General features: G+C 41.8%; 2 protein-coding genes and 1 pseudogene across 2 annotated transcripts; all 3 read left to right on the top strand.

Annotated features, from left to right (window-relative positions):
- Positions 1-1,425: 1,425 nt before the first annotated feature.
- On the top strand, positions 1,426-4,978 carry LOC137142101 (serpin B13-like; the record flags this gene model as incomplete). Its single annotated transcript, XM_067531335.1, has 4 exons — positions 1,426-1,555; positions 2,347-2,489; positions 4,003-4,158; positions 4,574-4,978. Coding segments are annotated over 4 exons (834 nt in total), but the record flags the coding sequence as incomplete, so codon positions are not given.
- A 36,354-nt stretch (positions 4,979-41,332) lies between these two features.
- Positions 41,333-53,439, top strand: LOC137142100 (serpin B10-like). Its single transcript, XM_067531334.1, has 7 exons — positions 41,333-41,510; positions 44,867-44,983; positions 47,887-48,021; positions 48,452-48,569; positions 49,616-49,758; positions 51,577-51,744; positions 53,035-53,439. The coding sequence occupies exons 1-7, from the start codon at positions 41,343-41,345 to the stop codon at positions 53,437-53,439; spliced, it is 1,254 nt and encodes a 417-aa protein (XP_067387435.1). The 5' UTR covers positions 41,333-41,342.
- Positions 53,440-61,249: 7,810 nt separating this feature from the next.
- Positions 61,250-70,708, top strand: LOC137142102 (serpin B4-like; annotated as a pseudogene).
- The last annotated feature ends 771 nt before the right edge of the window (positions 70,709-71,479 follow it).

Raw genomic sequence — 71,479 nt, 5'->3', positions numbered from 1 at the left:
ACCAGATTCCTCAGCTACATATTCTGAGCTCAATCTGTTTATTTGACTGACACAATTATGATTTTAATGCTTTTTACTCTTGCTAGCACTCTAGAAGCAAGACAGCGATGGGAGAGTGAGGTAGTAATATTCGGGCTCATGCATCTTGAATCAAATTGCTAACTATGTTCTGGGGTGAATTATTTGTCCACAAAGTTTTTGCTATGTTCTTAACCAATTCATTTCACGTTATTTACAAAACCTTTGATTTGCGTGACATTTCATAGGCCTCAAAACTGTTCACAAATCAGCTTTCAAAATCTACTTCTAGTCTGGAATTTCATGTGGAAGTACCACTGCAGTCGTCTTTAATTATGTTGTTTCTTTTTTCCCACCAGCCATTAAGTGACAGTGCTTCAAAACCATTAATGAATTACATATAAATATATAGTCACAGATACACTAAGTTAGAGAGGGGCAGAAGTGGCCAGAATCATATATAAATGGTTCTACCCCCAGCATAAATTCAGGATTCTACCTCTAGAACTGGCAGAAAGACCTATGGTCGGTCTTGTTTCACCATTTTCTCCTGTTCTGCAGTCCACTGTAGTAAAACTGAAGACCTAAGCATTGGCAGCTGCAAGAGAGGGCAGCATCTATCAGATCTTTCCACTGAATGAGAGTTGGAAGTGGCCTACATAAGAATAATCCCCCATTCCTTTAATGCATGAGTAAGCATTTAAGGACCATGAGAGGACCTGCAACAATCAGATATTCTGGTTACTCAAGAGTGACCTAGGTCTATCTTCCTGTGTAACCAGAACCCGATGTTCTGTAAATGCCTGCTCAGGTGGCTGGGTTGCCAGGGGAATACATGTATCTGTGTTTATTGCATCTAAAAAACAGACAGTAAATCAGCCTCACTGCAGCAAAACTACTTAAATCTGGTGAGTATTCGTTACTATTTGTACAGTAGTACAACCTAGAGGCCCCAACCCAAGTCAGGGCTCTATTGTGCTAGAGTGCTGTAGAAACAAAGTAAAAGAATCTCTGCCTCAAAGCTTACAGTATAATTAGACAAGGCAGACACAGAGGTAGGAGAAAAGTAGTATCTCTATCCGTATTTTACAGATGGGGAAGTAAGACACAAAGATTAAATGACTCTCTCAAGGTCTCACAATGAGTCTGTGGCAGAGTCATTTATCAGATGGTAGAACCTCAAAAAGGTTCAGTGTTTGACTGTTTTATGCAAACTGGCCAGACCGATGTGGTCCTCCATTTCTATGCTCTACCCAACTGGTTCAGTTTGTTCTGCTAGACCACACAGTCTCTAGGATGTACAAACACACTTTTGCAATGTTGCAGAACTAAAACAAGCACATTTTCTTTTATTTGACAGAGTCTAAAAAAAGACCTATTTTCTGATGTATTATTCTAACATTATTTCATATTGTACAGAAATACCTATCCTGCATACAAAAGTTGTACCAGGCAGAATTGAAATCAGCCGATTTTCTGAATGCTGCAGAAGAAACCAGAAAGGAGATAAATTTGTGGGTTGAATCCTATACAAAAGGTAAGGACAAGTCAGCCATTGGCTGCTATTTCTTGATATGTAATAAAAAACAACGAGGAGCTTAAAGTCTACATGGTGCTTAAAACCTGGAGCAGAAAAATGTTTCCCCAAAGTTGAAACACAACCAACATTGAGCTGCAGCGGCAGATCACCATGATTTGACCGTCTGAATGATCTAGAGCTAAATCATTAACTTCCACAGAGAAAACATATTGGAGGAGAACAGAGTAGCCAGCAGACTCTGAACCTAAATGCAACACCCATTGAAATCAACAGGAATTCTTCTGACAACTTAAGTGGGTGTTGAATGAGACCACTTGGGTGGGTGACCGCATGGAGTTTAAAGAATTATCAAATGAGATGCAAGACGTATTGGGGCAAGGACGGGGGGACCTTCTGAAAATACCTTGATTTATGAACACATAGACAGATAAGGTGAATGACAGCGTCCTACTTAAACTTTGACCTGGAGCCAAGACAAGTCAGTAGGAGCTAAGAATAAAATGGCCATTTTGGGAGATGTAATTTCCATTGTACACTTGAGGCACATTAGTGGGTCAGTGTGAGGAATATTACAGTAATGCTGCTTGTGTTGCGCCTTATTCTGTGCATAGAAGTCTTCAGCCTTCCAGGCCTGTAAGTCTAAAATCTTTCATGTGTGTCCTATGTCATGCATATATTCTTGCACACATGGACATGCATGCACTGTACCTCAATTTTATTGCAACAGATAAATGGAACTAGAGATACCCATCTGTCAAAACAAAAACATTTCCCTCCATTTCTTTAAGGTAAGATCAAGGAGCTCTTTGCTCAGGACACTCTTTCTGCTGGTACTAAGTTAGCCCTCGTGAATGCTGTTTACTTCAAAGGACAATGGGCAGTGAAATTTGAGGAAGAACGCACCGAGGACAGACCTTTTCAGATTAACAAGGTAGATGACAGAAATACATATATCGCATCATTGCTTCTATTATTTTACATGGCTGGCAGACAACAGGGAGCTACCTTGGGATATGGCCCCTTAAATCTAGGGTTGCATTATGGCCTAAGGACCAGCTCTAGAGGTGGAGAGGGACCAGCCCTGGTGATGGAGAGGGAGCAGTTTGCCAAAGCTGCTGCTAGGAAAATGCATCATGCCTGACCCAGGTACAATTCCTCACAAAGCAACCTGGGGCACAGGGGAAGTCAGTGTATAAGACCCCTGCGCCTGTCAGCTCTTCTGGCAGAAGTGGTATTGTTCAAGCTGTAGCCCTGCTTTCTCCCGATCCCCTTTTGGGGTTGCTGGTGCAGTTAGGTTCACGATCCTTGTAAAGTTTTTGCTTAGGTGAGCAAAGACTGACTGGACCCTGAACAGGAGCCTAGGATAAGGATCCTTCTTGTGCCTTCCCCTACTACATACCCAATTTGGAGCAGTCCACAGCCTGGCTTCTAATCATTTTCTTCATAGATCCCTAACTGGTTTTCTTTGTATTCAGACCTACAATAAGTTATTCTGCTGCCACATTTACATTAACAACCACCAAGAGATCCATTTAGTCTGTGTTCAGTTTCCACATTCTGTAACCAGATTTGTTTCCCCCCTCATTTTTCTCATTAAGGTTGAATATTGAAAGTGGGTTTTTATCAGGTTGCATATATTGTCATTGTGTTACTCCACTCGTCCCCATGTTGTTAGTTTGGGCAGTGAATGTAGTGTAGACAGATTTGTACATGTTTCAATGCAGATTAACCCTTTGTTGGTCACACGTTAGCACAATGTAGCAAAAATAGGCTGGCAATGCGCAGAGAAACGTTTCTTTACCTAAATGAAAATTGTTCCTAGTGGAAATTGTTTCCATGAAATTGTTTTGTATGTTTCTATTGTTTTTCGGTTTTGTAAATTTTGGGGCCAATTCAACCTGAGAACATGCTTTTATATTGAGATTTAAATAAAATAAAAGGTGAAAAGTATACTGTTTTAAGATTCTCAGCATAGTTCTCAAGTTGGATAATCAAAGTGGGAGGCAAATAATACCAGTGGCAACTTATGAAAGTGTTGGACCAAGGAAATAGCTTTAACTCTTCTTCTAAACCTTCTTCTTGGGGTGCATGTGCCTGAGTGCAGGCACATGGAGATAATAAATGGTATCTCAGTTTAAAGGGCCAGAAGGGGAGCAGCATGGCAGAATCCTGGCTCATGCGGATGGACTTTAAGGGATTCCCCAGTCCCCCTCACCCTCCAATACCTCACTGACCTCTTTCCCTTGAAGCAAAGATAAATAAACTGTTGTGAGCTGTTTAAAGAGGTTCAAGAGGACTTTATCCTCTTACTTGGAAGGTGATAATCTAGCCCTGGATAACCACTGCAGCATTTTGGTCCAAGTGAAGATTTAATACAAGGAAAATGTATTAATACGGGAGGAAACGTATATATTTCATTTGTTACTACTTGCCATTGCTTTCAGACTACAAGCGTACCCGTGCAGATGATGCAGCATGTGGGCGAGTATAGAATAGCTACAATAGAGGAGCATCATTGTCAAGTGCTTGAACTCCCATACAAAGGTGGTGACCTGAGTATGTACATATTGCTGCCAAATGACTACGATGGTCTAACACAGGTAAAATTACCTATGATGATGATGATCTTAGAACCAGAATATGAACATGGCAGTGTCTTGTGTATCTCTGATCACCTGGACAGACAGTCTAGGACAAAATTACCTTTCCTCCTCCTGAGGGGGTGGGGTGTCCTAGAGTTTGGGTTCCAGCCTGAGCCTGAATGCCTACATAGGAATTTTTTCAGCCCTGGAGCCTGAGCCCCATGATCTTGAGTTAGATGATTCTGGCCAGCCATTGGTTTTCTATCCCTGTGCAGACATGCCCTTAGAAAACTGCATGCTGCTGACCCCGGTAGCGCTGTAAGAATCATGCCTGACACAGTTACCATGATGTGAATGAAAATCATTTTTCCCACCTTCACACTCACTTCGGCGTCTTGATGATTCTGATTCCCATGTATCTTTATCCCTGTAGCTGGAAAAGGAACTTACCTATGAGAAATTAACAACGTGGCTCAGCCCCCATCATTTGAAAGAAGATAAAGTGGAGGTGTCACTCCCTCGGTTCAAAATCGAGACAACTGCTGAACTCATCAAATATTTACAGGCTTTGGGAGTGACCGATGTGTTTCGCCCTCAAGAATCGGATTTATCTGGAATAGCAAAAGGAGATAGTCTGTCTGTGAGTGCGGGTATCCATAAGGCTTTTATAGAGGTGAATGAAGAGGGCACCGAGGCAGCCGCTGCAACTGGAATTGGCGTAGGTGTAACCTCAGTCGGAATACGTGTACAGTTTGTGGCTGATCACCCTTTCCTCTTCTTTATCAGACACCAACAAACCAAATGCATTCTCTTCTATGGTAGATTCTCTTCCCCTTAAAGAAAAATCTCTAATTAACATGAGAAAGATCCTGGGCCATGGAAACATGATTCGGAAAATACATCAGAAATGTTTCTTCTCTTCATTTTCTCTTTTCCTTCCACTGTATCTAGTTAGTGATTCTGTAGTTATGAGTGAAAATGCACACTGTACTCATGGCAGGACTGTAATATTAGCACTAGCAATACAGTCCTACCTTGTCAGCTGTTTCCCTCCCACACAAACTTGTTTATCGTTCCTACTTAAAGTAAGGACTGCTCTCTCGGCACCTGAGGAAGGGCACCTCTGCTAAGTCCCAGATCACTAGGAACCTCTTTGAACCAAAGCTTTGATAATTAGTAGTGAAGTAAAGAGCTATGAATTTTATTAATCGTCCTGAACTGAATGGTATCGATACACACATTGACCAAACTCTTGCAGTGGAGAATCTGGCCCAGAGTTATGGCTATGTAAGAGATGAAGAATCAGGCTCTTGGGTCTCACAGTTATTGTTATAGCCTTTCTGCCACCTGTACTCACAGAGAGTGATGCTTACTTCTAAATATTCCCGAGGAAGTGAGTAGGCCTATGGTGGAGGAAGACACTGCTCAACATGATGTGGAGCAGAGGGAGAAGGAAGAGATAAACATCATCTGACCCTTTAACACTTGAATAGAAAGTTAACACTGTACACTGATACAAACTCCTACAGGCAGGGTGTCGGTTAGTGATGCTGTGGGAACTTTGTACTTCCTGAAACCTGCATTTATAACTTATAATAATGTTGCTGTGACCCAAGAATCTCCTAATGCCAGCTGGCAAAGGGGTGCAGAGAACTTACAGGAATCTCCTGATTTTGGTTCATCAAAAGAATGTCAGGTGAAGTCTGAAATAAGAGTCGGTGTTGCATTGGTCATCAATATTGTGAAATGTATGTATGGAATCCATGTAAGGAGTTATGTATACTGAACATAAAGTGTTAAAGTTTATGTCTGTGGGTTGATCTCCAGCAAAGGTTAAAAACAGGTTTTTTGTCAGACAAGAGATGTTTAGCCATGTATTTATTTACATGTAAATTGAGTCTTGTCTCATTCACAACGGGTCTCCTATCTCCAGGATGCAAAGGAAGGATTGTGAGAATTTCAGAAAGGAACCAACAGGAAGAAAACAGCAGGGAGGGAGAACTTTATCTTGAGGTGCACTTCAAAGCTTTGTTTTACTATATGTGGGAGGCAAAGAAGACCCCCAGGCATCCCTCACCTAAGAAGTAAATGGACAGCAGATTCACTTCATGAATGTGGGATCTCAGCCAGGCTGGGTTGAAAACACTGGAGAGAAATTTGGCTGAGATAGGCTTCTTTAGACAGAAGGTTAGCCTGCTAGTTAAGTTTAGCTAGTCTATAGAAAGCATGTTATTTTGTTTTATATGTAACCCTTTGGTTCCAATATTCTTCCTCACTATCACTTGAATCTCTATCCTTGATAATAAACTTTAATATATTTATAGTGAAAACAAGAGTAAGTGCTGTGGTGTTAAGTAAAGTGATGATCCTGAGTTGAATGTTGCAAACTGAGGTGTAACGTTCCTTATAGAATGGCAGGCCTGGTAAATCTGTCATTGTTCAGTGGATGAGGGACCGGACACTACCGGGAACGCTCTGAGGACTCAAGGGTTAATGTGTGTCTATCACTACGTGTGCAGCGAGAACAAGGCCTGTGGGGGCCTGGAGGGTAGTGCTTGTGTTGCCACACAGGCTGTTGGTGTCAGGGATCCACAGCGGGCACAGACAAAACTGCTTCACACTAAGGGTAAGGGGCAGTGCGGTACCTCATGACCTTGGGTATCCCTGGGGAGTGCCACAGTTGCATAAGCAGTTTTTAAAATAATTTAATTGGTTAAAATTTGACTATGCCCAGTTGTTTGCCATCAGCTGTCAGACTATTGTGACAGGAAACTTGGGATCTTCCAATAGTCATTTAGAGTTTAAAATTAAATTAAAAAATATTGTAGACTATTTGGAAAAATCTAAATTGTAATTAGCCAATCATCTTCGAAAAGGACAACTGGGGAAATAACTGTCCTTCTGCAGTGCTCTCTAGATAGTAAATGTATGGCTTTTTCTTTGGTGAAGTATTATAAATATATTTTGCTTTTGACCTTTGACTCATATGACTGCTATGCATCTATACAGCTATCAACTAAAGCATTCAATAAATTACTACATAGTTTCTCATTTTCAGAAGTGGCAGGGAAATAAGCCAAACAGAAGTTGGAGCTGTACCTGTTGCATGTCATATGATGGACGCAGTAAGAGTATAATGCCAATACGAAAGGTCACATGGTGATTGACAGTGTATAGACTCCTGTTCAAGACAGTACTTGACTATGCACTCATGTTCCATGGATTGCAATAGGACTCAAGCATGTTTCACATGTTTAAATGCTGTCCTGACTACAGATCCTGTCTTTTGGGTGGTAACATACATCTTCTTCTAATCATTCTTAAGTAGACAAGTGAGTACTAATAATAAATATTGATATACTGGCAGTTGCTCAGTTTCATTTTCCAGTTTCATTCTCCCCCGTTTCCTAATCATAAATGGGGCGTCATAAAACATTGTTTCTCTAAATAAACTATTATCATCTACCTGGACCAGTTTTTAGCATATGTCCTCTGAAAAATGTGCAAAAGAAAGATTTAGTAATGTATAACCTACTCAGTACATATGAGGTGAGAAGCTAAAAAGCAGCCTCCTGCCCATAAATTAGGGCTTGTAACAACCCTCTAGGAACTGAGAGGGAAGAGTTTGGAGCAGACACCAGGAAGCCAGTCTGTGCATAGAGCTGGAAAGCTAGCTGCAGTTGCATTCACTGCAGGTGCACCCCTTGTGGCTGGGTGTGGTGTAGCATCTTATCATCTAGCACCCCTTGCCAACAGCTGCTCTGGCACTGGGGAGGTCTCTCTTCTCATGAATCTGCTTTCCTGCCAGTCACTTTAGAGTCTCTCTCCTTCCAGGGTTGCCGTGTGCCACATGGACAGTGACCTACAGAATACTGGTCATCAATCTGCCATCTTCCACCCCACCCAGACTCCTCTTCCACCCCACACTTCTACCATGGTAGCAGCCCCAGGGCTTCTTCCTGGAGTCTGTTAACCCAGCTCAAAAGCAAAACACAGATGTCAGTGAAAGGAGCATCCGGCTTATTTCCAGGCATGAATTTTAAAACCATCCTGTGTCTCCCTCCTACTGTAACTTTCCATTCTTCTGCAGACTGCTGACTTTCAGGGACTACCCTCCTTAAATCTTGCTCTGTTTGGATCCTCAACTCCAGTCCCTCCCAAGGCTTTCTGCCTGTGGGATGGCCTTCTCTCAGGCCCACTTCAAGAGTGCCCTTTCCCCCTGCTTAAGTCCAGGGTGAAAACTCCCTCCTGAACTTCCTCTGTGCTCTGTTACTCTCCCTGTAGCCCTTTTCTACTCTGGGCTTCCTCCCTTTATAAAAATCATCCACATCCTCGCCCCGCTGAAGGGTTCTGAATTGGCTCATGAATATCATGAGCTCATTTGGAGACGATAGGATGATATGCCTGAAAACAATTAAAGGTATCAGGGTGTGCCATGGCAGAGAAAAGGTTGGGAACCACTGACGTAGACACTCACTAGAGCAACAAAAGGGGTTCTTCCATTGCTGTAGTAAACCCACCTCTCTGAGTGGCAGTAACTAGGTTGATGGAAGAATTCTTCTGTTGACCTAGCAGTGTCTACACTGGGGTTTAATTAGGCTTAACTACATTGCACAGGGTGTGAAATTTATCAGCTAAGCTGATCTAACTTTGTAGGGTAGATCAGCTGCGATAAACAGCATTATTAGACTGCAGAAATGTGACTAGGTGTGGTTATGTACAATAAAACCATTTGGAGCCAGTGGGAAAATACAGATGGTTGATAAGAAATCCACAAAACGAGAGACTGCTTGGAACTTATTGTTCCTTGTTTGCCCAAAGGACTACCACACACTGCTGGACAGCAGGGCAATGTAAACCATGGATTTGATCTTAGCACAACACCAGAATATCCTTTATTTGAGAGAGGAGAGATAGCAGTCACCGTGCACCCTGTCCAGCATTCTAACAAGATATAAGGACATAAGGCAAAGAGATGGACACCTAGAAGGCAAGCTGGAGTTAGAAATACATCCCCACATGCAGCCCAGGAAACGACTGAAATGCAGAGTTTCATTACCTCTGGTGAAGTCACTGAGGAAGGATCTGGCAAGCTGGCAAAGAGGCATCATTACACCCTCAGAAACGAACATGAGTGAATAAGCTGCCCAGTTGTGGTGAGAAAAGCAACAGGTAAACTGAGGACGTGAACGGATCCCAAACCACTGGAAAAAAGTCACTAGTCATTGCCAATGATTGAGGACATTGAATTATCCAGGGTAAAAGCGTTCACTGCTTGTGATGTCAAGAATGGGTTCTGGTGTATAGAGCTAGATGAGCCATCCAGCCACCTGACAACCTTCGTCACACCTTTCGGCAGGTGCCGTGGATACAAATGTCTATGGGCACCAGCCCCGCCCCAGAAGTGTTCCGGTGTAAATTGACCTGGGCACCTCAAAGTGTAGTTGGTAACATTCTTATTGCAGGATAAGGAGATGTCAAGGCAGAGGCAATCCAAAATTTTGATAGCAAGCTGTGACAACTCCTAAACAGGTGCCGTGAGCGGAATATTAGGCTGAATGCAGACAAGCTGAAACTGAGGAGAACTGAAGTCCTCTACTCTGGACATTTGCTGACTTCTGAGGGATTTATTGGCACACTGAGAGACTTTTTGAGTGCCATTAAGGAAATGCCCAGTCCAAAGAGAGTCCCAAGTGATGGCTAACAATTTTTCCAGATTCAGTTCCCACCTCTTAGAAGCCTGTTAACACATAATGATGCAGCCTGGGAATTATCAGTGACCCAAAAACAGGCTGTCACGCTGGCAAACCAGGTGGAAGCTCTTGTCATGGCTTTAGGCCTCAACTGAGCACAGACAAATTCATTACTGGAAACCAGTTCAGCTCACCTGTGTGTTAGTATGGTTAAGATGGGTACTAGACTTACAACAATGTGTTGAGTGTTTAGACTTTATGAAATGCTTGTCAGTTGCTATAGGTATTGATCCTATTTACAATGTCTGTATCCCATGCTCTACGGTAATACTTAAGTATTTGCTATATAGCTGTAAAATCTTTGTTCTGAACTATCTAACTCACCATACAAGAAAAGGCTTTACTTAGTGCAAAATGCTAAATCTCTGTCAACGGTTTTACTTCTTGCCCATCAGAAAGGGCTATCAAAACTAAATGGGACAATGTGAGACATCACAGTACAAAGACTTTGCTAATTGTCCCTGTACACCCATGAAGAGGCTACGTGTGAAAGGGCACATCCCGTCAGCTTGAATTCTGAAAGAAGGAAATAAGTTTGCTTGCTTTCACATTGTAAAAAGCTCTCATTTCTTTTTTTTAGTTAATAAATCTCTAGTTAGTTTATTACAGGACTGGCTACAATGGTTTGTCTTTGGTGAGAGATCTAAGGTACAAATTGACCAGGGTAAGTGACAGGACTCTTGGGACTGGGAGCAACCTGAATATTTTGCAATCTTTGGGGCATACAACAACCATCTATCACATAGTCCAGTTTACCTGGGTGGCAGGAGGGACTGGAATGCCCCATGGGACTGTCTGTGACTCCATGGCAAAACTGTTACCGTGCTTCAGGAGTTCACATTTGTTACCAGGTTGATGAAATCTAATTAGAGAACCTCCAACCAGTTTGGAGTCTCTGCCCTGCTTCTTGAGTGTCTGTCCTGAGGTTGGCAACTCACGGTTGTGAACCACTCCAGACAGTGTGACACAGGAGTAAAAAAAAATCCAAAGTGAGCCACCAGACCTAAAGTACTAGAACTCCTTGGAGCAGCTAGAGCTGCAATGTGATGCCTCAGAAAGAGGCCTAGGAGCAGCACTGATGCAAAACCAGCAGCCCATAGCACTTGCTAGTATAGCCCTGACAGACAGAAAGGGGATGTGCTCTGATGGAAAATGAGCTACTTGTTGTGCTCTTTGGAATGGAATGACTCCATCAGTTCACTTTAGGGTACAATGAAAGATGTACAGCTGGATCACAAGCCAGTAGAAAGCATCATAAAGAGGGCACTGCTGAATGCACCCAACTCTACAATGTGTGGTATTGACGTTCCAATGCTATGAGGTTAGGATAAGATACTGCCCAGGAAAGTCTTTACTGGTGTCAACACTAGGCAGGGCATACCTTCCAGAGTACAACTAAGATGGCTCTGTGGAACAGAAGATATGATCGACCAACATGTCACAATATGTTTACATCTCTGATGGGAGGCTCCAGGCAGTCCAATAAAGCACTAAGAAGATGGGGGTGCTCCAGGCAATAAAACAATTCATACTTCAGAACTGGGCAGATTGCAAGGAGTAAGTGCCACAGGAGGTTACCCTCTATTACCATCTAAGGGATGAGCTGTGTAGGCATGACAGCATTTTGGAAGAAGGATGGAAGACATTCCTCACCATCAGTGATAATACGAACTCAACATGGGACTCTGGTTCTAAGACCAACACAGTTGAAGGAATGTGAAACCTAACAGTCCACAAGGGGCTGGTGGAAAAGGCCACACCTCTACAGAGAATTATGTACTAGTAACCTCTGGCCCCAACAAGCCAGCATATGCTTGCACAAAAGACGCAAGAACAACAAAAATTGTTCAAGGAAAGATATAGTCACTTGCATGAAACTAGAGGGGAGGAGCACAGGTTGCAGAAGAAAAGGGTTTGGAGGAGACACAAGGAAATCAGTCTCTGTGCACTTGGCTAATTCTAGCTGCATATGCAGCATCTGTGGAAACAGTTATTTTAACAGAGAGACGACTTAATTTTAGAAACATGGATTTGTCATTAAAATAGGACCCACCAGAGATACAGAATGAGCTACAACTAGAATATTTTGTACCACCTTCTCATTATCTCTGAACACAGGAGACAGGAAGAAAAAAAATGAGTTATGGCAACATGTTTGCCTCACCGCTTTTGTCACTAGGATATTGCGATAAATCTGACTAAACATGTTGGTTTAGCAAGGTAGCCTATAAATCTAGTCAGTTTTTCAGTTTTAGTTTCTGGGTTCACAAAATATGCTAATCTCAAAGTGAATCACCATAGTTGCAGAACTGAGTCAAAACACACCAAAAGGTTTTGTTGACACTAATGTGAACTAAAGCTCATAGGTTTCACACAGTAGTTGTTGCTCCAGTAGAGTTCTCGATGGCATAGCGTCAGTGTAATAAAAGGTAGTTTCCAGAGCTAGCCCCGAATTTCCTCGACAAATTTTATGCCTTTACAATCACATTTTCTGATTGCTTATGTTTTTCTCCCCTCTGTGACTGTGCGAAACACACGCAAACAAACACGAGAGGAAACTAATTAAGTTCTAAATCCTAAAAATAGTTATAAATGGTTGGAATCAATGAGACTACTTAAGGAGAACAAAGTTAATAATGTGCCTAAATATTTGCAGGATTTATTTCTAGAAGAGGGTGGGGGGAATCTAATCACATTCACTTCTAGTAAATGTAGGTGTTTCTTGGAACAACACTAGGTAGCACTTCTTTCAGGCAGACGTGTGTATTTAAAGTTGATTGTGCCCCTTTAGTAGGAGATTTTAAAGAGACCAAGATTCTATTAACATATCAGTTCCATGGTATTTACATGGAATAATTATACTAATTACTTGCCATAAACAAGCTGCTGAATCATTGTGGGTGAAAATTCTAATACCACCTCTAGGAGTGGCAAAGGCTTTATAATTCAGCACTCTCTCAGACACCATACCAAAAGTCAACTGACAAATTACTAGCACTCCACCTGAAGAAGGTAAAAACTTATATAACTTTAATGTCTCAGATACCACTGTTAAGAATGGAGATAGGAATTTTTACAAAAAAGTTTTTGCAAAGAATAATATCTACTTTAACAATGTACCTGGATTGCTAACCTTGCATTTTAGTTTTTACTGACATGAACCTGACCAACCTGATTGCTTTTTATGATGAAGTGACTGGCTCTGTGCATGTAGGGAAGGCGGTAGATGAATATACCTTGACTTTAGCAAAGCTTTTGATACTGTCTCTCACAGTATTCTTATCAGCAAGTTAAAGAAGTATGGGTTGGATGAATGGACTATAAAATGGATAGAGAACTGGCTAGAGCATAGGGCTCAACGAGTAGTGATCAATGGCTCCATGTCTAGCTGGCAACCGGTCACAAGCAGAGTGCCCCAGGGATTGGTCCTGGGGCCGGTTTTGTTCAACATCTTCATTAATGATCTGGAGGATGGGGTAGACTGCACCCTCAGCAAGTTTGCGGATGACACTAAGCTGGGGGGAGTGGTAGATACCCTGGAAGGTAGGGATAGGATATAGAAGGACCTAAACAAACTGGAGGATTGGGCCAAAAGAAATCTAATGAGGTTCAACAAAGAAAAGTGCAGAGTCCTCCACTTAGGAAGGAAGAATCCCATGCACAGCTATAGATTGGGGACCGACGACCTAGGCAGCAGTTCTGCAGAAAAGGACCTGCGGGTAACAGTGGATAAGAAGCTGGATGAGAGTCAGCAGTGTGCCCTGGTTGTCAAAAAGGCTAATAGCATATTGGGATGCATTAGGAAGAGCATTGCCAGCAGGTTGCGGAAAGTGATTATTCCCCTCTCTTTGGCATTGGTAAGGCCGCATTTAGAGAATTGTGTCCAGTTTTGTGCCGCCCACTACAAAAAGGATGTAGACAAGTTGAAGAGAGTACAGCGGAGGGCAACAAAAATGATTAGGGGGCTGGAGCACAGGACTTATGAGGGGAGGCTAAGGAAACTGGGCTTTTTTAGTCTGCAAAAGAGAAGAATGAGGGGGGATTTGATAGCAGCCTTTAACTACCTGAAAGGGGGTTCCTGGGAGGATGGGGCTAGGCTGTTCTCGGTGGTGGCAGATGACAGAACAAGGAGCAACGGTCTCAAGTTGCAGGGTGGGAGGTCTAGGTTGGACATTAGGAAAAAGTTTTTCATTAGGAGGGTGGTGAAGCACTGGAATGGGTTATGTAGTGAGGTGGTGGAATCTCCATCTTTAGAGGTTTTTAAGCTGAGGCTTGACAAAGCCCTGGCTGGGATGATATAGCTGAGGTTAGTCCTGCTTTGAGCAGGGGGTTGGACTAGATGACCTCCTGAGGTCCCTTCCAACTCTAATATTCTATGATTCTATGAAGACCTGCAGTTGATTTTTTTTACTGACACTAAACTTTTTACTGACATCTCTAAAAATATCATAAACAATACAATAAGGTCACAAAAGCGTGTGCTAACTCACGCTACTCTGTGCACAGGAATTTGGAATTACACAATTGTTTTGGCTGCAGTTAATTGATCAATTGGGTTCTTTGGGCATGTACAACAACAGAAAATAGGAAATTGATAAAGTCATGGTCAGTTTAGTTTTATGATACAAGAAGTGATTCTGAATGACGACAATCAATGTCAAAATACAATATGTTTTATTTCTACCCAATTTCACAGACATTTAAATTTATTCACAGGTTTACGGACAGCGTTAAAATTGTACAGTTTTGTATTGACTGTCCGTAAATTTACAGACAATTGGCAACCCTGTCACAGTGCAGTAGCATGTGCATAAAATTTCACAATGAAAAGATTTTTTTAAAAAGTATTAGGCAGCGTGCTAGATTGCATTACTCGGCTAGGCCTGAGGTGTACAATAGTTATATATCAAGGCTATCTAGAATCTCTGGAATTTATAGCTGTTCTTTTGAAAATAACCACTGTAGCTAGATTGTGAAAAGGTAATAAAAGGGGTGGGTGATGTTTGTATCATTCAAAACATGATGTATTAGCACTCTCTGTAAAAGGGGATTGCTACCATTTCATCACATAACTTAACTGACCTGGTAAATCTGCTTTTATTAGGAATTATATAGTTAAACAGGAATTAAATTAAGAACCTGTGTTCCACTGAAAGTCTCACTCATATGATACAATTCTGCCCTCAAATGCATGCATTTTCATTGGCTTCAGTAGTTGTGTGCACATAAAGGCAGAATATTTTCAAAGTGCTTAATTCCATTTTTGTTGGACACACACCTCCCAATGACTTCAATGAGAATTTTGTGCGCATAGTGTCTGCGGGGAATACATACCTTTCCAGACAGATTCTAATATTTAGGCAGCATAAGGTTAAATTCTCTCTTGGAATAATTCCACTGGTTTCAATGAAGTTATGTCAGCGGAGAATTCGGCACATTATTTACTAAAACAAAGGGAGCAGCTTACTGGTCTCCGCATCAGCTTTAAAATAGCTAGCGCCTCCAAAACCACAGATCTGAGCTTCTGAGGCAGGTAGATTCTCATACATCCATTTACTGTGTGGAGGTGTTGGAATGAGACATTATAAACCAATATCCTGTCTACTTTTTGCTAGTTAAAATAAACATGCCAGACAGAAAGCTCAGTGGGATTTAGAATATGATGAGGAGGATGAATGCTTTAGTTTGCTGATTTTCTTCAGTTTGGGAGACATTATTTCTAGCACTAGTTAGCTGAAGCTATAGTAGCTATTCCCTGCACAGAGAGTTGGACAAATACAGCCAAAAATATTCTTGAGTATGGTTGTGAATAAAACTCATGGGAAGTGCTCTTGTGCTTATTTTAAAAAGCTCTTTATCTTCGCTGTGATCTGGGTTGCTCCAAGGCTTGGAACAAACCACCAATGAATTCTCAGTTGGGTGTAAAGAAACAAAAGGGCTTTTATTTGGTTGCCACCCTCTTCCTTCAGGCAGGGCACCACCTACAGACACCTGCCTCCACAACCACGGGCAAGTCACCAGCAGCAAATCAAAAGAACAATTATTCTCCATTGAGCCTACCTTCCCTCAGGGAAGCTCTGATTGGCAGCCACGTCTCAAGCAATTTCTAGCTGTAGCTACAGAGTTAAAACTGGCAATCTGCTCTTCTTTCAGTGAGCCCTCCATTGACCTGGCCTCTTTCCTTTTAGCCTCTCCCTGCATGCCTGACACCCACTGCAGATGTAGCAGGAGCCAGCTGAATGAGGCCATAGCAGCTTGTTAACCCTTTCCTGGCCAGTTAGGGTTTTGTATACCTCATCACATTGTGCCAAAGAACAATTACTTACCTTTACCCCTCTGTGTTGGTTGTATGGAACTTGAGTCCAGGCATGTAGATGTAAGAGGGGCTACTTGCTTCTTTGCTCCCAAATAAAATTAATTCAGGGCTGGTCCACATGGTGAGTTAGTGTGTGGCAAACCAGGGTGTGAATCTATGGCACTGAAGCAATCCTGTAGTTTGGGACTTTAAGAGCACCTCAGTGATTTAAGAGCATGTGTTCCTCTTGAAAGTCTCACTCATATGATATCATTCTGCCTTCATATGTGTGCACCTTCATTGGCTTCAATAGCAGTTATGTGCACATAAAGGCAGAATATTTTCAAAGAGCTTAATTCCATTTTCGTTGGACACACACCTCCCAATGATTTCAATTAGAATTTTGTGTGCACAGTGTCTGTGGGGAACACAAGCATTTCCAAACAGATTCTAATATTTACGCAGTATAAGGTTAAATACTCTCTTGGCATAACTCCACTGCTTTCACTGATGTTATGTCAGAAGAGAATTTGGCACATAATTTACTAAAACAAAGGGAGCTCCATATTGGTCTCAGCATCTGCTTTAAAATTGCTAGTGACTCCAAAACCGCAGATCTGAACTTCTGAGGCAGATAGATTTTCATACATCCAATTATTGTGTGGAGGTGTTTGGATGAGACCTTAAAAACCAATATTCTAGCTACCTGTGTCAACATTAATGGCCATGGGGCAATTTCATAAGACCAGGAGCTTGTCCCAGTATCGGGGAAAAGAGATGGCACAGGTATCTGGTAATTCCTAACTTTTCAGAGTTTGATTTGCAACCTCAATGTTCTTTTTGTATAATTTTTCGGTGTTACTCCCTATTCTTTAAAAAAGCAACCAGAAATTGCACTCTGTGGCATCATATTGACACACACATGGGTCATCAGCAGGGTTGGAACTTTTAGATCCACTGCACGGATCCCACCGCTTGAACTAACACAGTAATAGCTTGTCATTCTTTATAAAAACCACCACTGGAGGTGGATGGGTCGCACACTTTGCAGTGGGTTTCACAGATATTTGTTGACAGCAGAGGAATGGTGACACTCAGGAACACTGGTTTCCTTTACAGGCTCCTGCCCATTTCCCCCCCGTTTGATCCTTTCTACCTTATCCTTTCCAAATTTTCCTTGTGCCAGCTTTGCATCTCCATCATACCCGTCTTCTCGTGCCACTCCCAGTCTTGACTTCCCAGACTTCTTATCTCAGTGCCATCTCTTTGCAGAGCCACTCCTAATCTTCCATTCCTGGTTTACTGTTCAAATTCCAATCTCCCATGCCCAGCCTCAGTTTCCTTTCTCAGACGGTCCCAATTTCCCCATCCAGTTCCTCTCCAATCTGTCTCTTCCCCCTGCTGCCCATTGATTCCCAATTCCAGTCCCCTTCTTCCTTCCTGGATTCCTCATCCAATCTCAATGTCCCCTCCATCCACCTCCTTGCTCCAGGGTCACCTCTCTCGCTGGCTCTCTACTCCTCAGACTTCTCATCCCAATCTTAGTCTCCTTGCCCACCTAGTCACAGCCTCCCCATGTCTTCATCCGATCAATCCTACCTCTCCACCATGGTCTCCAGTGCCAAATTCTGTCCCTGACTTTCTTGCCCCTATGTTTCTGAGAAGCCAGTCCCAATTCTTCCCCCAACTCCATATCCCAGTTTCCCTCCCCCAGCCAGCTTCCAATTTCTGCCTTCCCCTCAGGCTCCTTGTCCCAATCCATTTCTCCCTCCTCCTCTGAATTCAGATCCGGCAGCTTATATTTCCACAGTGCCGGGACCCAGCAGCAAGGTCATTGAAAGCACAGGCGATACAGTCTTCCTGCTCTCACTTGTGGTGCCCAGACCTGGGAAACCCAGAACTGAAATTTCAGGGAATGTCCCACTCAGTTCGGGGATGGGTCTCAATCAATATGGACATAGTCTTTGCGAAATTTAGCTGCTAAAATATAAGATGTTTCTATTGAGCATGTACAAACTGTGATTTTTTTCAAAAGCTTATAACTTGGTCAAATGTGGATAGATTTTTATAGGGAAGGCAAAAAGTACATCCCTGAGCCAAAGGCCACCCAGGGCCAAATTTCAAGTCTCTGCTCCAAAGCATGAAGTTGTTAGAACTTTTCATAGCTTCAAAAAAACTAAAGGGCAGAAGCAATCATTGTGATCATCTAGTCTGACCTCCTGTAAAACACGGGTCCTAGAACTTCCCCACTATACTTTCTGGAGCAGATCATTTAGAAAAATATCCAATCTTAATGTAAAAATCATCAGTGCTGGGGAATCCACCATGACCCTCGGTAAATTGTCCCAATGGTCAATTACCCTCACTGTCAACAATTTACACCTTATTTCCAGTCTGAATTTGTCTAGCTTCAACTTCCAGCCATTGGATCATGTTTGGCCTTTCTCTGCTACATTGAAGAGTGTATTATTAAATATTTGTTTCTCAGTAGATACTTATAGACTGTAATCAAGTCATTCCTTAACCTTCTCCTTGTTAAAGTAAATAGTTCAGGTTCTTTGAGTCTATCACTAGAAGGCATGTTCTGTAATCCTTTAATCACTCTTCTCAGGATTTCTCCAATTTATCAACATCCTTCTTGAATTGTGGGCACCAGAACAGGACACAATATTCCAGCAGTGATTGTACCAGTGCCAAATATAGAGGTAAATAATCTCTCTGCTCCTAGTTGAGATTCCCCTGTTTATGCATCCCAGGATCGCATTAGTCCTTTTGGCCACAGTGTCGCACTGGGAGCTCATGTTCCACTGATTATCTATCATGACTTCCACATTTTTTCAGAGTCACTGCTTTCTAGGATGGAGTCCCCTGTCCTGTAAGTATGGCCTACATTTTTAATTCTTTTCAAGGAAATGTCCTCATGAATGTTTTAACAGGAGCAAAACAATGTATTTTTCCCTAACCTTGTTCTCAGAAATGGCTGAACACTTTTGGCTGAAACTGTGAGCCCTATTGCTACTAAATATTACTAGCCCCGCCTATAATAAATACACATGGAAGTGTCAAATGAGCAAAAAAGCAATGTCAGTAATAGTTTTTTGGTTTGTTTCAATCTATCTAAGGGCAAAGCCTCCCTTGCTGGGGTGAAACCGGTGGGCTGGGAGATTCTCTGCTGCAGGAAGGGTTGGTGCAGCTGTGATTGTTGGAATCAGTGGGTCCTGGAGACATGGGTGTTGGGGCAACCCAAAGAAATGAACACATTATTTCCTCATCAACCATGTCACCTGGTTAAGTCTACAAAGGCAAATACCTTTATCACATGACAGGGTCAGTTTCTATTTGTTACTATTACACTAGGGATTCCACAAGGCCTGATGATCTGTAGAAAACTGGTCCTGAATCCCATTGATCCAGAGGCACCTATATGCTGTGCTGGAAGCCATGTGCTGTGCTTCCCCTCTATTGCTGTTCCCTATCCCCCTAAGAACTTGTTGCTGTTGGCTTCCCCTTTCAACCAGGATGAGCTTTTAGCCAAAGTTGTCCTCATTCCACAGTATGGAATGTGGCTTTTTGCCCATCTAGCAACAGACCTAAACAGTTCCCAATATTCAATCATGGTTTTCTGTCTACATTTTTCTCCCAATCAATTTTGCTCCTAATTTTCCTCACACTTGCAAAATTAGCCTCTTTGAAGCACCAACTATATATATGACTGGTTGGACTGCTGATGCTCTATCGGGGTTCCCAGAATTGTGGGTTACTGAATTACCTCTGTCAGTCTCAGCAAGAGCTTTGCTGCTGCTCAGCTATGTGTCAGGTCCCTGACACACCAGCTTGTCTGTCCAGCCTGCAAACCCTTCAGGATTCTGCCAGTCCAACCCTTGCCCAAGTGGTAACAATCAGCAACTCCCAGTTCCCAAGTTCTTCAGATATGTCTTTCAGCCAATCACAAAATCTTATCACATCCATTGGTCCTTTAAAGAGACAGTATACAGGCTCTTATTACCTTAGCGGTGCTGTTCTGTAATTGCCTACAATTAATGTAATCAGGTCATGATCACTGATCCCCAAGCAACAGCCAGCTTCCAGTCCAGTGATTAATTAATCTTTATCCATCATAAGGCTGTCCAAAATAGTTCTTGTGTTGGGTGCAATACCCAGCTGATGTGCTGTGGGAGAAGCAGATTAGGATCAACGGGCAGGTACAGGTGCTGTACACATGAGCCCCTCCCCCCTTCCTATGGCAGTTGGTGATGAGGGTGGAATACATGACTCAGAGATTTGCTGCTCTCAGGAGCCTGCCCAGGTCCTCTGAGTTATGTCCCTTATGGTCCCTCTAGATGACAAGACTGGCGTGCTATGTGCTCAGTCACTGCTGCCCCCATTCTCTGTCTCTTTCCTGATGTGCTATTCCTGACTCAAGAGTTCAGAAACCTTGCCCATTTCCCCAGCTCTAAAGGCCTCAATGGGACAGAGCGACTAAGGACAATTCCTCCTAAGCCCCCAATAATTGATGTCCATAGAAAGGAAGGGTGATTGCTCTAAGACTCAGCTGTATCTCAGGTCTCCATAGGAAGGAGCTTGTGCTTCTGCTGTATCTCACAGGGGCCTGAGGCTCTCACACTCCAAGTCAGCCTGGTGCAGAACACTGTAGAAACTTGGGCTGGAGTCCCAGCTCCCCTGCCCCAGTGTGGCCCAATGGGATCCCAACTACGGGGACACAACAGAAAAGTGGATCTCCCAGTCTCTCCTTTCCAGCCTCGAAACTCCCCCCAGCCCCTCCCCATCATGCTCACCTCCTAGATGTACTGGGGCTTACCTGTGTGTGGGGTGCTGTCAATAGGATTTTCTGCAGGAGATCCAGTTTCTCTGCCAAGGCCTTATGCAGAGCCTGAAAAGGGAGGGAAAGTCATGGGTCTAAGTCCTGGAACCTGGGGCTACACCACAGGATGGTTAGGAGGGTTCTAGGGGAAGCCCGGGTGAGACCCCCAGACAAACATCCCTGTCTTTTCCATTCAGAGCTGTCCCCGGGCAGTTAGAAGGAGTTCACAGCAGCTAGACAGTTGGCTCTTCAATCCTTGTCCTTAGCAGTTGTATCCAGGGGGCCTGGTTTGCAGCAGGGTATGTGCAAGAGGCCACTCCGACTCCTGAGACACAGGATTAGGATGATCCTGTACCTGAATGTGGGCTGTGTCCATGCTGCAGAGCACCCTGCAGGTGGCAGGATTCTAGCTCTAGATCCAGGGCAGTTTTCAGATGGCTGGGAGGAGAAAGGAGCCTGTATTAGACTCTGCAGTGTGGGGGTAGGACTGGCACTGACATGGATATGGAACTGCAGGGTACGGGGGGTTGACTCACCGCTAGCGCCTTATGTGGGCAGGTGTGGAATAGACGCTCTCCCCCCATTGGGTGCCTGCTGCTGACGGTTGCTCTGGGCCCATGGTGGTCTGCATCTTCCTGTGACTCGGGCCTCTGGCCAGGTCACGTTGAAGGCTCTCCCCTTCCGGGGTAGTCAAGGAACAGAAACCAGGGGAATTAACACAAAAATACATTCACAGGTAACAGAGGAAAATGGTTCCCTCACAAGGTCTGTCAGTAGCTAGCCCTCCCGTTTCTCTTGGGGGAGCCAGTGGGCACCAGTTGGCTGGGGAGCTCCTGCCTGCATTCAGCCCTCCCTTCCAGAGCAGAGCACTGCAGGTCTGTCCTCCACCCTGGTCTGCCATCAACTGAGCTGGGGCTCTGCGTCTTTCTCACAGGTGTGACAGGGCAGAGCCATCTGAGTTCATATTAGCTCATTAACCCCATGTTGTCCAATATGGGATTTACATACCCCATCATTCCCCTCCTGTGCGAGATGGCACCCAGGGAACTGGGGCCAACAGACTGCTCCCCCCACTTCCCTGCGGGGAAAAAAGCTGGCTTTTGGTGAGCTTTCCCACTCCATGCTGACTTTGGGCGGCGTATGGCTGGAGAGACAGATATCAGCGCATGAGTCAGGGGTTCGTGTCTTTCACGGTGTTTAGTAGCCTCAAGGGAGCACGACTGGTGAGGAGCTTGAATGGATTTCCCAGGAGGTGACATTGGAGAGAGTCCATGGCCCATATCAAAGCCACGCCTTCCTTTTCTATTACTGAATATGCCTGCTCCCGAGGGAAGAGCCTGCAGCTCAGAGAGAGTGCAGGGTGCTCCTCTCCATTTACTACCTGCTCCTATTCCCACTTCTGAGGCATCAGTCTGCAGAATTAATTCTTCTGAGCAGTCAGGACTGAACAGGACAGGCTCTTTGAAGAGGGGTCTTTCTGTTTCTGAAAGGACTTTTCCCAGGCCTCGGACCAGTGAACCTTCTTGGGGCCACTGCCCTGAATTAGGTCTGTGAGGGGGGCCGCTGTCCTTCAAAACCCTGGCATGAATTGGTGGAAGAACTCATGAAGCTTAAAAACCTTCCAACCTGTTATTTCATGGGGTAGGGTATGCTTTGAGGGCTTGGACTATGGTCAGTAAGGGCCAGACGTGACCCATCCTTGAAGTATATCCCAGGTAGGTGGTTTCTTCTTTTCCAATCTTACACTTTGTTGGATTCGCAGTTAGCCCAGCCTCTGACAAGGACTGAAGCACAGCAGCAACTTGTGCTAGGAGGTCCTGCTAACTTCAGCTGTAGATGACCACATCATCTAAATATGCTGCCCCATATGAGCCATGTGATTTAAGGACTTGATCCATGGCGCTGTGGGTGCCAAAGCGCATAGTCCTAAAACAATATCAGCCAAACAGCAGGGCAAAGGATGTTTTCTCCCATGATTCCAGTGTCCATAGGATCTGCCAATATCCCTTACTTAAGGCTAATGATGTGCCATACCCAGGCATCACGCAGATGGTTTTATAATTATCCATTTGGGTCATGGGGTAAGCATCGAATTTGGAGAACAGATTGACTTTTATACTGTCTATGCTAAAGTCAATGCTGTATTAGGTTTTTCAACAATTTATTCTCTACTCTGTGTATATACTAAACACATCCTTTTGTCTGGGGACTATATACTTTCATTTTGTAATGACTGCAGAGGATAAATGTAAAAAAAGAACACCACCACAACAAATTTGTTCATAATAAACGTTTATCCCCTCATAAGGGATCTGATACACTTTCCTCTTTATAAGTACTGAGGTTGTGTGATTTCTTTGCAAATTAAGGGTTTAGGAAACAAATGTTGATTTTATTATAAGAACAAATAAAATTCAAACCCAAGCCACCATAATTTTAAAAAAGCAAGGTGATGAAATTTGAATTTGAATTATTTTTATCCTAATTGCCAGCAATAAAAATAGTGGGCCAAATTCCGCTTTCCCTCACATCAATGCAAATCTGGAGTAAGTCTAGTAAAATTAACGATGTTGCTCCAGATTTACACACTTGTCACTAACCTGAACTTGGCCACTATCTCAAAATTTGGCCTTTCCCTTGCATTGGAAATTGACACTATACAGTACTATGAAGCACTGTGGTTTCCAGTCTTAAATGAATTGCAACTCTTAAAGCAAAGGTATTTGTGTCTTAAAAGAAGAGGCCATCAGTGGTTTTGCCTTTAAGGCATTTTAGGCACTGTTTTGCTGAAAAGGGAATGGAATAGATACAACAGAGAATTAGGTTACAAGTAAAAGTGGTTACGGAGCTTTTGGGTAAAACAATTGGCCTCTTATTGACTCAGGACAGCAAAAGAACCATTAATACACATCATGGAAATATGAGTTTAAAACACACCCACACACACCACAATGAGTTCCACTCTAATTACTTAGTTTTCAATACATCAGAAATACCCTTCACTCAAACAGGTTGCCAATTACAATATGTACTACAAATCATTATTTAGCTTAGTTTTCCATGGGTCACAGTGACCCACCTAGAGTTTTGGATCAGAGCCTCTCATGGTATGAGTCTACTAGTGACACCAGCGGCACAAATACATGTTACCATATTTCATGTAAAGTACAACAGGTGATTTCATACCCAGGTATTTAAGATCAGTCTGTGTCCTCAAGTGTATTCTAAATGTTATAGACACTCCGGTAGCTCATTGATTCAGTACAATAAACCAAACAGGAGTTTTAACCTTGAAAGGCTCACATAAGCCCAGGTTGAAGTGGAAAATAAAAGGAGGTTAATGTTGCAGAAGAAATGCTATATGGAACATGAGGATAGAAGAGATAATGTGTGTCTGTGCCAGAAGTTGTTTATATGGATAACTGTATTATTAGTTTTTCTTTATTACATTCTTTTTATTAATCCTCCATGAGACAGAGGTAAGAAACCTGAGCTGTCAGATGGTTTGGAGCTGGGAGCCAACATAATCACATGTAATTTGTTTAATGACATCAGAAGCCTGAACATTCCATCTCACTCCAATTATTCTGGTAGCTGGCAGCCTGGGATCAGGCCAATGAGTGTAATTTGTTGGTTTTCATGAGACAAGCTGTCAAGCTGTGTGGAATGGCTCATGACTGTGGGTGCCAACCTCAGGGCGGACTGTTACAAACCAGTGCACAAACCCAAACTGCTTGTATGTTCTATATTTAGATTTCACCAACTAAGTATTGAGTGTGAACTACATAAGCACTATAACAGCCTTAGCATGGAGTTACAGACATTCCCCTTGGGTGCTCTTGTGATAGATGATCCCTTACACCAAAACTCACAACAATATTCAGGTTACGCTCAGTCTCAAAGGACCAGTCACTTACCTCAGGTCAATTGCACCTTAGCTCTCACACCAAAGACAAGACTTGTGACCAATCCTGTAATAAACTAACTAAAGATTAACTAAGAAAAGGAAACAAGAGAGTTATTCACTAGGTTAAATCAGGTAAACATATGCACACAAATGAGTCAGCCCTAGGTTCCAAGAAGTAAAAGAAGCTGCTGTAATATACAAGCTCTATAAGACCGTTAGGGCTAACTCAAGCTAAGTAGCTTGGGAATCTCTTGTTTATGCTTAGAAATATTACCCTTTCCAAATTCCAAGCAGTATAGTGACAGAGTCCCTTCTGATCTGGGATTTTTATTCTCTTCCCCCAGAGTTCAAACTTGATGGGACAAGGATTAGTGCGCCTCACCTCTTCATGGGTGTGGGAGGAGCAATCAACAAATCACTTTTGTCCAGCGATGTTCCACAATGGTTCATCGGGTACCTATAGGTCTTCTTTTGTTGGTTCAAATTGACTTTTTTTTAAAAAAAATTAAGCTAATTGTATTTTCAAAATAGTCAAAACTGAAATAAAACACTGAAATTATCAAAATGTTTCAAATGACTTAAAAAGACCCCCTCCCTTTTCTGTTTTTGTTTTTGGGAGTTTTCTTTAGTTTGCAAAAAAAAAAAAAAAAAAAAAAAAATTGAGATTTTTGACTTTTTGTCCCTTTTGGAATGAGAAAAAATTTCAAAATCTTGAAAATTTTCATGGGTGAGGAAAATTGTTTCCCATCCAGTTCTAATAATCCGTGCCATCAAGAAAGGAATAGAGAGTATGGGATACCAAGTGCCATTATAAATGACAGTGATTCTTTTTCTCATATTCTCGTCATTTTACAATCTGAATGTCTTTTAAGACACTTATTAACCTTCTGAATGTAATTTCTTTCCTTAGAGCAATACATAAGTTATACAAAAAAACTACAAAGCATACCTGGAAGCTGCTGATTTTATAAATGCTGCAAAAAAAAAAGCCAGAGTGTTGCTTAACTCTAGGGTGGAAAGCCAGACAAATAGTGAGGACAGGCTATGTGTTGGTTTATATTTCTTTTTCATTACCATTATTGATTAAAATGCTGAAGTATGATAAAACTTCAAAAATCAGGAAGAAAAAGACTTTCCTCTCTTACACAGTAGTGGACATTACAATGACACTATCAGGGCCAGCCCCAGACCAAGTGGCACCCAAGGCAAGGAATGTCTTTGGCACTTCCCGTGCTTTTCTGAAACTTTTGAATACCTTATTTTTTATTGCATTTGTAGCTGATTTCACGACTTTGATGCACAATTTGCATGCATGATTTATCCTGGACATATAAGACAATACATTTGCATGCTGGAATCTGTAAATCTGTATTTATCCATGCCATATATAAGAATAACTGAAATGTACTAACATCAATTTCATGTGATTTGTCCAAGGCCACACAGCAAAGAAGTGGGAGGAACTCCCTGTCCATCTTAATCCACTATTCCATGCAAAATTGCTTATTAAAGAGCTCATAGAAGAGTGTGTAATACAAAATAGGTGAGTTCTATATATGACTGCACCCTAAGGGGACAAGTAGACCCAGTGATGAAGTAGGGTATTTCCTACATGGACTGAAGACTCATACTCAAGCTAAATTAAACTATTGGTTTGCTGGGATTCTCGTTGTCTCTGTCCCCTACGCAACTCAACCAACAGCAGACACAAAACAAGTGCTGACAAAACACACAGCATAAGATGATAACCCTCATCAAATATATCAGTAGTTGTGTCAGCGCTTTAGAGGTGGCAGAATATCTAGCAACAAAAGAGAAAAATATTCCATTATTTGATGAATCAAAGATTTTGCAGGCAGAATTAGCTCAGCTCTTGCACAAATCTCCAGGATTCAATTCAAGTCCATCTCATAAAAAAATTCCAGTGAAGCAGCCAAGAAGCATGAACAGTATATATTTCTTTTCCTCAATAAATCCAAGTTATTTCAGCCCTATATGTGATAGTAGCAGTCACTGAAAATGTCAGTACTTTTTTAGTCTAAACCTCTTAGAGTAAGAGATCATAACTGAGGCTAGATGACTGAAAGACACATTATCATTTCCAAGAATTACTATTAAGGGAATAATTGATGGGCCATCTCAACTTCAGACAGATGATTACCCTTTCACAAATTTTGGCAAAGAAATCTTAACTGAAAGGCAGGCTGCCCATACAATAACGGTTTGTGCTTAAAAGGAATTCTTGCCCCCTCTTCTGGGACTATCAGAGAAACAAAACAAAAATGAAGCAGCCTAGAATCAACATTTTACAAGGGACAAACAGGACTTGAACCTCAATATTTTCCATTCTAACTTGAAAATATGCAATTTTTGAGTGAGCTGAGAGTCTGACAAACAATCATCACCCTAAATTAAGGAAACTAGTGTTGAGACATTTGATGTCTTGTAAGAATCTGGGAAATCATTTGTGTAATACTTACTGCTCTCACAGTTTGTCTTTATTAAATGAAAATAATTGACAACGAAAACAAAACACTGGGCTGGAGGGGAGAAAGCAGTGAGGGGCAGTGTGAGCTATGACAGCTGTCTGAAGGGATGAGGTAATGAGCCGGGCTGGGAGTTCGGTAGGAATGTGTGTGGGGAGTTTGGGGAGTGTATGGAAAGCAGTTTGGTAGTGGCTGCAAGGAGGGGTGAACATGCATGAACTCTGTCTGCAGTGTCACAATTATCTTTAGCTGCTTCGCCTGGTCCTCCATGGCCTTGATCATGCACTCATGACCTGCTAGTACTTGGCTGCAGTGTTCCCTCCTTTCCTGTCTATGAATTTTTTGAATTTCAGACACAGAGAATCTCCATGCCCTTTTCCTCTTTTTGCCACCTCAGAGGACGGGAGGAGTTCTTGGAAGATCTCCTCTTTGCTTCCCCGAGGTCATTTCCTTATCAGCCATAGGCACTCCGGAGGTGTGGGGGGTTTTGCTGTAAAGGCCACATCTGTAGAAGCACAATAAACAATGAACAGAAGCATTATTGTGGGTGCCCTAACACTATATATGCATTGCTGTTAAACATACCTCTTTCTCACTGACCTCTGGGAAGAGTACTGCTCCGTGATACTCTAGTGCATAGTGAATTGTGCCTGGGGGTGGGGTGTGGTGAGTCATCATACTGGGGAAGAGGTTCTGGGTGAGTGATTGCTTGGAGCATTAATGCAGGCAGATAGGGACAACATTTCAAATTGTGCCACCATTTTCTACAGGCAGGGGCCATAAAAGCCGATATCTCGCTCCTGAGCGTAAACCAGCATGCTAGGGTGCTCCATGTGAGCAGTTTCAAACTGGGTCCCGATGTTGCTCACCTGTATGCCACTTTGGTCCCTGCACAAGTGATTGACACTTGGAGCAGGAAAGTGTCCTACAACGGGGGAGGAAACAAAGCCACTCTGTCAAGGCATCTGAGGCAGAGAGAGGACAGGTGAGTTCCTCCAGGAAAGTTTCCTAGAGATCTCACCGGAGGATACCCATGAAATCTCAGTGAGCATTGACACACTTCTCAGCTGTGCTGCCTAGGTGCACAAGGGAATGGGAAGCTCATGGAAACATAGCTACTCTTATGCATTTCTATCCCTTCAACTACCTCTATCATTTCACAAATCAAAGGACCCCTGTGCCTCCTGTAAACAAGAAGCATCAGCTGTGAAAAGCTCTTACCAGAGCTCCCTTCTCCTGCATCCTGTACTCTAGAGTTGCAGGGCTGGGACTGGCTGGAACCCTCCAGGGTCGCAGAGATCCCTACATCACTAAACGATCCAGTCCCTGGCTCTGGTTCCTCATCCAACTCCACCTCCTCATCAATGACTTCTTTGTTGGGATGGAGTCCTGTGTCCACTGCCCCTGGGCATGTGGCGGTACCCACGAGCTTCTTGGGAGTGGAGGTGGGGTCAGCTCTTTATAGAAACAGCAGGTCTTTGGCTCCTCATCAGAGCTAATGTTTTCCTCCCTGGCCTTTTGTTAGCCCTACCACAGATCCTTGATTTTGACTTGGCACGGCAGCATGTCCCATTCACAGCCCTTCTTCGCCATGGCTCGAGAAATCTGGCCATAGCTATCAAAGTTCCTTCAGCTGGAGCAGAGCTGGGACTGCACAGCTGACTCTCCCCAAATGCCGATGAGAACCAGAAGCTCCAGAGTGCACCAAGTGGGAGAGCATTTCGTACATGGAGCCACCACGGTCAGCTGGGAAGATGCGATGTGAGCTGTCCATGCCTAACACACAGAAAGTGGAATTTCAACAATTCCCGGGGCTTAAAAAGGGGAGTGGTGGGTGGCTGCAAAGCAGTGGAGGTCAAACTTATGGCCAGAGTGGTCAGGATGGGCATTGTGGGACACTTCCGGAAGCCGTTTACTATGACATAACCAAGCACAGTGTCTACACTGACGCTTTGTCGATTTAAGTAGTGCAAAAAAAGCTATACATCTCTTGTCGAGGTGGTTTTATTTGGTCAAAAAAAACCAGGGCAGTTTCATCGGTGACAGGGGTGATTGCAGTGTGTGTATGATGCTGGCTGAATTAGGGGGACCATTTATGATATTATTTAACATCAATATTTGATAATTACAATAATTCATATGAGATAGGCCATGTCAGGTACCATTAGAAAGGTTATAATTTGCTAAGTATGATGATATTGTTTATGTTTATAGAATCATAGAATATTAGAATTGGAAGGGACCTCAGGAGGTCATCTAGTCTAACTGCCCGGTCAAAGCAGGACTAACCTCAGCTAAATCACCCCAGCCAGGGCTTTGTCAAGCCGCAGCTTAAAAACCTCTAAAGATGGAGATTTCACCATCTCCCTAGGTAACCCATTCCAGTGCTTCACCACCCTCCTAGTGAAAAGGTTTTTCCTAATATCTAGCTTAGACCTTCCCCACTGCAACTTGAGACCATTGCTCGTTGTTCTGTCATCTACTACCATTGAGAAAAGCCTAGCTCCATCCTCCCTGGAACCTCCTTTCAGGTAGTTAAAGGCTGTTATCAAATTCCCCCTCATTCTTCTCTTTTGCAGACTAAACAAACCTAGTTCCCTCAGCCTCTCCTCATAAGTCTTGAGCTCTAGCCCCCTAATCATTTTCGTTGCCCTCTGCTGGACTTTCTCCAACTTCTCCACATCCTTTTTGTAGTGGGGGGCCCAAAACTGGACACAATACTCCAAATGTGGCCTCACCAATGCTGTATAGAGGGGAATAATCACTTCCCGCGATCTGCTGCAATGCTCCTACTAATGCAGCCCAATATGCTATTAGCCTTCTTGGCAACCAGCACACACTGCTGACTCATATTCAGCTTCTTAGTCGCTGTAACCCCCAGGTCCTTTTCTGCGGAACTGCTGCCTAGCTCGTCAGTCCCCAGTCGGTAGCTGTGCATGGGATTCTTCTGTCCTAAGTGCAGGACTCTGCACTTGTCCTTGTTGAACCTCATCAGATTTCTTTTGGCCCAATCCTCCAATTTGTCTAGGTCACTCTGTATCCTATCCCTACCTTCCAGGGTATCTACCACTCCCAATAGCTTAGTGTCATCTGAAAACTTGCTGAGAGTGCAATCTACCCCATCCTCCAGATCATTAATGAAGATGTTGAACAAAACTGGCCCCAGTACCGACCCCTGGGGCACTCTGCTTGTGACCGGCTGCCAGCTAGACATGGAGCCATTGATCACTACCCATTGAGCCTGATGATCTAGCCTGCTCTCTATCCATTTTATAGACCATTCATCCAACCTATATTTCTTTAACTTGCTGATAAGAATACTGTGGGAGACTGTATCAAAAGCTTTGCTAAAGTTTATATGTCATATTTGTATTGGAAGTTATGGATATGTTTGATGTGTCTGTATTTCAACTTGTGCTGTCTTTCTGGGCGACACTCCAGACAGGATGGTTGCAGCACTAGGCTGATTAATGGCCCATTAAGGAAACTCACAGGTATAATGGGCCCAAAGTGAGAAGCCAGGGATACACCTGATGAGTCACCAGGACTTACTCATGTGACACTAGATTCCATCTTATTTCTGTAAATTTCCACAAGCAGTATGGAAAAGGCCAAAGGACATAAAAGGCAGCTGCACCACATCCATTTTGTCTTTAGTCTTCAGTCTTCACCTACCTCTGGAACAACTCTTCTGCAACTGAAGCTGTGAAACAAAGGACTGAGACCCATCCAGGTACAGGATGTATACCAGAGGGACTATACAAGCCTGCAAACTCCACAATTCTACTGAAAACCTGATGTATATGGACTTTCAAATCATTTGTATGTATCTGATTTGTTTAATCATTTAACATTTCTCTTATAGTTTTTCTTTCCTTTTATAATAAACCTTTAGTTTTAGTTACTAAAGGATTGGCTGGCAGCGTGGTATTTTGGATAAGATCCAAACTTGTATTGATCTGGTACTGTGGCTGACCCTTTGGGATCAGGAGAACCTTTTTGGTAAAGAGCACAGAGTTTTAAATAACTGGTCTCTTTACTGGACCTAGTGGCTGAGTGGGAGCCAGAAACTGAAATGCGGTAAAGGGGGCTGTGTATATTTTTATTTTAGCTTCTTGATAACCAGTGTGGGGAATCAGAAGCACTGTTTGTGGCTGGTTGGGAAGTCTGACTTCAGTGTCACCCACCAGTGCTGGGAGAATCTGCTCTCCTTTTGCAGCCTGTCCTGACTTTAGCATTCTCAGGTGGCTACCCTAGGCACGGACGGGTCACAGTGTACACCAGCACTACTTTGTCAAAAAAAGCTGACTTTGGTTGACAAAACAGTCTAGTGTAGACTAGGCCTCAGCAGGTTGGTACATTAACATACGGAAGCTCCCATAAACTTTTGGCACTCAGACACAGCCTGAAGTATTAAACCAAGTCAGCCACTAGAGGTCAGTCTCTAAACAGGTTCTAAAATTAAACAAAACTCCTGTTCCTTTCTAAATCATGTTCTCTAGCCCAATATGTATCTTCTGTTCAGCCCTTCCAAACATCCTAAAATTTGGAGTTAGGATTAGGTCTGGTCCATTGCAAAGACAGGGGCTAGCTCTGCTCCAGCTCTGGGTTTGGACACAATATTGGTGAAAATTGCCTTCAATCTGTCCATTGAAGTAAAGTGCCGGATACTGTCTGTTATTCTATATTTACATATCTCCAGCTAAGTACCAGATATCAGTTTCAGTTTACAATATGATTTCCTCTAGTCTTATTGGGGTAAGAGTTTGGGAGGAAGGCTATGCATGTGACTTATCAGAAACACAATCTATTCTTGAGCTTTTACTGATGCAAATGGCTTGTATTTAGAACTGTTCTTATTTCTTATATTAAAAAAATGAAGCTACAGATCACTCAAAATTTCACACCTTGTATACTGAAAGAGAACACAATGCCTTCCAAAATACAGGGACAAATAAATAAAACTGGCAAGGAGTTTTCCATTGATTTTTAGTGTATTTTCAAACAGCACTAGTGTATTTGTAGAGAATAGTCACATTAAGGCAAAAAACCAATATTTAATGTAGAGAGGGCCAACATGTTATGTTTTCCATCTTTGATTTACTCATTCTCTTTTATAACTGAAGCTAGAAAGAGAACTAGCTAATGAGTTGTTTTCCAAGTGGAGTAGCAGAGAAGTGACGGAGAAAGCTATAGCAGACATGCATCCACCGGGGATCAAGTTGGAAGCAGGTATTACTTCAATCCACTTTGATCTGTACATGAATGAAAGATGCTTTCAATCCACACCAAGCTGATTTTACAAGGTACTGCCATTAGATCTTTTATGGTGCCATATTGGTCTGGTGCCAACACACAATTCGTGGGAGATCACTTATTTCTTTTTTTTATGAAGCATAACAAGACCAAGACCACCCTTTTCTTTAGCAGACTCTGTGCCCCTTAAGAAGTGTAACTTGCCGTTACCAAACAGGATCTTGCAGAAGCAGGAATGTACCACAAGGTTATTTTCTTGATTTCTAAATACTTATTTTCTAAATATTTTTTCTTCACTTTCCTGTATCTTGGTCAATTGTAGAATAAGGAATAGCAAACAGGGCAAGTGACCCCAATACATTTAAAGAGAAAAAAGTGTTACTGTCCTACTTTAATTTGTGTGGACCTGATAATGGTAGTAGTGAATTTCAACTTAAACTGTCATTGGGAATGTACCCACTTTTTCTTCCAATGACTGCTGTGAACTGCAACATTTCTAGAGTTTTGTCGTTGTTCTAAGCAGTAAAAATGGGCTTTATTTGAGAAATACATCTCAGAAAAAGGTAATTAAATGTAGAAACGATCCCCTCACACCGATTCCACTGACATAACACACAGGCATGACTAGAAAGAGGATTTTAGTGTAAAGATTTATTTGTAGTCTTCACTAGCTGAAGAAGCACTTACATTGTGTCCCTCTTTATCTGAACAACTGACAAATTGTCAATGTGCATTCTCTGTCCTATATTCTCAAAGATTCACACCTTTGAAAAAGTTTCATATTTGGTAGACTTGAGGCACATTCCGGCCCCGTGAATTCTTTGATCCTGCAAACCTTTATGCATGTCTTTAACTTTACACACGTGAACAGTCCCATTGAATTCTCCTGCATGTTGAAAACAGGGGACATTTTGGCTGTGAGCTTTCTCTTTCTCTCCATCTACAAACGACATCAAGTAACTGAAGCATTGATCACAGGGAGAGAGCCTGATTGGAGACTGACCAACCAACCTGTGGTGAGAATCATTTAAGACTGGAAAGTTGCTGAAAGTATTAAGTTTAGTTTACAATGTGATTTGCCTTTTATTACTTATGCTCAAATCTGACCTGCTTTCCTCTGACTTATAATCACTTAAAATCTTTCTGTACTTAATAAATTTGTTTGTTTGTTTTATCTAAAGCAGTGCATGTGGTTTGAGTGTGTGTAGAGACTTCATTTAAAGTGACAAAGCTGGCGCATATCAATTTCTTTGATAAATTGATGAACTAATTATGAGTTTGCAAGATTCAGTGGACAGCATTGAAAATTGCAAGGTGGAAGTTCCTAGCGCTACATCTGGGACTAGGGGTTTTTGCTGGGGTCATACTATTGAATAATCACGTGAGTAGCTGGCCAGAAGCACTCACTCACTGAATTGAGGTTTCCTTGCTTGCAGGAGGCTGTGTGCCAGCTGACCCAGGAGTTGGGGTTCACATAGCAAGGCTGAGCAAGTTGGGCTCTGGGAGTGAGGATTGGAATGACACAGCTATACTCCAATCCAGATTGCAGAGGGGAATGTCACACCCCACCCCAAGTCTCTTGACTAGACATGCTGGCAAATTCACTACTTGCCAGGGGAATGCCAAGCAATTATCAAGGCTGCCACTACTGTTGTGTTCACATGGTAAGATTTAGATGTTCATTTTAAAAGAGGCTCAGTCAGAAATCCTCTCCTAAACTCTCTAGTGGGCAGGAGAAATTATCAGAATGTCTTATGTGACCTCATCGTCTGATATAATTAAAGTTGCAAAACTAACACTAAACCTCTGTTTTCCGACAAACACTTTTCTGAAGCATTCAGACATTGGGCTGAAGTTTTCCATGCTTAGTCTTTGTCATTTTTCTAAAGATTAAGTCAATATGTTTGTTTTGAATCTGAGAGCGTTTCTACTTTCAAATTTCTGCGTGAGGGTATCTCAAACTTCAGGGCTAGTTCTTTCCTGCTCTTACAAATAACGCTACTCACATACATATAGTTACGTGCACACAAAAGTGTTTGAGAAATTGGACCCTCAATAGGCAATGGGGCTCCCCAGGCCAGATTCTGGCACCCTAACTCACTCCTCCTAAAAAGTCCAAAAGAAAAGTAAAGCTCTTTTGAATATCTGTCAGATGTGGAAAAGAAAAATAAGTGTGTTGCATCACTGTACATTACTATGAATATATGGGTTTGTTCAGAAGTGTAAACAGATTTGGGTGATTTTTAACTAAGAATGGGGGGGGGGGGGAGAGGGAAGGAGGTGAGGGAAAAGGGAAGACATTCTATATTTGAAGACTAGCCATGAAGAATGCCCAGCTCCAGCTGGCGCAGCTGTACTAAACACAACATCGTCAATGTGGCACAGTGAAAGAAGCCACCTCTCAAGAACACATGTGCCTCTCCTGCCCCTGAGCGTTCTCCTGCACATCACGGCATTCATATCAGGCTACATTGCTGTAACTGGTTTCTGTTTGGTGTTCTCCAGAAAAAAGGCGACAGAAAAAATCCTTAGAGACAGTTACAATAATGTAACATGAAGCAGAGAATTTTCTGATTCAGAAGCAAAGCAGTTGGTATAAAGTCACACCCTATGATATCAAAAGAATGTCAGTGAAGTTTCAGTTCATGAATATTACCTGTAAACCTATCATTAACCACAGTGTGTTTGTGTTACTATGCATTGTTACTGAGAAACTCAGGTTCCTCCTCATATTTTTAGCATTACAAGTCACCTGGAAAATTTCAAGACTGCTTACTGATGTCTGAATCATAAGCGGGCCTGCGTTTTTATGAATCAACATCCAAAGGTGTGTATAGTTAGCAAAGTGGTACTGTTCATATATGAATTGCACCCTCCCAAAATGTGTTTATAAGCACATTTAGATAGATTTAGCAGAAAAACTGAACAAAAGCATCCCTGCATATAAACGCTGTCAATTTTGAAGATTTTGACTGAGCAAAGAAACCCTAAAATCATGTTTCACCTGCATAAAGAAACTTTTGATGCTTCAAGACTATTCAGCATCCATTTCTTCAAACATAAAGTTTGTTTTTTAGACCAAATGAAGATCTACAACACATATCAAATTTGAACCAAATCATTTTATTCTGAGAGTACTGCATAAACAAGATTTTTCACTGGAATAAATTTGTTTTGGAAAGATATAGGAGTCATGAATAACCATATCAGTTTGGGCAAAATTTTCTAAAACCAAGTCATTTATTGGCAGAAACCAGCAATGGAAAGTTTCAGCCTCTGAGCAATTTGAAAAAGTTGAACAAGACTTGGGAGGCAGCCAGAGAAGAATATTTAGAATAGTAGATGCGTTGTTGTCTCAATTCTGGAAAGAAACTTGTATCTCTTTAACGAGACAGAGAAACACTAAGCAGTTTAGAAAAATAAGTGAAGAAAAATATTGAATTAATTGCAGGAGGAAGAGATGTAGACAGAATGCCATTACACAAATGGAAATTTGCCAGGTCACTGAAATTATCAACATTGTCAACATGGTCGTGCACAGAGGGAAATGGCATCTGCAGTGACCACAGCAGACAATCCTGACATTTACATCCCTTCAGAAAGATAGTAGCTCCATCAACACAGTATCTCCTAACAACATGCTGGTGCCTTAATTTAGCATTAGTTTAGAGGAAAGAGTAGCACAATTACTGAATCAGCAGCACCACTGTGACGTTCCCTTCTGCAATGTGGACTGGTGAACCGCTGTCTTACCCCAAATCCCTCACTTTTGGAACCGCTCTTACCTTGCTTTGCTGTGAAAACCCTCAGTCCTGGGCAGCTCATGCATAGCCTATACTATGTAAATTGCTCCTAAATCAGTGAGTGAGTGCATCTAGTCAGCCACTCATGGGATTATGCAACGGTATGATCCCAGCCAACATGCCCAGTCCCAGATACAACCCTAGGAATTGCCATTTTATGATGTTCAGTGCTGCCTATTGAAAACTGCAAGCTCATATGTTCATCAATTTATCAAAGAAATTGATATGCACCAGCCTTGTCACTTCAAATGGAGTCTCTAACACACCTTAAACCAAATGCACTGCTTCAGGTAAAATAAACAAACAAATGTATTGAACTACAGAAGGATTTTAAGTGATTATAAGTCAGAAAAAAATTAGTCAGATTTGTTCAAGATGTAACAAAAAGCAAATCGGATTCTAAATTAAGCTTATCACTTTCAGCAACCTTATGAACGCAAATGATTCTCACCACAGGCTGGCTAGATTCCTTCATCAAGGCCCTCCCCTTGTGATCAGCATTTCAGTTACTTGGTGGTGTTTGCAGATGGAGGTGGAAGAGACAGACAGAGCAGCAAAATGTCTCTCCTTTTAAAAATGTTCCTTCTTCCTTCTGGGGATTCGCCCCCCCTCCTTCAAGATCAGGTGACAAACAATGCCCTTGTATGGCTTCCTCCATACCCGAGTCAGTGAGCATCCTATTATTGATGCTTAGGCTAGTCCATTTTTCGTGGAAGAGCTGGCTTGTTTTATGCATGCCTTAGTGAGGCGTGAACTGCCCCTCTGCTCTTGGAGGATTTTGCCTGTATTTGCTTCAAGCTATGAAACCCGCCTTTGGGAACATTACATAGTGAAGCCTGATAACCATACATACGACATTGGAACAAACATATTACTATAACATTAGTGTTCAGTATGTCATGAGCATTCCAAAAAATCTTACATAACATACTTTGCACTAAACAATGCACAATGACACTATACGGGTGATCATAGGGGGTGCCATGAATCAGAACCACTTCCTACTGGCTTTTGTGTTTTCCTTGGACTACCTAAGTAAATGGAAGTATTTGGGGGTGGCTTTTCATTGTTATCGTTCATCTCATCAAACTGATTTAATGTATATTGTCCTTTTACTTGAGTATAATTTTGTGTGTAGTATATATGCACTTAAAGTAGATTAACTCTAACAAGAAAATAGGATTTAAGGGAAGACAGCTTTAAAACTATTGCTACTTAGAAATTATATTGAATAACCATAGAAGTGTTTAACTGAAATTTATTCTGCACCTGAATGTACAGTGTACCACAACTATTTCCCAAGTACTACCAAGATGTAACATCCCTGATGTAACACCACTGGTTACACTAAGGGATGGAACTGGCCCAGTACATCTATCATTCACCCAATGAATGGAGAAGGTTTACATAAATGACTCAAGCCAAATTAAGTTTCTTAAATGGCAAACCAAACAGGTTATAATTATAACTTTCCAAAGTGCAATCAGTACTGCAGCACCTGAGGCTAACAGAGCCGGCTCCTATGTTATACTAATTCTGTGGAAGTCATAAAACAAACAACCTGGAGACCAAAGCTTCAAATCCTATACACAGCAGAATTACCTACCTTGATTGCAGTTCCTGGTAAGTGAATCTTGCTGCACCTGTAGCTTTTTAAATTAACCAGAGGTGGGTGAATAGAATCTAACAGCTATTGGTAAGGAGTCAATATAGTCACACTTTGTATGGAATGAGCTTTGGGAAAGATGTCACCAGCTTGTTATTAGTTAAAGTAGCATGGACTTCTAAAGTGATGAAGCAACTCAGCACAACACACAGGGTCAGCCAGCAAAGCCCCTTGTCTCAAGGAGAACTGTTATATTAAATCACAGGGGGTAGTCTGATGAAAAATCCCTGTCTGTTCTTCAACCCTCTGTTCCTTGTCTCTCTTGTGATAATTTCACTACTTCTATGCCTGCAATAGAATCTTCTAAGGTAGACAAGACCTGAATATCTAATAGGAAAAAGAAGCAAATATATATTCCCCTGAACCTCGTGACAAGCACCCTCCCATGCATTTTTCATACAATATGAAGCAGTAAAAAGGGCACAAAGCCTTTCTCCATCTCCCTCCCTTGCATGTCACTTATTGATGATCTCATGGGCGAACGCAACCAGACATTGCATTATGTGGAAAATTACAAATGTCAAAGGAAAAGTTGTTTCAAGTCATTACTAGCCTGTTCCCATGAAATACCTGTAGTAACTATGTGGCAGCCTGTAAAGTTTTTACATGACTTTTCCACCATCCCTTTACATCCAGCTCTTAGGGGAGGGTTCAGTGCTTTCGTAGGGATAGTCACTTTAGGCAGAACTAAACTGCAACATTCTGAGTCACTGGAAATCTCTCTGTGGGTGTGGTGAAATAAACACTATATATTCAGTCTACGATGTGCGTGAATTGTAGCAAACCCAAGAAATACACTGAGTGCCAGACTTCATCCTTGAGCAAAATAAGGTATTGTAATTATTTCTATAGATTCCATATTCACTCTCATGAATTGCTCACTGTGGTGTTAGCAAATGCATAGAAAGAATACATGGAGGGGATCTGGATGTAAGTAAATGAAATAAGGAACATAATACAATGAGACAGCAGGTACTGTCTAGAAGAGGGAGTTAGATTTAATTTGATCTCTTCCAGAAAAATACACAAGAAAGTCAAATTTTGCTGCGACTTACATTTAGGCTTGACAGAATTTGATGTTTTTATTTATTTGCTGGAAAATATCAATGTCTATATTCCAGTCTTTTAGTTTTTTATGGATTTAAATATTCATAACTGAGTGAAATTGGGGGGTGTCACACAATTGTTTAATGACAGTAGATGTTGAAATTCAAATGTTAAAGCTTTCTAAACTGTTAAACACACAATCCGTCAACATCAAAATATACAAAGAAAATATTCTTAAATCAACAAGTAGTACCTATTTTTACTATTCATTTGTAACAATCCTAACTCAAAAGTATAACTCACTGGACTCTCACTCTAATAAGTTCTCATGCAGCATTTTTTTTTTACTTTGCCTATGTGTAATTTTGATGATTAATGATGGAAATATTTTTTCATCTGTTTGTTTATGCAGTGAAATCAATGTTTACTGATAAAAATCTAATCCTTCCAAGCCTACTTATATTTTATGCAACTCCACTGAGTGATGTGTTAATCAGAGCAGAGTATGGGCCTGTATATATACCAATGCTTCCCATCCCGTAGCCCGTGGGGTCTTTCAAAGTGGCCCACCACTCCCCTCTCACTGGCTGCAGAAGGGAGCCGCTGCCTAAGGACCCAGGCAGAATGTATTGCTGGCTCCTTGCTGCAGCCAAGGAGACGGGAGATCAGCACTCCCCTCCCCTGGCTCCAGCAGAGAGCACGGCAAAGCGCTCCGCCTGGGTCCATAGGCGTTGGACTCCCTGCTGGACCAGAGGGAGGGGAGCAGTGATCTCCCATCCCTCTGGCTGCAGAAGACAGCCACTGCCTAGGGACCCAGGTGGAGCGCAGGCACGGGGCTATAGCCAGGGGGACGTGAGATCAGCGAGGAGGCAGCCTCCTCATTGAACTCCTTCTGTCTGGCTGCAGTTGGGGCGGGGAAGGAGGGAGGGTTGCTGGCAGAGACTGGTGGTCCATCAGGGTTGTAAAAATGACATCTGTGGTCTTAGAGCCAAAAAGGTTGGGAACCACTAATGTTACTGTCTTCTTTTATGTATTTTAGTGTTGTTAGTTACATAAAACAGTACTTACCTAGATTTTAGGTTTTCTGGGGCAGAGACTGTCTTGTCTGGTGTTTGTGCAAATATGCACGTCAAAAGACTTTTGTTTGCACAAACAGGAATGTAGGAATTGCCACAAACAATTATAACAGTGGTTCATTTAGTCCAGTCTTCTGTCTCTAACTGTGGCTAATACCAGATGCTGTAGGGGAACGTGCAAGAAGTCCCAAAGTGGTCAATTATGGAATAACCTTCAAAAGAGGGAACTTCTTCCCAGCCCCAGTTAGTTGCAGGCATATGCACTGAACCATGAGGAGTTAACCCGTATAATATTTTTCTCTTAGTTAAAGTAACTATTTATGGTCTCATTAACCATATAAACATCTAATTCTCTCTCGAATCCAACTAAATTCTTGATGACTCAATGATACTCGTGGCAATGAAGTGCATGGGTATATTGTGCATTGCGTATAGATTTTTCCTTTATTAGTTTAAATTTATTACCATTCAGTTTCATTCAATTCTGCTTTGTTCTTCTGTTATAAGATAGGAGCTGTTCTTTGTGCATCTAACTATCTCACAGGTGAGCAAGAGCATTCACTATACACTGTGTAATCAAGTAGAAAATACCATGTAAACTAGGTGGCCAATCATACACTTTGAATAACAAATAGCAGCCCATAGACTCCCAACAGGCTGAAATGTGTTCATTCAACTTCAACTGAGTTTCCTTCAGTTCAAAACAAAACAAAATACTTTACACAATGCATAATAAACCTACAGAACTCATTGCCACAAGTTATCTTGGGTCACATCTAGAAGTAGAATCAGTATGCTGTATCAAAGGCCTTCTGAAAAGAAAAGGTTTTACATGTACTGTAAAAGGGTCTCTATAAAATAACAAAAGTGAGAGAAATGTGGTTTAACATGGACACGTGGTAAATACTAAGGTCCAAACAACTATTGAGCTGCCTGCACTGAAAAGCTTAGCTCTCAGGGTAGCTGCACCTCAGACACTTTTAAACCACTTTAGTTTCTCCAGTAGGAAGTAGGGTTGGGAAACAATCACCAGAAGTATGCAATGCGCTGTCAGCTTAAGATATATTTTCTTATTTTCCAGGTTTCAAATAATGGAAGCTCTGAGTGTGGTAAACACTGGTTTTGCCCTTGACCTTTTCAAACATGAGTGTAGGATACAAACCAATAAAAATATCTTGTTTTCCCCTTGGAGTATTTCAACTACCATGGCTACTGTGTACCTCGGAGCGAAAGGTAACACTGCAGATCAGATGGCAGAGGTGAGTTGGGACTACGGGGAATATCTGTTTTTGAGGAATGCTGTTACTGCTGAGTAACTATATGCTTTTACAACAGCTGTTGCTTATGGACGTGGATGAGGAATTGCTGTAATAATTTAGATGGAATATATGGGCCGAAAGAGTCAAATTTGTTAACATGATCTTGTCACTGTCCAACATCAAACAGTTTTAAACAAGGTTTGGAGGTTAGCATGCAGAGATCCCTCAGCTAGCTTAGTACCAACACACCACTAAAAATCCTTTAAACCCTTTATTAAAGATACAGTAAAGACAGAAAAATAGTTAATGCATTTAAAATGTAAAGTATTAAATAAGGTTTTCATTTTAACAACATTCTGTTTTCTTTTTAGCTGAAAAGAGTTTTTAGAAAGAACCGCCCCTAGTCCGACAGTCTTTTAGATGGTGTTAAAGATGGTAATAACTGTGCTTTAGGAGAAAAGAGAAGTTGTTAGCTGAGATGGGCTGCAGCTGTCATTGTTGCTATTGTTGTTAAAGTGTAATCCCATTTCTTAGGAAACAAAACAAGACAAATACATACAAAAGAGGAGAGAAAAGAACAGCAAAGATAGAAAATGAAGCTTCTGTCTCTGGCTTTGATTCTCACTTGCAACCTCATTGCTGAAAAAACACAGGCGCAGGACACGATCTTGTCAGCCACTCTTGAGACCTGACAAATTTGTACTAGTATCAGGCTGTTTTAGGCATTGCTTTTTGCTGCCTTTCTGGTCTCAGGCTTACAGCATCGTGGTAAAATATACAGTCCCAGCTTGCTAGAAAAGAAATGAAGTGGGGAAGGAAAAGGACACAAAAAGACAGAGAAAGAGAGAGAGAGAGTGTGTGTGGTGAGAGAGAAAGAGAGACAGCCTCACATCTTAGGTGGTGTTTGGGATTCAGCTGGAGCCGGTGGAGGTGGCGAGTCCTGGGTCCTGCTTTCTTGGCCCAGTCTGGCTAGGACGTCTCTCAGGATTAGGAAGAAAAAGGCACAATGGTGTCATGCTAGATCCTGGGTCCCAGGAGACAGAGGGGTGGCAGCTATAAGGCTCATTCCTTCCCCTTCTCTTGTCTTTGTCAGCTGGCATTCACATCCATCTGCCGTCCTCTTCCACCCCCAAAGTCTCTTTTCTCCTTAGAACCCCAAGAGGGAGTGAAGGGTGGAATGCCCCCATCCCCTCATTATTTTGTTTGCCAATTAGGCCTAATATCTGAAACACCAATTTTGGTCCACTCGTTTCCAGTCCCACACTTTTCTTGTTTACAAGGTATGATCCTAACATGGCCCTGGAGCTGTAGCAGAAGGCGTCTTTGCTGGGACTAATTCAGTCTGTCTCGCTTTTGCAACTTTTCCTATCAACATCTACTGTTATAGGTTATTGTGACATTTTACGAACTCTCACTCACTTTTAACAGTTGAGCAGACAATTAGGGTAAATGTGTAGGGCCAATTATCCCAACAGGACCACGGCTGAGATCATAGAGGCAGGTACGTCTTTGAGGTGCACTACCCTGTCACTGTGCTTAAAGTTCTGCCCCACTCCCTCCACCTCTGAGAGGCCTGCCTTCCCAGCCCTCTCTCCTACAAGGGGCAAGGATCTGCCCCAGACTCCAAGAAGCTCAGACATGGACATTCCCCATCACCTCTGCTCTAAGGGAATGACTCCTTTCACCAAACCCACCCCAGTCTCCTTAAAGCATCTGCTCCTGACTATAGGGCTTAAACTCCCCAACCCAATGCTGAACAGCACTTCAACGAGCCCAGGACATATTAGCTTGTTGCCACATATTTTCTATGGTGCTGCTATACTTCTGGTTTCTAGAGAGTTGATCGCTATTGGTGTTTACAGCATGCTAATAGGAGGACCAGAGGCAGAATTCCACACACTATTAAGTCAGGCAGAAACTCCATTTAGGGCTAGGAAGGGAAAACTCACATTAGGAATTTGCCACTTCAGAAATTAAGCTGTAATCTTTGATGTAGCAGCGGAAATTTATAAGGTCACCGGTTTCTTTGCCCAAAGCTACTTCCCACTAATCAACTATGCATTCAAACCTCTGATACTAAAACTAATCTACCTGGCAACACAGTGCCATCTAGTTCCCCTAGCAACAGTTCATTCCAGTGAGAATAGGAACTGAAGACAAAAATGGAAGCCTTTCTTGCAGCATTATCAGTCCTGTTAATTTTGATAATGATTTCTCATTGTTTTGCATTATGATGATTACTTTCCACTCAAGGAAGTCCTTCAGTCCCTTTCAGCTTGCTTTGTTTGCATTATTTTCAAAGAAGACATGCAATAATGAAAAACAGGGATTAATCTGGACACCTGGGGTCTGTCCCAGGCTATGTAGCTCATGCTAAATGAATGTCACATTGTGTTGTGTTTATGCCATATATTTTACCATACCTGTTTTAGATAATTTTAGAAAGTTCTATTGGTGCCAAATTACCATAGCACCAATATCCAATTGTGCAAGTCTGGAAGGAAGAGCAAAATGAATGTCAGAAATCTTTAGAAAAGATCTAAAACAGCTTTTCTGTACCTACAATTCTGAAGCTGTTAAAAAGGTAGTTCACCAAAACAAACCAGTAGCTTGTGGTCTTGCAGGGCTTGTCAGAAAGGGAAGATTGCCATTCTTCAATTGTATAAATTGCCCATTCCTGCACTGACAGCTGACTGCATGTTGAACTGCAAATCTGTCACGAGTTCAGGACTAAATTTTGCTGTCCTGCCACGCAGACCAGTGGAATTCCACATTTCAGGACAAGAAAGAACTAAACATTGGGGCTGAGCTCCTTATGCTTGGCAGTCATACAGCTTCTTCTGCCTGAGGATTTCAAAGCACTCTACAAGGTGGCTAAATATCACAATCCCGTTTACAAAAAAGTGCTGATCACCAAAACTAAAGGCCAGATCAATGACCACTGAAGTTAATGGAAAGTCTCCGACTAATTTCAGTGGGCTCTGGATCAGGACCCAAGGGTACATCTAGACTGGAATAAAAGACCTCTTCAAGCTAAGAATCAAGTCCGCGCTCTGGAAGCCCCTCCCCTTCACGGGTCCCAGAGCTCAGGCTTTAGCCTGAGCCCCAATGTCTACACAGCAATTTTATGGCCCTGTAGCCTAAGCCCCAGGAGCCTGAATCAGCTGACCCAGACTAGTCACAGATGTTTAAGCCGTACCCTAAGTGACTAGTCTAAGGCCACACAGCAAGTCAGAGGCAGAGGCAAGAAAAGATCTAGTTTCAAGACCCCAAGTCTTCTGCTCTAACCATAAGATCTTAAGTATACAGTGAATTGTCTGTCACTGCATTGATTCTGTTTGCAATTCTAATTCTAGGTGCTTCACTTTAACAAAGTTGGAAGAGTTGGAGTTGCCACCACAAGCATAAAACCACGACGAGCCTATTCCAAAATGGAAGAGCTTCTATCAAGTCCGTGTGTCAGTGTCAAAAAGGTAGCTCACCAAAACAAATGTCTAAGCTGTCCAAGCTATAGGATGTTCATCTCTTTTTTAGATTGCCTTTTTTTCTGTGTTTGAATTCACTTTGGTTTTGCCTTTCTCCTATTAAACGTACACAATGAATGGTGTACTCTGAAAGGCTTCCTGCAATACAACAAAAATGACACCTTTCCCTTTTTTTAAATTGCAAAGGGTGTGAATTGTATTTCCTCACATGAGGGACTCCGCAGAGCTGTGACCATTCTCTGTGTTTCTGTACTTTTATCTTTTTTAATTTCTGGTGACTTTCCCATTCTTGTTGTTGTTAAATTACTAGCTATTGACTATTCGAGTGTGCTCTGCATTGTTAAAGACAGGATCCCTGCTTATAAGAGTGCCAGGGCTGCTCTCACATATGTAACTGCAGTGCTGGGTCAAATTAACCAATTACTGGCTCATGCAAGTGATATGCCTATGAGACATTTAAGAGGAAGGGTTATTCTCCACATCAGTGACAATACTCATGAAATGCACTGATGTGCTGAAATATTCTGATATAGAGCAGATTATTGTGCTGGGTATAGACAGGCATAAAAATATTTAGAATCCTGGTGGACAATATTTCTTTGGTATCCTGAGAAGTTCTTTATCAGTCATTTTACTGTTAGAGACAGTGTACTTGATTCATCATTGCTGGTGCAAGGAAGTGCAAATTGCATCCCCTTGTGCCAGCAAAGGCTACTGCATCTCTGATAGGATTTCCCCATGGTGGAGGAGAGGTGGTATGTTCACTACCCCCCCACTCGAGGGCCCAGCAGCATTAAAGTGTCACTGGTTCTACAGAAACCCCAATATGCTGGAAGAGTCAACACAGCTTTTGTAAAAGGAAATCATACCTCACCAATCTATTAGAATTCTTTGAGGGGGCCAATAAACATGTGGATAAGGGTGATCCAGAGGATATAATTAACTTGGACTTTCAGAAAACCTTTGACAAGGTCCCTCACCAAAGGCTCTTAAGAAAAGTAAGCAGCCATGGGATAAGAGGGAAGGTTCTCTTCCCTGTTCTCTTGGAACAGCAACTGGTTAAAACACAAGAAACAAAGGGTAGAAATAAAAGGTCAGTTTTCACAGTGGACAGAGGTAAATAGCTGGGTCCATGAGGATCTGTACTGGGACCACTGCTCTTCAACGTATTAATAGATGATCTAGAAAAAAACGGGGTAAACAGTGAGTGGCAAAGTTTGCAGATGCTAGAAAATTACTCAGAATAATTAAGTTCAAAGCTGACTGCAAGAAATTAGAAAGGGATCTGGGTGACTGGGCAAGAAAATGGCAGATGAAATTCAATGTTGAGAAACTCAAAGTAATGCCCATCGGAAAAGTAATCCCAACTGTATGTTCAAAGTGATGGGGTCTAAATTATCTACAACCACTCAAAGAAAGAGATGTTGGAGTCATTGTGATTAGTTCTCAGAAAATATCTTCTCAGTGTGTAGTAGCAGACAAAAAAGCTAACAATGTTAAGAACCATTAAGAAAGAGATAGATAAGAAGACAGAAAATATCATAATGTCACTATATAAATCCATGGTACACCCACACCTTGAATGCTACATGAAATTCTGGTGACCACATCTCAAAAAAAAAAAATTAGAATTGGAAAAAGTACAGAGAAGGGCAACAAAAATGCCTCTGGGTATGCAACAGTTTTTATAAGAGCAGAGATTAAAAAGATGGGGAGAGTTCATCTTAGAAAAGATGACTGAGGGGGAGATATGATAGAGGCCTATAAAATCATGAAATGTGTGGAAAAAGTGAATAAGGAAGTGTTCTTCATATAACACAAGAACCAAGGGGTCACCCAATGAAATGTATAGGCAGCAGGTTTAAAACAAACGTAAGAACTACTTCTTTACACAGCACACAGTCAACCTATAGAACTTGCTGCCAGGGGACGCTGCGAAGGCCAAAAGTATAATTGGGTTCAAAAAACAATTGGATAAGTTCATGGAGGAGAGGCCCATCAATGGCTATTAGATAAGGTGGTAAGGGACGTGACTCCATGCCCTGGATGTCCCTGAATCTCTGACTGCCAGAAGATAAGGCTGGATGACAGGGAATGGATCACTTGATAAATTGACTTGTTCTGTTCATTCTCTCTGAAGCATCTGGCAACTGGCCAATGGATACTAGGATGCAAAACAGGACACTAGGCTACATGGATCATTGATCTGACCCACTATGGCTATTCTTATCTTCATATAGTCTTAGCTCCCATAGATAATAAGCACCTTGCAAAACTGTGACCCAAAATTACTGACTTCCTGCTTAACATTCTTTAAATAACTGAGCTGACTTCATCATTTCACCTCATGTTGTTTTAATTTTACCTGCTTCCACGTGCAACAATACAAAGAATTTTCAAGCTAACAAGATTAGCCATGTGGGGTTTACAATATTGGAATCACTAATTCTATACATTTGGGACAAACTTTCAGTGTCATATATGGGAATTTTGGGTTATATGACTTTCATAAATGCTAACGGGCATTATCTAGCTAAATCTCCACGTATTGTGCAGAAACTGTACTACTACTGCCTCTCTGTGTATGCTTTGTTTTTTAGTAATCTCTCTGAATAACTTCCTATTTCAGCCCATTACGCAGCTATCTCTTGCTTACACAGTGTCTATGAAGTATCCACTATCTGGAAATTTTACTGAGAGGTTTAGTGCCCCTCATTCATATCAAAACACAGTTAACAACAAATTACTCAAGTAGCCTTACATGATGTTACATACAACAATCATCAACTATCACCAGTGGAACTATGTGCAATATATGACATTAGAAGTTTTGAATCATTTGCCCCAGAAATTGCAGGTAAATAACCAGAATATTTCTTCTTTTTGTCAAGGCCAATCTTGAGAACTCAAGCAACATCCATGAAGGGTTTCAGGCACTTGGCTTTGAAATTAACCAACCCTCTAAAAATTACCTGCTTAAAAGTGTCTACCAGTTATATGGAGAAGAATCATCACATTTCAATAAAGTAAGTGAAGCAGTTTATCTATTTGTGTAATGAGGATACAATTCATCTTTATAACTGGACTATGACAGCAAACCATGCAAAACCTAAATGCAAATATTTTAATTACATCTGCAAAATATTTTATTTCCCTTTAAGATTTATTTCCCACTGACTCTTTGTAGATACTCATATCAAGGTTACAGATGCTCTTTTAATATGTTTTTCTGGACTGGACTGTAGCTAAACGTGAATAATCAAAGATGAGTAAATGATTAATAATAAAATACATATCTAAAATGTTTTGCTACTTTGAACATAGCACTTGTATACTCCTAGTAAACTGTAATAACATGAACTCTTATCTATTTGGCAGTAGTTGGCCCATATATATTGTCAAATTATATATATATATTTATATTTATATATGACTTGTCTCTCTCTTGCATTAAAGGAATACTTACAATCAATCAAAAAATATTACCGCACAGAGCCACAAGCTGTTGATTTCATGGGAGCTGCAGAAGAAGTCAGAAGAAAGATCAATTCCACTGTTGAACGCCAGACTGAAGGTGAACTCAGGACTGTTGTTTTACCATTCACAAAGAGATCATGTGTTTTCCCACCCTACATTATGTATGAGGGGAGAGAGAAAACATTGATTAATTCTATAACATTCTACATTTGAACTGAAACACAAAATGGCTCCTGTCTTATTGCCCCAGTTGGACAATAACTATATTTAAAGTTTCAGAAACACCAAATCCAAAATGACATCTTCTTTCAGTTATAACACTACCTGTTCCACAGGGAAAAACACTGATGACTACTGTCTTCCATTGGCACACATATTTATGGTAACAATTTTACCTTTATGTGTTTGAAGGCAAGAAGATACTATAGCATTGGACCTCACAGAAATACTTACATAGCAAAATGTGTTTCATTTTGATGGGTTCCGTGAAGCAAGTGTGTGTGTGGTGCAGAGAGGGAGAGGTTCATTTTCTGTTATAAATAGTGTCACAAAAGAGTCTCACCAAAGAGACAGCTGGTGACAGAATGGGTACATTCTGTTTGAAATTCTTTAGAGAGATTTGTAGGTCTTTACTTCTCCAAAAATAGAAAGGGTAAAGATGTTTCATCACCAGCTTGAGGTTCTCCAGCCAGTGTGATAAGCTCTGAGCCTCTTACATCTCTCTATGGTATTTTTTATCATGTGTAGGCCATACTCGCCACCGTAGTATCTCTGAGTCTCACACAAAATTAGTTTCCTTCCTTGGAGGCCACTGGATTTATTTTATTTTGACACATCCCCACGTCTTCTTTTTTTCTTCAGTCTTCTTTTTATGACCATGGGAGGAATGTGGATTAAGACTATCAATCAGGGTTATTATCAGCAAGAGGCAGCCTGAGTAGGTCAAAGTCACTGTAGGGGATCACAAAGTCCAGCCCGATTTTTTGAGGATATTTCACAATAGTCTCTTAACACAGGAACCTGCCCTACTAATGTGGTCTCAAATAGTACATTTTTCTTACATATATTCTCCAAAAATTGATTCCTACATTTGTTCCAAGCAGAAAAGATGCACAAATATGACTGTTTCACTATTTCCTAAAGGTAAAATACAGGACCTATTGCCTGTCAACTCAGTTGATTCACTCACCAAGCTGGTCTTAGTCAATGCCCTCTACTTCAAAGGAAACTGGGCAAAGAAATTTAAGGATGAATTTACAAAGGAACAACCTTTCAGAATGAACAAGGTATGTGAATACACCATGAAACGTAATAAATGCTAGTGGACTTGAACAGGGAGAAGAGGTGGGGAGAGACCTTATTCCCTCCATTTTCAAAAACCTGCCAATCTCTAAATCCTCAGTGACAGAGTGGTTTTAATTATATCATAAGCATTCTCGTGCAATACCTGTAATTCAAACACAGCACTCAGGGACACCAACAGAGGAACTGACAATACGCAGAAGGGAAACTTAGGGTTCTAGTCCATTCTCAGGCTATGTCTACACAGCAATGTCAGTCTAGAGCTAGTGGCACTTGAGTCAGCTGACCTGTGTCAAGAAACCCTGGGCTTGAGTGTCTACATTGCATTCATTGCATTTTAACCCTAGGTTAAGAATTTTCTGACCTGTGCTCGAACATAGGGCTTTGGCATCCACACTGCAAAGACCCGAGTCAAAATAAATGCATCCCAAAATGCCTAGTGCTCCCCGCCTCCAACGTTGAGACTCTAGCCTACTGCCCTCCCTGTTTCCTAACTGTGACGGTGTTATAGATGGGATGCAGGTGCCCATAAGGAGCACATGAGCACATAAACGGAATAATTAGCTCCTTTGGCGGCAGCACGTTGAGAAGGCTTTATACTGAACTACCATCTAATCTGAGAATTGGGCTCTCCACCTCTAGGTTGAGTCACCATAGAAGGAAAATGTCCAGCGGCACCTGGTCTGAGGAGAATTAGGACCTCAGTCTCCAGGGCTGTCAAACTATTCAATGAAACTTTGCAATTCTTGACTATTAAAATGAGAGGATCAATGAAGGTGTTTTTGTTTTATTTATTTTTGTCTGTTTTGAAGCTTTACATAAAATGATGGTTTCAGAGGAAAAACAGAAACACCACAACTTGGCTGCTGCTGGCTGTGGAGAGGTGAAGTGCATCCCCAGGGCTTGGGATGCAGTGTGCTCCAGCACTCCTCAGGGATCTCCTATCCCTACACCCGCCACACCCCGGGAGGCAGGGGTCAGGGATCCCCAGGAGGTTGTGGGGACATTTTGGGGCTGGCTCCCACTCACCAGCCTCACAGTGCTTCCTGCACAGGTGCCTCGCAGGCAACCCTACGGAGCGCAGAGGGGGCCTAGGAGCAAGGGACAGAGAGCATATCACGACCAAGTGCTGCTCTGCAGTGAGAAGGAGCAGCAAAGCTCTCGGCTCAGCACCGCCGGGGGAGGGATGACCCCCAACATCCCAGCAGCTGGAAGCCAGCTTCCTCCCATCAGCTTTGTCTCCTGCTCCAGGCAAGCTACACACAGCAGCAAGGAGTAGCTGCATCAGAAAAGGGGAACACACTCAGCCAGGCAGTAATGGCACTTCTGGCCACTGTGGTGGCAGCCTGCTCCTCTGCCTCTGGGAACCCTGGGATACATCTGGAGGACTTCTGGGAAATAAGCCATGCCAGAGGCATGTGCACACAGGAAACCAATAGGGCTCGGACCCTAGGTTCGACCTTAACACAGGCTGGCGCCTTCCAGCCCTGCAGGATCCTGAACACTGGGTCTGAGCCCTAGGTTAGCACATTTGCAGTGCGGATGCAAGGGGGGAGGTTGGCTTGAGCCTGAGCTCAGACCCCGGCTCAAATTGCAGTGTAGACATACCCACAGTGTCAAACTGAGACACTGCAATATCAGCATGAATAGTGAAAATTAAATTAGTTCTATGAAGTTTAACTTTTTAGTAACCTAACTAATTATAAATAACATAGGCAAGAAAATTTAACATGGATTTTTAACTATATTGTTTTAACCTGATCCTTTAAAAGTGACAGTTTTCCTCCTTTGCCTTGTTGCAGAACACAACTAAGCCAGTGAAGATGATGTACCAGAGAGGGAAATTTAATTGGACCTACATAAGAACCGTGCACACGCACGTCGTTGAGCTCCCGTATGTCAGTAATGACCTCAGTATGCTCATACTGCTACCGGATGACATCAGTGATGACACCACTGGCCTAACAATGGTAAAGAAATTAAAACCCTGATCATATTAAAAAGGAGGATTCAATTGTTTTATACCCTAGATGTTCACATGGCTGCTGTCTGATGGTAATTCAGGCAACAATCTTGTATTAGGAATTGCTGAAAATATCTGGCTGAGGAAAAAATAAGGACAGACCCAAAACATTGTCTAACACTCAGAGAACCTGAAACTTTTTGAATTATGACACACTTATATCTGACACCTATGCACTTCTTGCTGTCATCAAGTCCTAGATGCAGAAACCCCAAAATTCTGCAAGAAAGGCAGTTCTTTCAGCCCAAGCAAAGCCAGAGACTACTGGAACCCTTGGCAAAAAGCCAGGATAGATGGGAACACTTCATACTAAACAATCGCCACATATTTGAAGGTATCTGTAAGGACACCAGAGCCTGCAGCGCCAATGTACTGATCCTGCCATCCTTACTCAGGCAAGACTCCCATTAACTTTAATTGAGTTTTGCTGGGGTGGGGCCGGGGAGAGGAGAGAAAGCTCTGCTGGATCAGTTGCAAGAAGAAAGGATGATGGAAATGCCATCAGCTCCATTGTTCTTTTCCAGCTCCCCTCTTGAAGAAACCTTAGAACAACTCACCTAACAAATAGTGCAATTAATTAACAATCAGACTTTTCTGGTATATTGAAAATGGATCAGCTAGAATGCAAAAGCTGAGCAGCTACAACAATAAAGGAATTAGGTTACTATCATGTAAACAGGATTCTGTTGTTATTATGCTACAAATATTTAACACTGAAAATATTCAATATATGGGGTCAGGAAGAAATTTTCCTCCAGATTAGGTTGGCAGAGACCATGGTGGTTTTCACTTTCTTCTGCAGTGTGCAGCCTGGATCGCTTACCCGTTTGAACTACAGTAAATGTTGGGTTCTCTGTAACTTGAAATCTTTAAATCAAGATTTGAGGGCTTCATTAACTCAGCCAGAGGTTATGGGCCTACTGAAGAAGTGGGTGGGTAAGATTCTGTGGCCTGCGATGTGCAGGATGTCAGACTAGATGATCATGATCATCTGTTCTGGCTTTAAAGACTGTTTGAAATCTTTCCAGTTACTGCACTAACCCACTGAATGAAAACACACTGCTTTACAGTGGAAGAAGAGAGCTGTAAACTAGTAAGAAGCTTTTCAGTGATCGTCACTGAATTTATAAACCAGCTCTACAGGATTATTATTTTAGGATTATGAAGGACATCAAGGTTTAGAAAGTTTCACTTTCAATGTGTAATTTTTGATTCTCTCTTTTTTAACTAACTGTAGCTAGAAAGAGACTTGACGTATGAGAAATTATCCCAATGGACCAGCTCAGAAATGATGGAGAAAACTGAAGTGGACGTGTATCTGCCCAGGATCAAAATGGAAGAGAGTTATGACCTTAGATCTACTTTGAGCAGCATGGGGATGCGAGATGCCTTCAGTCCGGACCGAGCTGATTTCAGAGGGATGTCTGAGAAAAACGATCTGGTTTTGAACCATGTTTTTCACAAGTGCTTTGTGGAGATCAACGAGGAAGGCACTGAAGCTACAGCTGCCACTGCAGCTTCCATGACATCACGAAGTCTCCTTTCTGCCATTCAGTTTGCAGCAGATCACCCTTTCCTCTTCTTCATCAGGCATAATAAAACTAAGACCATCCTCTTCTTAGGCAGATTCTGCTCCCCGTAAAAACTCAGATTTCTGTTACTAAAGAGGATCTTGCAGCAGCAGGACTGTACCACAAAGACATCGCCTCGAGTGTCTAAATAGCTTGCATCATTTGTCTTCACTTTCCTATATTATTGGCCAACCTTTATAGATTTGGGAACAACACATAGTGCAAATTGCCAAGAAGTCTGCTCTTGTAATCATGTGGTTAGAGGACAATATTGGGCGATGACAGTCAAATGCTCCATAGAAATGCACTGGTTGCTTTTTAAAATGACTGTCTGTAAATTCTTATTACAAATACAAAGCAGAAAAACAAGTTAGATATAGAGAAAAACATCTCAGGAATAAAACAACGACCTGTGCTGCAGGGATACGATAGTACACAAGCAGAGCTAATCTTCAGCAGATGCAGATTGGAACACCTCCACTGAAGACAATGGAGTTAGGCCAGTTACACCAGATGAGGATCTGACACACAGTCTCATGAATTTACTGACTTAACATAGGCTGGGCTAGCAGTGCAATAAAACAATTTTGAATGTAAATGTTTTGTAATCTTTACATTTCCACTGGCACTTTTTTCTTGTTTGCAGACTGCTTGCAAGTCTTCTGTTTCCTCTGCAAGGAACATACCAATGGGCAAATGTCGTACGAAAAACAACTGTGTAAAATATAAGAAATAAAATACATTTTTCTTAGCACTGTCTTCTTTGTAATAATTTTACTTTCAGCCGGCATCATACTGGGGACTAATTCTCCACAGCCTTCCTCTAGTTTTATGATGGAATAACCTCACTGAAATCAATGGAGTCCCACTGGTGAAAAACAGGGCAATGGAGAATTAGGCCCTATTTATCCATAACTATCTTGCAGTATTTCTATGCAGAACTCATATCATCATACATTTTGCTGTTGGCGCTGTTTGTTCTAATTCAGCAATCAGTTACAGTGGAATAAAATACAAGTAGCACAGAGCTTTCAGAGCGGTTTCCTGCCTCTTCTGGGGATGCCTTTAACTCCTTGAATTCAGGGTAAGGATTAAATAAACTGGGTACACTAGTGAACCTACAGGTACATTCAAAATATTCCCACCTACCTGCAAGCACTTTGGAAGTCAATACTACTAGAAAGCAGCACACACCTCTCTTCTGGGTTCTGCTTCCTGAATGGGAAAAGAACAATCTTGAAATGACATTACATCAGGGTTGGTTTATTTCATTATTCTCACTATGACTGCACAAACATTTCCTCTAAATACTGTCCTGTTGAATATAACATGATAAAGCTGAATGCTAAAATGTAACCCCAAAGAAGTCCCTATTATGGTGTATATGTCTACACAGACATACTTTCAAGAAAAGCACTCCTTCATACAGTTAATAGGCTTGGATTTTCCAAATAGGAAGCCAGCCTATCCAGGGTGAGGGTACCTGTGCAGTTAAGAATTCTTTTTCTGCTATCTCTGAGAGCAGGAACTCCTGGCTGAATAGGGGCTATTAATTTTCATGTCTGGTCTCAGCATGAAGCAAAAAGAAACCTTTATATTTTAAAAAAATGTTTCAACCCCTCAGCCACCAGTTTCCTGAGTATGGATCATTTTTTGCATCAAGGGATGTTCTTTAGTCCAGCCTTTAAAATAAAAAGGGATATGAGCCCTCATCCTTCAGTACACACAGCAACCACTAACTGCCTTGTGTCAGAGAAAAGCTTCCAACATGGGAGTATTTTAGTGCTCATTCCGCACATTCTTTGACAGGCCCATTTTGAAGGTCTTCCATCCTCCACTTAAACGTCTAGTATTGGTCACTGCTGGAGACCGAATACCAGGCTCGCTTGGACTGTTTGTCTGATCTGGCATGGCAGTCTACATATTACTAACTGTTTTCAATGAGGATGGTGGAGTCCCAGGGCCTAATTGATCCCTGCATTACTCCAGTCTTACACGGATATGCCTCATAGATGTCAATTGAAATTTATAGAGTGACAGTGGTTTAAAACTGCAATAATGCAGTGGAGAATCAGGCCGCACAGTACACCCATCCAGAAGAGAGACAGACATTTGTGTCAAAAATTAAACACTAACTGCACTAATTTTAAACAAAAGTCTCACCACCGCCAAAAAGAGAGTTGCAATGGACAACATAACCTGCCATTCTTACAGTAGGTCACTTTGTGGTATTTTTCTTATCCTTTTGCCTAAAATATCAGCTCTATAAGAACATTGTATTCATCTTCTAACTCTAAGATTGCTGTTTAAAATACTTACGATGGGTCAATCTTCAAGTCAAAGTTTACAACAAAAAGTTCTGGAAACTGGTGGGGGGAAGGTGTAGGTGTAGGTGGGAAAACATAGGGCACTAGGAGTGGAGAATGCAGGCTAGAAGGAAAGAAAGCTGCAATCTTTTTTTAATTTCTAAACTTATTTATTGTCATACAAAGATACGGCATGTCAACAACTGGGGCAAATATTGCAACAAAAAGTTCTGGAAACTGGTGGGGAGGAGGGGTGAACCTAGGTGGTGAAACATACAGGGCTGTAAGAGTGGAGGATGTAGGCCAGAAGGAAGCACAACTGTTTTATATTTCTAAATGTCTTTGTTGCCTAACAAACAGACCCAGAACCTGGCCGAGGACACAAGTAATTTCTTCTCTCTCTCAGGAATCTGAGGTAATGTAGATATTTGTAAAGACATAGTTCCGGAGAGGTAGCCGTGTTTTTGCTCTATAGACATAGTGAGCTGTCTTTGAAACTTCTTCTGAATTAGTTAAACTCTGCCCAACAGGGCAGATTAAATGATAACATCCATATCATGCAGGAAAATAATGCTAGCACATTTTCATCCTAAATTTAGTTTAGAGTTCAGTTCTAAGAAAACAGAGTGCAAGTATGATATGCTTTCAGAATTTTAAGAAAAGAAGCTGATGTGGGGAAGATGAATCAAAGGAAGAAATATCTGGAGTAGATGACAATCCTATTCCTTAAAACCTTGATTTACATAAATAAGGATAAATCTCTGCATGCGATAGTTCTTGCTGTGAGATGGCACAACACAGCAAATTAGTGGACCAAGGACTAAACTGTTGTTCCTCTGACGGGGAAGGGGAAAAAAAGGTTTTTAGTTTGCCACCTTGTTGTTAGTTTTCTAATAACAAAATAATCTATGATTTAGTATGTGTTTGGATACTCCATAATGAACCATGTGACAGCCAGGGAAACAGAAATGGCTAGGGTCTGAGGGCCAGATGATCACAGGTATTTAGGCAAGTAAAGATGCAGATTGGTGCCTACTGGGATGTTCAAAAGCACCTAAACAGGTTAGATGCCTAAATTCTATTGTAATCAATCTTTAAATAATAATAAAGAACATGCATGTTGTGTGTCATACTAGTACAATTGTACTGTACATATTTACAGCACAGATTATAGATTAGATATTGTAAAGGAGTCTGGAAGCATTGTCACCTAGATACATTTTCCAGTTTCTGAGGAAAATTAGATTGCCACGATACAGAGAAAATAAGACAAGCTAAGGACAAAGGTAAAATCCTAGCCTCACTGAAATCAACTGGAGTTTTGTGGTTGATTTCAATTGAGCCAGGATTTCATCCCAAAGGTCCTTTAAATCAATTGGACCACTAGAAGAGTAAGGCACTACCCAATTTCAGTCCATATATTGGATTCTGACCCCCTAGTATTTACTTAGTCCTTAATCTGGCAAAATCTTTCACCATCTCCAATAGGAGTTTTGACAGTACAAATTATGAATAAAGACAAACTAAGTTCTTTTCACGATATTACTGAATTCCATATTGATGTACAACATGTTAGTAGGAAATGAAAAACATTGTAAGTCTATATGGCAGATCATTAGCAGAGGAGAAGAACACTAAACTAGAAAATTCAAAAGCTCCCGCAAACCAAAGACAGCAGGAAACCACAACTAAATTGCTGTTATCCTAAAGAGCTAATGTTTTACAGCTATAAATATGGAGGAGAGAAGACTATAGCTGGGTTTAAAGAATTAATTAATAAATCCAATTACAATTACCAGGTGACACACAATATCCATATGGTGAATGAAACACATGTCATGCAGCTAATCTATGAGTCTCTGCAGCCCTGTGCTTCCTATAACAGATATCTGGGTAGTAAGGAAGTGGGGAGGACTGAAGAAGAAAACGGTAGTTAACTAGTACATTGTGGAATGGTCTTTTTTGTCCCACAAAAGCAAAAATCAAGAACTACTGCAAGAATCAAAACCAAATGTGAATTCAATGGACCACGTTATTTGAATAAAATTATGCACGTTCCCTTTTCCTTAGCCGCACTCTGTTCATTCCTCATGGTTACCTTATCTCTATGGCAGTGAAGGATCTCTCTATGGAGGAGGATTATCAAAGGGGCTGAATCCACCAGATTTAGGGCAGTTTTGTGTTGGAGGATCTGTGCAAATATACAGCAAAGGATACAATCTGACTCATAGTTTCTTATATTTCCTGGAATCCACACACTTTATACAAGAACGATAATTACTGTTTATGTCTGGCAAAAGTTATTCTATGGATTACATTCTAATTAGTTATGCAAGTTACCTTTAAGCAACCATTTGGACATAATAAATAATAATTTTGGACAAATGATAATGCCAGTGAGTGTTGCAAATGCTTTATATTTCAACACTTTGCAAGTCACCACACTTCAAACTTAATCTTCGATGACCGGGTAAGCATTTCTTCCATATAAATGTCATGTTTTTGTTATGCTATGATTGGTGAAGAGCAGTTTTGTAAGTCCTTTCCCTATAACCAATCCATTTTAGGATTTTACAGACTAATCCAGCTGTCCAGAATTTTATATCTGCAGAGAATCATGTGCTAAAGGTGCAAGGCTGCAGCTGGAGTCTATTCCCGACCCTGCCACTAACTTCCTGTGTGACTGTGGGCAAGTCACTCTGGAAAAATTTTCAAATGTAGGTGCCAAAAGGCAATCATTTAAACCCAGATTTAGGGACCTAAATAAATAACCTGATTTTCAGAAGGGCTGATCCCCAGAGATTCTGTTGGTTTAAGATAAATTATGATGCATTTATATCAGTGTAAAAGCAAAATTTGTCTTGCAGAGTTTACATAAAATGTTGTATGTGTCGTAACTTTCTGAAGCATTTCACATTACTACATAGAATCATAAACTTTTGTGAAACATATTATTTGCCAGATTTTGATGAGTAGGAAAATAAATTCTCTGCAATCTTTTTACTTTTTCTAAAACAAAGCATTTTGCATTAAAATAATACACACACTTTTCTTCTCAACCTCAGATGTCAGTAAATTTGTATATTTTTAAAAAGAGTATAAGATGAAAACAAAATATTTAAGTAAGAAAATCATATAAATGAAGGACTGGAAGGGACTTGACCAGGCTATCTAGTCCAGTCTTCTGCACTGAAGCAGGATTAAGTATTATCTAAATCAGCGGTTCTCAACATTTTTTTCCCAAGTACCAGTCGGGTCAGGTACAGTCGGGTCAAGTACCACTTGACCCGACTGTACCTGACCTGAGTGGTACTCGGTAAAAAAAGGGGGGGAACAATTTAGGCGGCGGTGGGGTTGCATGGGGGGAAGAATGCCCTCCGCCGAAACCCTGCCACCGTTTGCCCCTTTTCGGCGGCAGGATTTTGCGGCGGCGGCGGGGGGAAGGGGGAGGGAATTCGGCGGCAGCAAGGTTTCACGGCGGTGGCGGGGGGGGGGGGGGGATTTCGGCAGCAGATTCGGCAGCAAGGTACGGCTCGTGTACCACCCAGCCGTCTTCCACTTAACACCGGTGGTACACGTACCACCGGTTGAGAACCGTTGATCTAAATCATAAGGTGGTTGTCTAACCTGTTCTTAAAATCTTCTAGTGATGGGGTGTCAATCCATGATCTCTTCCACCATCCATTTTGCTATGATGCAGAGAGAACTTTCCCAGACCAGAAGAAGAGCTCTGGGTGACTTGAAAGCCTGTCTCTTTCACCAACAGAAGTTGGTCCAATAAAAAATGATACCTCACCCACCTTGTCTCTCTAATACCCTTGCAGTTAGGAAGTTTTTCCTAATGTCAAATTTAAATCTCCCTTGCTGCGACTTAAGCCCATTACTTCTTGTCCTGTCCTCAGTGCTAACAATTTATCACTCTCCTCATTATGACACCCTTCTACGTACTTCTACGTCCCTCCCCTCAGTCTTCTCTTTTTTAAGATTAAACAAATCCAACTTTTTCAATCTTTCCTTGTAGGTCATGTTTTCTAGACCTTTAATCTTTTTTTTTGCTCTTCTCTGGACTTTCTCCAATTTGTCCACTTCTGTCCCAAAGTGTGGTGCCCTGTACTTGACACAGTTCTCCAATTGGGACTTTATCAGTGCTGAGTAGAGTGGAAAATTATTTCTCGTGTCTTGCTTACAGAATGAAAGGTATTGTTGTATAACACAACTTCAGAGAAACAGTGAAGTAGAATTTGGAAGGGGAAAGCCACTAGATCATCCACTTTCATAATAAAGAATCTCATAGCAGAGGAGGGGGTCCAACATTCAAGTCTCTGCTAGAATAACTATTTAATTAATACAAAGTGGAACAGCTTCAGTGTGAGTGACCCACTCCAGACTGCCTGACAGCCTACCTGTGGTGGCATTCTCCTGAGAGGTGAGAGATTCAAATTCAACTCACTGTTCCAAATCAGGTAGATGGGGGGAACTGAACCTAGGTCTCCCCACCCCAGGTGAATGTCTTAACTTTGGAGCAGATGTTTATAAGGGAGAATACCAACACCTAAATATTGGGTTAAAGATATAGAGGTGCAAGGAGCACAGCACCAGTCATTTAATTAATCTAACATGAAAATGTTTCTTTGGCCCAAACCCTTTGGAAAATTTGTGTCAAATTCACAAATAGTTACAGATCGACCAAACTACATTTTTTAGCAGATAAACTATTTGTTGGAAAAACTTCGCCCACATCTTTTTAGTGGCATTTGTTAAACCTTGGAGAACCTACCTGGTAATATATTAAGGGTATCGCTTTCCAGAGTTAATGGAGACAGATTAGAGTATAATCCTCCTCTGAGTCAATCTCAATTGCAAAATGTATTGCAATAAATAGATGTTCACAATTCTTATATAGTGTACATTTCTTTTATAATAGAATAAGATCATTCGGTGATACCTTATTACATATTAATCAAATCTTTTTCTATCCATTGTCTGCTGTTGTTACCTAGACATCAAGGTTAAATTACACATTTACACTTGTGTATATCTGGATTAACTCCTCTGAAGTTATTCTAGTTATATCTTGGTGCAAAAGAGAGTCTAAGGTGGCCCAGATCACATACAAATAAAAAATCAGAGCACTCAATAAACCCCCTCTGAAGGCCTGATTCTGAACTCATACTGCTGTAAATCATGAGGAACTCCCCTGAAGTCAGGTGCGGAGATGCAGCAGCATGTTTCATTGCTCCAAGAAACTGAGCTGGTAGTTTTTACTCCTTGTAGTGTTGTAGAATAGCCACAGAAGTGGATTTCCTGAGAGGAAAATTGGAGATGAGGCTGCTTTCTCAATGGAAATTCTTTTTTTAAAAGCCTGTATCCCATTCTTCCCAAGACTTATGGGTAAGCAACTCAAGTATTATCCCCACCTCTGTTTATAGGTGGTTGCCCCACCCTGAGGCTAGACGTGTGTGTATAACTAGCAAGAAAGTCACCAAAATCTTCTGATGCAGTAAGAGCTTGAGAAAAGAGATGGTTGAACTCTATTAATTTGTTTTTTTTCCCAAGGCAGCTTTTCATTTCAACAATGAGCTCCACCTGTGAAGGACATACCAAATTTTGCCTTGACTTTTTCGAAGTACTGAACAAAGATCATTCATCTGAAAATATCATCTTTTCTCCTTTGAGTATCTCTGCTGCCCTGGGTATGGTCCTCCTTGGTGCCAGAGGTAATACTCAAACCCAGATACAAAAGGTAGGTATCAATAAGTCATTTGTTTTATACTTTTGTATTTGTAGAAAAATGGTAGACCACTCCAATGTGCAATGTCACCTGAGTTCCTGAAGTTTTTTCTTTTCTTGTAACTCAGTGTTTCCCTTTTCTATGGGTAATGTAGACTACACAAGTAGCAATTGCCCTAATTAAGGTCTCAAAGGCATTTCTATATTGAATAGAATGTAACTTTATGGAGTTGAAAAGGTGCCTGGCAGAAGCTGCAGGCTGGGAATATTACTGGAAACTGGAAATAACAAACTTGAGTACCATTATGCACTACTCATGTACATGATGACATTCACGTAGGGAACGATTTGCAGGATCAGGGCTTGAGGGAGAAATCTCTTGTTCGTGGACTGGAAATGTTAATATTTGTGAGACCGTGGTCTATGTTGCAGCTTCACTTACCCTCTGCCGAGACTGGTCTATTTTGGGATATTTCAGCTTCTTGGCAAATAGCACAATACCGGCAGAAGAGGTCATCTCAGATAAAACCCGGAGAAAATTTACTCAGTGTTTGCAATTTCCAGCCACTCACCTTCATTTTCCACATCCCCCCCAGTGACATTTTTTTATTCTGCAGTGTACCAAAGGAGAGATAAGCAGCCTAAATAGTTCTTTCAGAAATGTGTGTATCTCAGATTCATGGTCCCTTTTAGTTGCTTACTATAAACGTGCTGAGCATCAGACTTACTAATGCTAAATTGTGACTACTTTGGGTCATAGTTATGAAAAAATAAGTTGAACATCTAGTTTGGCAAAAGTATAAACCTATTTTGGATCCCATGTGCCTCTACGATTCACATTTTTCACTGGAAACTGATTTGAGTTGCTCAAGCTTGGATTGCACAGGAGTTAGTATTATTGGGAATCATGTGTCATCTGCCCTTGATTATATCAACTAATATTAATAGAACTTTCAGATATTTTGCTTTGAAGACTAGACATGTCACCCAATACAGTTAGCAGATGTAAAGGGATCTGCTTGTGAGAGGAATGCAATTTAAAAAAATGTAGATTCCAATGCTACTACCATTGATGTCAATGGCAAAACTCCTATACATTTAAATATGGGCAGGATCTAATTCTATATTTGACAAACAAACACTGCATTTTTTAGAATTAAACATAGCAAACTATGAAAACATTTCCATTGGTCTTCAGATTGTTCCTTAAATTTAGGTTTTATAAAAAATAAACTTTTATCCAAGTCCCAATCCTGTGAGAGAATCCACTATTGCAGATCACTGCACACCTGCAGAACCCTATGTATAGCCCCTATGGCAGCATAATGTAAAAGGTCTAACAGATTGACTATTATGGGCAGAAATAGAAAATCAGTTCCACAATCATAAAAATATAGCTCTCCCTTCTACTGATTTTAAGTAACATTCAACAAACGTCTTGCTAATTTTGATGTCAATGGATGCACTGGGGCATCCAGTGATAAAAGCTGAGAACACCTGCCTTTTGAAAGCCTGATATCCATCGCCCATAGAAAGGACAGTAGGTAAAACAGACAACTGAATTTTCTGTGACAAGTTCAGTTTCACACATCATCAAAAGTAAATCAATATAGTGTATGACTGTTGCAGTGTTCCATTTCCACTTCAGGTGCTTCATTTCCTTGAAAAAGAAGAAAATGAAAATCCAGTAACACGAGGCTCTTCTGAAGCAAATGTAAGTGATGATAATTTAGAGCAGCTGCAGAGTACCTCTTCCTCCCCATCTGCGAGTATCTTAGAACAGATGTTGGAATTGGACAAACTACGGGGGGAATATGAATCTCTATTCAAAAATGGCACATTTGAATTATAACATAAAAATAGGGGAGGAAATGCTGTGATGGTGGGTGACAGAATGTAGAGGGAGAAGGATAAAAAAGATATAGAAGAGAACAAGGAGTAAGGGTTAGGTTTTTTTTTTATTAAAATGTTGTACAATTATATGCTTGATTTGTGGATGCAATAATCTCAACTGCATTCACCAGTGATCAGTTCAGTTTGCACCTTTCCATATCATTGAGCTCCTATCATGATCGCGAGCGCATTTGCATGTATCAATCAGACAAAGGGAAAGCATTTCCAGCTGTACTACCCTGAAAGCTTTTCATTGTTCAACAAATTTGCACATGTGCTACTCAATAAGTAACAAGTGGCATAGCCCAAAAGCCATGAATTACTTAGCCCTTAGAATAGGGCTTTTGTGCCATAGATCTCCAGATTCTCAGGAACAAGAAAAAAATCAGAGAAGGCAAAGCTAGTTAAATTATTGAATCTGAATGGTATAATAATGGTATAATATACAAACAAAGACTCTCAGCCTTCTTCAATCAGAAATAAACTACAGCAACTTTTTGTTATTTGAAGGTTCCTGATGATCAATGCGATGTACCTGGAGGGATCCATTCCCAGTTTTATGACATCTTCTCAGCAATCAACAAACCCACCAGTTCTTATGAGCTGGCTATTGCCAATAGACTGTATGGAGAAAAGACATTCAATTTTATTCAGGTAAATTGCATTGGGTTTCACTTTAATGGCCTGTGATATTGTAGGACCGATAGAGATGAACATGGGCTTAGTTCAGCTGAGGTCCCATTTCTTGCTGACTTGGATGGGACTTGTGTAAACTTAGACAAGGGATGGAGTTGATCCCATGGATGTATCAAATAGTATGGCAGCCAATCATCTTAAAATAAACCCATCCGATTCCAGAATGGAATATTTAAGATAACTTCAGTCTAAAGCTTTAGTTACATCTCCTGCTCATTTCCCCCCTGGTCGCAGAGCACTGGAACCTAAGTGTAATTAGGTATGTTGAACAGCATTGAAAGCATAATTTCTAAGTGTTTACTAATACTGTTTATTTTGGTAGTGCCTATAGGCCAGGGTCTCATTGGGCTAAACACTGTCCAAAAATATAAAAAAGAGACAATATTATTTATGCCTTGTCCTCAAATGCTGTTTTATACAGAACATTACTCTTACCTCTGTTTGTCTTCAGCTTTGTAACTATTACTTATATAATTACTTTAGTACATCAACAGCAAAATAAAGTTTAGAGAGTTTCCATAGCCAAAAAAGTAACTGTTTAATTGTGGCACCAGATTCCTCAGATATATATGTTTAGAGTAGTATCTGCTTATTTCACTGACAAAATTAAGATTTTAATGCTTTTTACTCTTCTTAGCACTCTAGAAGCAACACAGTGATGAGAGAGTGAGCTAGAATTATTCTGGCTCATGCATCTTGAATCCAATTGCTAACTATGTTCTGGGGTGAATTATTCCTCTACAAAATTCCAAGCTATGTTTTTAACCAATTCATTTCACGTTATTTACGAGGCCTCCCCATTTGATTTGCGTGAAATTTCATAGGCCCAACAACTGTTCACAAGTCAGCTTTCAAAATCAACTTCGAGTTTGAAATGTCATGCGGAAGTACCACTCCAGTCATCTTTAGTTAGAAACATTAAAGGAGAGTGCTTCCAAGATATTCAATAATTACATATAACTATATAGTCACAGACACGCTAGGTTAGAGAGGGACAGTAGTGGACAGAGACTTATATACATGGTTCTACTCCCAGCATAAATTCAGGTAGAACTGACAGAAAGATTTGTAGTGGGTCTTGTTCCACCACTTTCTCCTGTTCTGCAGTCCACTGTAGTAAAATTGAAGACCTAAGCATTGGCAGCTGCAAGAGAGGGCAGCATCTATCAGATCTTTCCACTGAATGGGAGTCGGAAGTGGCCTACATAAGAATAGTCCCCGAATCATGTAGGGCATGACCAGGCATTTAAGGACCATGAGAGGACCTGCAACAATCAGATATTCTGGTTACTCAAGAGTGACCAAGGTCCACCTTCCTTTGTGTAACCAGAACCCGATGTTCTGTAAATGCCTGCTCAGGTGGCTGGGTTGCCAGGGGGATACATGCATCTGTGTTTATTGCATCTAAAAACAGACAGTAAATCAGCCTTACATAATAAGATCACATGTAAAAGCAGACAGTAAACCAGCCTCACTGCAGCAAAACTACTTAAATCTGCTGAGTATTCCTTACTATTTGTACAATAGTACAACCTAGGGGTCTGAAGCCAGTTCACGGCCGTGTTGTACTAGAATGCTGTAGAAACATAGTAAAAGATGGTCCTTGCCCCAAAGCTTACAATATAAATAGACAAGACAGATAGAGAGAGAGAGGAGACAAGTAGTATCTCTATCCGTATTTTATGGATGGGGAAGAAAGACAAAGATTAAAGGACTCTCTCAGGGTCGCACAATGAGTCAGTGGCAGAGTCATTTATCAGCTGGAGGAACCTCAAAAAGGTTCAGTGTTTGACAGTTTTATGCAAACTCTCCAAACCTATGTGGTCCTCTATCTCTACACTCTACTCAACTGGTCCACTTCATTCTGCTAGATCACACTGTCTCTAGGATGTACAAACACACTTTTTGCAGCTTTGCAGAACTAAAAAACAGGTACATTTTATTTTATTTGGAAGGCAGGCTAAAAAGAGACCTATTTTCTGATGTATTATTCTGGCATTATCTTTTATTGTACAGAAATACCTATCCTGCATACAAAAGTTATACCAGGCAGAATTGAAACCAGCTGATTTTCTGAATGCTGCCGAGGAAACCAGACAGCAGATAAATTTATGGGTTGAATCCTTTACAAAGGGTAAGGACAAGTCAGCCATTGGCTGCTATTTCTTGATATTTTATAAAACAACGAGGAGCGTAAAGTCTACAACGTGCTTAAAAAGCTGGAGGAGAAAAAGGTTTCCTCATAACTGGAGCACACCCAGTATGGAGCTGCAGTGTCAGATCTCCACAATTTGATGATCTCAGTGACCCAAAGCTAGATCATTAATTCCCATAGACAAAACATATTTGAGGAAATCAGAGTAGCCAGCAAACTCTGGACCTAGTGCAACACCCACTGAAATCAATTGGAATTCTTCTCACAATTTCAGTGCTTGCTGGATGAGACCACCTGTGTGGCTGACCACATGGAGTTTAAGGAAATATCAAATGAGAGGCAAAAGATATTGGGGCAAGGAGTGGGGGGGTAAGTGGGACCTTCTAAAGGTATCTTGATTTATGAACACATAGATAAAGTGAATGACAGCGTCTTACTTAAAATTTGACCTGGAGCCAAGATGAGTCAGTAGAAGCAAAGAATAAAATAGCCATTTTGGGAGATGACATCTATTCTCCATTGAGGCACGTCAGTAGGTCAGTGGGGAATAGTTATAGGAATGCTGCTCGTGTTGCACTTGTTCTTTGAATAAAGGACTTCAGCATCTCAGGACTGTCAGTCTAACATCTTTCATGTGTCACATATATATTTTCTTACACACATGTACATGCATGCACTGTGCATCAATTTTATTACAACAGACAGAATTAGAGTTACCAATCTGCCAAAACAAAATAATTTGCCTCCATTTCTTTAAGGTAAGATCAAGGATCTCTTTCCTCGGGACACTCTTTCTGCCAGTACTAAGTTAGCCCTCATGAATGCTGTTTACTTCAAAGGACAATGGGCAGAAAAATTTGAGGAAAAAAACACCAAGGAAAGAGCTTTTCACATTAACAAGGTAGATGACAGAAACACATGTATCACATCATTGCTTCTATTATTTTACATGGTCGGCGGACAACAGGGAGCTACCATGGGATATGGCCCCTTACCTCTAGGCCTCCATTATGGCCTAGGGACCAGCCCTGGGGGTGGAGAGGGAGCTGTTTTCCAAAGTTTCTGCTAGTAAAATGCATCATGCCTGACAGAGGTACAATACCTGACAAAGCAACCTGGGGAAGTCAGTTTATAAAAGGCCCCCCTCTGTGGACTGTTAGCTCTTCTGGCAGGAATGGAAGAGTTCAGGGCATAACCCTGCTTTCTCCCCATCCAGTTTTGGGGTTGCTGGTGCAGTTAGGATCACTACCCTTGTAAAGTTTTTACTTAGGTGAGCAGAGGCCTAGGTAAGGCTTCTTGTGCCTTCCCCCACTTCTTACCTAATTTGGAGCAGTCCACAGCCTGGCTTCTAATCATTTTCTACATAGAGCCTTAACTGGTTTGCTTTGTTTTCAGACCTACAAGTTGTCCTGCTGCCAAGTTTACGGTGACAGCCACCAAGAGATCCATTTAGTCTGTGTTCAGTTTCCACATTTGGCTACCAGATTCGTTTCCCTCCTCTTTTCTCTCTTGAAGTTTGAATATTGAAAGTGGGGTTTTTTTGTAGGTTACTGTAGGATGCGTGGCTGTCCCTCCCGGGCAGTCTCGGAGGGAGGCCACACCCACTCCCTACCCTACTCTGGCAGGGGTTGACCCAGCTCGGGGCAGGGGAACAATCTCCGAGCTCAGGCTGGGCAGCCCAACGGCGATAGCCCAAGTTCCCACGGGCTGTAAATAGTTCAGAGGCCCGAGACGGGGCAGCAAATAGTTCAGAGGCCCCAGGCGGGGCCGCACACCATTCAGAGGCCACCGGGGTGGTCGGGGAAGGGGGAGGGGGATGCAGGCCCACCCGACTCCACTGCGTCCCAGCCCAGGTCCCTAGCCGTTGCAGAGGGGTATGCCACAGAGTCAGCAGGGTTCCAACCACAACACGCTGACTCACTGTCCGGTTCCCCAATCCCCAGACCGTGTGGCCCCTCCTCTGGGTTACTTCCTTCCCCGTCACTTGGGTACCTGGTGTGCTGCCGTCCAGTCGCCCTTGTCAGGGAAGGCATCCAGGGGCAGGTTGTAGAACCCCTTGATATCGTCAGGGGGCGGTAGGTCGGGCAGCTCTTCGGGGAGGTTGGTGGGGGGCAGTTTCTCCAGGTCCAGCCCTGTCAGGGCCCGTGCCTCGTCGCTGTCCTCTGGCAACTCCAAGGGCAGCTTCTCCAAGTCTGGCCCTGGGGTGGCCGCCACCTCCTCCTCGTCTGCGTCCGGTAGTTCCTCCAGGTCCTGGCCCCTCTGGATCGCCGGGTCCGGCGGGGTGGTCGGATCCGGGGGTACCTCTGGATCCCAGGCCAAACACTGCTCATTTGCTGGCACCCGGAACCAGGCCAAGGTCCGCTTACCCACGTACCAGGTCCCGGTCTGCTCACCCGGCTACCAGGCCGCAGGCAGCTCTGGAGGGTGGGGAGGGACATCCTTCCTCTCTGGGAGCTGACCGCCGACTGAGCTCCTGGGCCTCTCTTTTATACTTCCTGTCCCACCTCCTCGCTTCCGGGCAGGTGGACAGGCAGTCTCTGGCTCCGCCTCCACAGGCCTGGCCTGTTTCTCCCTGTCAGTCCTGAAGGGAGGCCACACCCACTCACTACAGTTACATTCTGTACATTGTCCCCATGGTACTCCGCCCTCTCCTAGGTTCTTTGTTTGGGCCATGAATCTAGTTAGACAGCTTTGTATTTGCTTCGATTCAGTTTCACCTTCTGCAGGGAAAAATCAGTGTACTTAAAGGAAAATTGTTTCTGGTGGAGCTTTGTTCCATGAAATTTTTTGCATGTTTCTATTGCTTTTTGGTTTTGTAAATTTCTGGGCTAATTAGATCTGAGAACATGCTTTTATACTGAGATTTAAACTAAATGGAAGATTGAAGACATAGTTTTAATAGCCCCAGCATGGTTCTCAAGTCGGATAACCAAACTGAGGCACATAATACCAGTGGCAATTTCTGAAAGTGTTGGTCCCAGGGAATCGCATTCACTCTTCTTCTAAACCTTCTATTCTTCTTGGGGTGCGTGTACCTGAGGGCAGGCACAGGGAGATAATAAATGGTGTCTCAGTTTAAAGGGGCAGGGGAGAAGCAGCATGGCAGAACCCCGGATCATAGGGATGGGCTTTAAGGCTTCCCCATTCCTCTTCATCCTCCAATACCTCACTGACTCACTGTATTTAGCTGAGGTTAGTCCTGCTTTGAGCAGCGGGTTGGACTAGATGACCTCCTGAGGTCCCTTCCAACTCTATGATTCTATGACCCCTTTCCCTGGAAGCAAAGATAAATAAACTTTTGTGAGCTGTTTGAAAAGGTTCAAGAGGGCTTTATCCCCTTACTTGGAAGGTGATAATCTGGCCCTGAACAATCACTATAGCATTTTGGTCCAAGTGAAGATTTAATAAACAGAAAAATGACAGGAGAACATGATGTATGTATCTCATTTTGATACTACTTGCCATTACTTTCAGACTACAAGCGTACCCGTGCAGATGATGTACCATGTGGGCAAGTATAGAATGGCTACAATAGAGGAGCATCGTTGTCAGGTGCTTGAACTCCCATACAAAGGTGGTGACCTGAGTATGTACATACTGCTGCCAAACAACTACGATGGTCTAACACAGGTAAAGATACCTATGATGAAATGGTAATCTTAGAACCAGAATATGAACATGGCAGTGACTGAACATTACAGTCATTACATTTACATTGATTATAGAATCTTATTTTCTTTTTCTTCCCAACACTGGACAAACACTTATTTGGAAATCTTTAGGGTACAGGTACATGGAGATATAAACCCTGTGGGCCAAGGGGCTAAAAATTGCTCTGTAGGCATTGAGGCTCAGGCTGCAGCCCGAGCTTTAGGACCCTGGAAGGGTCCCAGCCTGGGCCTCAACATCTACACAGCAATTTTTCAGCCCTGGAACCTCAGCCCCGTGATCCTGAGTCAGCTGATGTGGGCCAGCCATACGTTTTTTATCCCTCTGTAGACATACCCTTAGTGAACTGCATGCCGCTGACCCCAGTAGCACTGTAAGAATCATGCCTGAACACGATTACCACAGTGTGAATGAAAATCACTTTTCCCACCTTCTCACTCAGTTCGGCATCTTGATGATTCTGATTCCCATGTATCTTTATTCCTGTAGCTGGAAAAGGAACTTACCTATGAGAAATTAACAACTTGGCTCAGCCCCCATCATTTGAAAGAAGACGAAGTGGAGGTGTCACTCCCTCGGTTCAAAATCGAGACAACTGCTGAACTCATCAAATATTTACAGGCTTTGGGAGTGACCGATGTGTTTCGCCCTCAAGAATCAGATTTATCTGGAACAGCAAAAGCAGATGGCCTGTTTGTGAGTGCGGGTATCCATAAGGCTTATATAGAGGTCAATGAAGAGGGCACCGAGGCAGCCGCTGCAACTGGAATTAGCATAGGTGAAAGCGCAAGTATACCTGTACAGTTTGTGGCTGATCACCCTTTCCTCTTCTTTATCAGACACCAACAAACCAAATGCATTCTCTTCTATGGTAGATTCTCTTCCCCTTAAAGAAAAATCTCTAATTAACATGAGAAAGATCCCGGGTCATGGAAACATGATTCGGAAAATACATCAGAAATGTTTCTTCTCTTCATTTTTCTCTTTTCCTTCCACTGTATCTAGTTAGTGATTCTGTAGTTATCACTGAAAATGCACACTGTACTCATGGCAGGACTGTAATATTAGCACTAGCATTACAGTCCTACCCTGTCAGCTGTTTCCTTCCCACACAAACTTGTTTCTCTTTCCTACTTAAAGGAAGTCCCTCTCTCTCAGCACCTGAGGAAGGGCACCTCTGTCAAGTCTCACATCACTAGGAACCTCCTTGAACCAAACTTTGATAATTAGTAGTGAAGTAAAGAGCTATGAATTTTATTAATCATCCTGAACTGAATGGGTATCGATACACATATTGACCAAACTCTTGCAGTGGAAAATCTGGTCCAGAGTTGTAGCAATGTAGCAGGTGAATTATCAGGTTCATTGTTCTCACAGTTATTTTTATTGCTCTTCTGCCATCTTTACTACTCCTGGAGGAATTCTGAGCCAACAACTTAAAAATTCTGAACAAAATATTTTAAAATATAAAGAATTTTGCAGAATTTTATGTATGAAAACACCACAAAATAATGATGCCAGTTTGAATAATTTTGGTAATTTATTTCAAAATACCTGTCCTCAAGTATATCTGTAACAAAACAGACAACAAAAAAGAATCAGGAAATGATTTTTGAGTAATAAATTCCTTACTAGGCATATTAATATGGAACTTATAATAAT

The sequence above is a fragment of the Emydura macquarii genome, unplaced genomic scaffold, assembly GCF_026122565.2.
Source record: "Emydura macquarii macquarii isolate MOO-44397 ecotype Brisbane River unplaced genomic scaffold, CSIRO-AGI_Emac_v2 contig_3141, whole genome shotgun sequence".
In the NCBI taxonomy this organism is placed as follows: Eukaryota; Metazoa; Chordata; order Testudines; family Chelidae; genus Emydura; species Emydura macquarii.
The sequence above is the reverse complement of the archived record's forward strand: the minus strand, read 5'-3'. Positions and strand labels throughout refer to the sequence as shown.

Bases quoted from the DNA above. Each gene is read 5' to 3' on its own strand.
- LOC137142100 (XM_067531334.1), top strand. From the start codon at position 41,343: ATGGAAGCTCTGAGTGTGGTAAACACTGGTTTTGCCCTTGACCTTTTC. The intron at 48,022-48,451 runs GTAAGTGAAGCA...CTTGCATTAAAG, and splicing joins AATCATCACATTTCAATAAA to GAATACTTACAATCAATCAA. The intron at 51,745-53,034 runs GTAAAGAAATTA...AACTAACTGTAG, and splicing joins ACACCACTGGCCTAACAATG to CTAGAAAGAGACTTGACGTA.